The 72,089-nt window shown below is 47.3% G+C and overlaps 1 protein-coding gene and 1 long non-coding RNA gene across 2 annotated transcripts; both read left to right on the forward strand.

The window, feature by feature from the left end:
• Positions 1–9,199: 9,199 nt before the first annotated feature.
• LOC144772182 (uncharacterized) lies at positions 9,200–39,484 on the forward strand. Its single transcript, XR_013599682.1, has 3 exons — positions 9,200–9,298; positions 24,057–24,158; positions 39,389–39,484. It is a non-coding gene; the product is annotated as an uncharacterized LOC144772182 (long non-coding RNA).
• A 21,409-nt stretch (positions 39,485–60,893) lies between these two features.
• On the forward strand, positions 60,894–62,155 carry LOC144772181 (uncharacterized). Its single transcript, XM_078656317.1, has one exon. It carries the CDS (start codon positions 60,894–60,896, stop codon positions 62,121–62,123), a length of 1,230 nt encoding a protein of 409 aa, XP_078512443.1. The 3' UTR covers positions 62,124–62,155.
• The last annotated feature ends 9,934 nt before the right edge of the window (positions 62,156–72,089 follow it).

The following is a 72,089-nucleotide window of genomic DNA, read 5'->3' on the forward strand; positions in this document are numbered from 1 at the left end:
TATCATGAGCTGGATCTCAACTTTCCTTTGAGACATGACTTCACTAATACTTTCAGGATCATCCCCTGTACGGATGAAACGATATATTCTGTCTAGATCTTCCTTCATATTCGGTAAAGTGACCAAGTACTCGGACACCTGCCTAACACGCACGGAAAATATAACCATACTATCCTCGCCTGGAACTGGATCATAACAGCATTCAGTAAGAGCTCGCCTGATTTCTGCAATGGACTGATATTTAGGCGTACGCTGTAACGCACGTTCATGTAACTCGACTGCTCCTGGACGTCTATTTGGCGGCGGGGTCTGAGGAGGACCTCCTCCTGCGGCCCCTAAACTGGAACCATCGACTGATGCTCTTCGTGCTGGCAGAGCGGGAATTTGAAATGCAGGCTGGACCGGGGGTGCCGTAGCAGGTACTGCAAGGGGTGCCCCGGTGTCTGGAGGAGCAGGAAGTGCCTGATTTCCAGGGACTGGCAGAGCGGGATTTGCATATTCCGGGACTGTGTCGTCCAAATAGGACGAGATGAAAATATCAGCTGCGGTCGGTTTGTGACGTAGCTTGAGCGGGACTAATGGCGGCGGGAAATTACTGGATGCCTCCGGGGTCGCTTTTGGCAAGCCCTCGGCAAGAAGAGGATACATACCCTTGATGAGGGCATGCCTCTGTCTGTCTGACTGTTCTGTTTTAACTCGTTCACCTATCTCGATTAGTTCCCTTTCTTGTGCTCGTTCTAAGGATTCTCTACTTAATTCTGACTTTCTGATTTCTTTTTCGGTTCTTTTATGAGATTCTTTGCGCCATAACTCGATGGCATCCTTCTGTGACTGTCTGGCTTTCTTTTTCCATAATGCTTCTTCTACTCTCATGATGCACTCGGCATCCCACGTGCCTGATACAGGCCATCTATACTTTTCTTCTAACTGTTTGGTATACTCTACCCATAAATCTAGATATAATATGGCACTTATGCCATGCTTCTGATACATAAAATGACCTGGACTGTCCCTAGGCGGGACAGGAACTGCTGCTTCTAGCAGACCTTTTCTAGTTTTTAACTGACGTAATCTCGAAAAGAGGGACATTGCAAACTTGAATCTGAACACAATACAATACACGAGGAACAATAACAATTGAGAAAACAATTCAGGCATACCACGACATTGAAAATACATTGAATAACATTATGAAGCAACAGTTCGGACAGAATACTACCTGGAACACTGAGAACAGAAACACATGAATTTCTCGAGAACAGACTAGAATTACTGGATGCGCTGCTGAAACAGCACGGAACATACCGGTCCCATAAAGGGACGCATCAAGACCCGTATCCACCTAGGTGAACACTTCGTTTCAGATCTGCGTACCCAGACCCATCGGACCAGAGACAATTTAGATTGACCCTGTCTAGATACTACCCCAGCAACGGTACTCACCGGGCAGCAAGAACGGAAGGCCTCGGACTGGACTGGACTGCTTCGACGCCGGACGGACGAACTTCGGACTTCTGTTACGGGTGGGCCTCCGGATACCTCGGACCTTGGACTCTCGGCTTGGGCTCTGGTCGGGACTCGCCGCGTTCCTCCACCGTCTCGTCTGGATGCTGGACCGCCTCCTCCGTCTCCTCCGTGGGCCTGAGGGATACTTAAAGCAGAAATATCTGCCGGTGCGCAGAAGAGTTCCGTCACGACTGCAGAGGGTCAGGGGGCCGGCGTGGCTTCACCGACGCGTGGGGAAAGGGCAAGTCCCTATTCGGGCGCCATTATGTGGTATATAAATAAATAATACCGGATCTAGGTTTGACTAGGCATAGCAATAACAGATAGCTCAATAAATAAGAGTCAAGATTCGAGGTAGTAGGAGTTTGCAGGTTTATTACAGCATAAAGGACAGGAACAGGACAACCTGCACAGGAATAGGATGGCAGGGCCCGGCAGCTGCCGGGGCTGGATCTGGGATGAGCGTGCTAACATTTAATAACAATACACAAGTATATATAGTAAAACAGTTGCATTACAGTACATATGATAGGCGGAGCAGTGGGTGGAGCAAAGGGTGTGACGCGTAGTAGTCGCGAAAGATAAGGGTGAAAATGGGTGTAACAGGGGCGTATACATAGACATGTGATGTAAACGTAACAGAATATGTCATAAATGGGGCGGAAACATGGAGGGGGCTACCTAAGGAGCCGGGACCTCTAACCTAGTGGTGCGTGCAAACTGGCAATGACGTGTTACTAGGAGAAGCTGGGGGCTACGAACTCTGTGCTAGGAGCAGAGACTGAAGTCTGGAGAGTCAGGGCGACATGTACCTAAGCAGTATCTAGTATCTGATGTTTAGAGAACATGTTGATAGAATCCAAAAGTTATCGGGGTAAAGGCTAACAGACTCTAAGACTGGAGCATGCATTATTCTACATGTAGTGCGTGATGAAGAATATTAAATGACCATAAATACAGTATTTCTCTTACATGGAGACGTAGAGGCCAGACAATGACGGAAACTATTGATGCGGTTCAGTAGCTTAGGAATGCAGAGGAGGAGGACTGGACTGATAACTAGAATCATAACATACTCTTGGCAGACTCAGAGGCAGAGCCAGGCTGGGCCGGGCACTGTGAGGCAGGAAGTAAGTGAAGGGTCAGGAATACAGGTGGGGGCCGTGTCGCTCCTCAGCGAGGGCTCAGGAGACAGGAGCTGAATCTGGTGTCCGGGCCCTTTTGAGGCCTAGAAACGGGGACTTTACAATGGAATAACGTGCACACTGAGAAACGTGGCAACGTAACTTTAAATAGGCCTGATATTCGTAGTATTCACGAGAACTGGAAACTGGCATACTAGAGATGGACACAGCTATAATTGCGTCTTTAATCGAACATGGTGAATACATATGCATATCAATCATGCACACATAACATATGATGGATGACACGTAGGGACACAGAACATGGCAAAATATACTTTTCCACAAAGATTACAATCACATGTTACATTTGGGAGGGGAAAAGACATCCGAGCGACGGGTGTGGGAATAGGCCTGAAGCTGGGATTCCAAACATGCCTTTTCGTACTTCAAAGTTTCTTTATTGCAATAAGGAATGTTTGTGCATCATAAACCTGTGTATAAAAGACGGACCCTCAGAAAAACTTGTTAGAGCACCTCTTGAAGACATTGTGCGCGTGTCCGAAATGACAGGCTCTCCTCATGAGAAATAAAAATCTGTTCTTGCACTCCCGCTTCCAGCGCCCGTCTCTTCATTTGGTAACTGATCAAAATGGGAACTAAGAGGCGTCTTGTGCCAGCAGCCTGGGCATCGGTTGTAAATTGGGCTGTTTTTCCTCACGTCCTCGATTCAAGCCATCTTTCCGGGGCCTCTCCACTACTGAGCTCTTCAGCGGATGAAAGCCTCGCACCTCCGCAAGGGTCTCACAATTGATTACCCTGTCCTCGGAGGCCAGGTCGGAACTTCATTGGTGGTTGAATCACATGGGGGCCTGGAATGGAAGAGCGATCTTCGGCTCCCGTCCGGATCTCGTGATAGAGTCGGATGCCAGTCGCCTCGGCTGGGGAGCCAGTTCTGGTGCCCTCTCAGTGGGGGGTCGTTGGACGGAGGAGGAACTTCACCTCCACATCAATTGCCTGGAACTTCTTGCGGGTTCTTTCGCAATCCGGTCGTTCACGACCAACAGGGTTTCTTGTTGTGTACTCCTCCGAATGGACAATACGACGGCTGTCAGATATATCAACCGTCTGGGGGGCACTCATTCCAAAATCCTGGCGGATTTCGCCAAGGACTTTTGGAATTACTGCCTCCAACGTCAGATTTCTGTAAAAGCGGAGTATCTTCCGGGGGACCTGAATTTTGTAGCGGATTGGAACTCCAGACACTTCCGGGATGCCAGCGATTGGAAACTGGATCCTGTCGTTTTTTCACAGATCGTCTCCCTGTGGGACCCTCCATCGGTGGATCTGTTTGCCTCTCGATGGAACACCCAGCTTCCCCGATTTTTCAGTTGGAAGCCGGATCCGGGGGCGGAAGCGGTGGACGCCTTCCTTCAGGATTGGTCAAGCCTTTCCGGTTATGCTGTTCCCCCCCTTCCTTTTCATCCAGAGAGTGGCAGCCCAAGTTCACAGACAGAAAGCCTCAATAATACTTGTCACCCCAATTTGGCGAGCACAGATTTGGTTCCCCTCTCTCCTGGAATTGTCTTGGGACAGGCCTCTTTGGTTACCATCTTCCGACAACATTCTGTCGGATCCCCTGGGTCATCATCACCCCCTGGTTCTCCAAGGCCATCTACATCTCATGGTTTGGAGGATTTCAGGAGACGATGGACTGATGTCCTAATTTTGAGAGAAGCTGAACTCCTCATCCAGCAGGCCTGGGCCCCGGGTACTACCAAGCGTTACAGGTCCGCTTGGAGACGATGGGTTCGTTGGTGTGTGGCGAAACATCTGGATCCCGTGGGCGCCTGCGTTACTGAGGTTGTAAACTTCTTGGCAGAGCTTTTTCATCAGAAGCTAGCTTATTGCACTATCAATTCTTTTCGGTCAGCTATTTCTGCTGGTCATGGCGCAGTGGACGGAGCTCCTGTCGGTGAACATCCTTTAGTCTGTAAGCTCTTGAAAGGAATTCGGCTTTCGCGTCCGCCTGAGCCTCGTTATCTAGGTCTCTGGGACGTTAACGTAGTTCTGCGTTTACTCTTATCTTGGTAAGATAATTAAATCATTTCTTATCCCGAAAGGAAATTTCTGCGAAACTTACAGGGCCCCTGATATTTCTGCCCGTGTTTTTACCCCGGATGGGGTTACTGTTACCATTTCTAGGAGAACGAAGACGAGTACGAGGTCAGTATCCTATCCTGCTTTTCCAGATGCTCCTAAGTTGTGTGTGGTTAAATGCCTGAAGGCTTACGAGGACATGGCTCTAGAGGTTCGACCTCCTGGTGAACGGCAACTCCCCATTGCCATTAAAAAACCGTTTAAGGCGGTCTCTTCCCCTACCACTGCACGATGGGTCAAATGGATTATGACAGAATCCGGTATTGATATTCAACACTTTGGTGCGCACTCTACTAGGGGAGCTATGGCCTCCAAGGCTGTCCAGGTGGGTGGCAGATTGGAGGACATTATGAATGCGGCTGATTGGTCTTCAGAATCAACTTTTAGAAGTTCTATTTTAAACCAATTCACGAAGCTGCTGCGCTGGTGGTAAGTAAGCTTTAAACTTGCATAATCCTCGCCTCTGCTTCCTGACATAGAATGAGAAATGTCCTAGTTATCACAAAGGAAAGTTTCAATTCTATTGAGGACGCGGAGGCGAGGATTATCCCTCCCTGGCTCTTTCTAGCCTCCCTCCCTTGCGTAGGCAGGTTCCTGGAGGTTTTCTTTTCTGCGTATCAGGAGAGTATTTTATTTACATATTCTTCATGTACATGGATTGCTTTTATATTCTTACTTCTGCTTTATGTGCATAATTCTGTGTGCCTCTCACATTGCCTTTGCATTTCATTGCTATTGCCCTTTGGTTATTTCTGCTTTAATTTATATTTCCGTTGGATGTCAAACTTAAAGTTTTCTGTGCTCCTAGGATTGGATCAGAAGATGGATTAGGTGCTGGTCGATTTAACTTCCTGCAGCAATGAAAGAGGAAGGACTACGTTAGGAGCTTCCCTATATGCTGTTTGATGGACTGTGATTGGTGGACTGGCTCCCATGACTACTACTGTGCCTCATGGGATTTGTAGTTTTTTTTGCTATTTTTTCTTCTAACTTGCTGTCATTAAAATGGAGAAAGGACATGCATAATCCTCGCCTCCGCGTCCTTAACAGAATTGAAACTTTCCTTTGTGATAACTAGGAAATTTCTCATTCCCTCAGAGTAGTATTTTCCCGGCCAGTCCCTCAGCGCTTTTATCATGGTTCACATCAGCGTACCTTTTTTTCTCGCCAATCACGCTATCCTCAAGAGTTCACACTCGATTTGATGATCTTACTTACTTTTTCTCTTCGTTTTTCCGTTTCACCTATTTTCTTCTTTTTTTTCAATATTTCGCTCCTATTCCTCTTTTCTTGTTGTCTCGAAGCATATTATGTTTCTGGTTCAGCTTCTTGCATATATTCTTTTTTTCCCCCTTCACTTTTCCCTTATGACTCGCGTGGATATTCCGGCGTGTGGCCTTTCCTCGATTGAACCAGGCCATAGTAGGTTTCACGGTTTCATTTATGTACGTGGTACAGTGCAAGAGACCGGCAGGAGCGGCAGCGCCACCGCCGGTAGCTCAACCCCCCTCAGCTCTCTCAACTGTCACCAACTGTCACCATGAGCGTCAGCCGGCAGCTGATGTCACGGGGGGACGCGCGAGGGCAGGGGACGGGAGCCGACAAGGGACAGCGCCACCGCCGGCCGCTCAAACCCCCTCAGCTCTCTCAACTGTCATCAACTGTCACTATGAGCGTCAGCTGGCATTCTGGATCGCCGGCTGATGTCACGGGGGTATGCGCGAGGGCAGGGACGGGAGCCGACAAGGGACAGAATGTGGAGAAGCGATTTGGTACAACACAACATAACCCCCGCCCCCGGGGGTCTCCTGTCCATGGTCTGCTTTGCTGCAGAACGAGATGCGTCGCTTCCGGGGCGACGGGGGCAGCGGCAGCACAAGCTGCTCAACGTGCGTGCCTCCGGCCATGGGAGCGCACGGGTCATCGAATGACCCCGGAAGAATGCCATGTTATTTTTCCGGTGCTTAGCTTCGCTGCGGTGTGACAATAGAGGTACTTCCGGGGCGGCGGGGGCAGCGACAGCACAAGCAGTGATGCTTGCGCTCCCCCGTGTGCAGAAGAGGAGTCCGACAACCGCGGCGCGTGCGGGGTGTCCGAGGGGCAGAGGTTATTGAGTCACCCCTGACCCCCCCCTGCACGCACCCTCGGTGAGGAAGCGCTGTGTGTGCGGGGGGGTCCAAACCTGGCCCCATGCACTTCCCCCCCCCCCCCGCAGTGCTGCTGGTCCTGGCTCCCTACACCCACTCTATCCTCTTCCTCCTTGCCCCCCCCACCCCCCCATCTCGAGTCCCTGCACAGGTGGCGCCTCTCCCTCCGTCCAGTGTAGTCCGGACACTGTCTCCCTGACCGTACAGGCTGCCCCCTCCTTCCTCTGGCATCCTTTGCACCCTCCCGGCCTGCAGGGAGCCCCCACCCCCCACCCCCCCGCACTGTGCCAGGGGCTCACCGTGGAGTCAGCCGTCTATAGAGCTCCTCCACCCTGTGCCCCCCCTCCAGCCTGAAGGAAGCCCCCCTCCTACCAGACCCCGCTGCACCTGCAGCTCTGTGTCCTGTGCACCAGCCCCCCCCCCCCCCCGCCCGCAGCCCCCGCCAGATCCAACCCCTGAGGCACCTGAGCATGCAGAAGGCACCCATGCTGCAATGTGTGCAGCTGCCCCTCGCCTGACAATCTGCACACAGGGCAGGGGGTGGTCTGTGTATCTCATTCCTGTCGCTTACATCAATACAACTGATTTTTGAAGCCCCCCCAAAATGCTTTCTTTCTCTGTTTCCTGCCTGAACTGCCTCAGCTTCAATAGCAGTTAATGGGGGGAATACATTTTCCCTAGTTAACTTCTTTTTAAATCTCCCTCTTTCCTCTTCTATAATGCCGGCATGTATCCTTAAAGGATCGACTTGCTAACCGCGTCTAACCTCTGCAGCATCCATTGCACATACACGAGTCTGCAGCCAGGGAACAGTGCTCATGCCTGCAGCCCTGACCGGTTTCAACCTGTTCTCCATCACATATGCCTGGACCACACAGAGTGGATCATGGAAATGCTTGACTCAGTCTGAAGCAGTGTTCATTCTTCTGGTGGATTCAATTTAATCATTTAAGTTGTTGCATATAACTCTGGTAGAAAACCTAATGTTTATTTCTGTTTCTAAACGTCATATCTCATCACTATGACGTTGCAACAGTTGTTAGCAAAACCTATGACGCGCTGTTGCTGCGCCATGAGGCCTCCAGGCCCGGCGGCACGAGCTGTCTTCGAGTCTGTCCGTGCAGTGCAGAAGGAAAGCCAGGTAAGGGGGTGGGGCCTGTTGAAGCATGGCAGGCAAGGTACTTATTTTTTACTTTTGAGACAGGGAGGAGAGACCATGTTATGTATGCCCCCTCCCCCCCTCCAATTTTTCTCTGCCCCTGCAAAGCCAGTTAAAGCAGGGCAGATGGATTTGGGAAGCAATACATAACATAAATTATAGATGAGTAAAAAGTAAATTATAAGCTTTTTTTCCATATCGGGATTCTGAGTCACAACACAAACAAATCAAGCTTTGCTCTTGTTTTCTATTTGAAATCACTCTGAACCTCTCAGTAAAAAACATCCCTATAGTTCACTGTTATCCATCTATAATTCCATATATCTATAATTACAGAAGGCGACTAGTCCTATATAAATAATTTTGGTCTGACCTCAATCTGTCACCTTGTTGTGTAGATTGGAAGGAATGTATCTGTCTGAAACTGGGCGCATTTATGCACCTCACACGCCCTCTTAAGACCTAAGGTGTCCCGATTATCTGCTCCTTTCATACCCTGTAGTGAAGGGACCAGTGTGTGTGTGCACCTGATCTTCGATTACAGACCCACGCTACTGCAAGCTCCAGTGAGCCTTTTGAACTTTCTTTAGCCTTCAGAAAGGAGGCTGTGTGTCTGTGCAAATGGCGGCCATTGCATACTGCCCCAAACCCTTCATAGCACCTGCTGCATCCTCTGCTTCTGGAGACAGGAAGCATGACATCTACCAGTGCATACTGCCCCAAACCCTCCATAGCACCTGCTGCATCCCATTCTCCTGCAAGCAGGAAGCAGGACATCTACCAGTGCATACTGCCCCAAACCCTCCATAGCACCTGCTGCATCCTCTGCTCCTGGAGACAGGAAGCAGGACATCTGCCTGTGTAGCAGTCCCATATTAGCAAGGCTTCTAGCTGAAGATGTGCACATCTCCATGTCCCACATAGGAGAGCAGTTTTTTAATGTGATTAAAACAACTTGCATTAGTACTGGCTGCACACTAAGCACATCCTACATTTCTTTCCTGGATGCAGGCAGTGTGTCCTTCGTACCCGAACCCGCACCATCACTACTTCACCGAACACTGGAGGCTGCGTCCTTTAATCTTGCAGCTCGGAATTGGGGTGATCTGACCTAACCCTCACCACGCCCTGCTGCACCTGGAGCCTGTGCCCACACATCAGGATACAGGAGTCTGGAAATGTCTGCACCGGTCACTGCTCAGGTAGGAGATGGGTCGCACCTTTTGTGTTTTTAGAAATAGACTGTACAGTCCTGGAAGAAATTTCTGCCAGGAGGCAGTTGGAGCCAAAGCCTAGATAACCCATTTGTTGTGACTGTCCTGAATAGTTTACTGGGACAGAGGTGCATTGTAATTATGCATGACTGGCTATTTAAGTCCACCCTGTTGTCATGACCTGCTCCTCAGCCAGTCTGAGTGTCCTGGGACAGAGGTGCATTGTAATTATGCACGACTGGCTATTTAAGTCCACCATGTTGTCATGACCTGCTCCTCAGCCAGTCTGAGTGTCCTGGGACAGAGGTGCATTGTAATTATGCATGACTGGCTATTTAAGTCCACCCTGTTGTCATGACCTGCTCCTCAGCCAGTCTGAGTGTCCTGGGACAGAGGTGCACTGTAATTATGCATGACTGGCTATTTAAGTCCACCCTGTTGTCATGACCTGCTCCTCAGCCAGTCTGAGTGTCCTGGGACAGAGGTGCATTGTAATTATGCACGACTGGCTATTTAAGTCCACCATGTTGTCATGACCTGCTCCTCAGCCAGTCTGAGTGTCCTGGGACAGAGGTGCATTGTAATTATGCATGACTGGCTATTTAAGTCCACCCTGTTGTCATGACCTGCTCCTCAGCCAGTCTGAGTGTCCTGGGACAGAGGTGTATTGTAATTATGCATGACTGGCATTTTAAGTCCACCCTGTTGTCATGACCTGCTCCTCAGCCAGTCTGAGTGTCCTGGGACAGAGGTGCATTGTAATTATGCATGACTGGCTATTTAAGTCCACCCTGTTGTCATGACCTGCTCCTCAGCCAGTCTGAGTGTCCTGGGACAGAGGTGCATTGTAATTATGCACGACTGGCTATTTAAGTCCACCATGTTGTCATGACCTGCTCCTCAGCCAGTCTGAGTGTCCTGGGACAGAGGTGCATTGTAATTATGCACGACTGGCTATTTAAGTCCACCATGTTGTCATGACCTGCTCCTCAGCCAGTCTGAGTGTCCCGGGACAGAGGTGCATTGTAATTATGCACGACTGGCTATTTAAGTCCACCCTGTTGCCATGACCTGCTCCTCAGCCAGTCTGAGTGTCCTGGGACAGAGGTGCATTGTAATTATGCATGACTGGCTATTTAAGTCCACCCTGTTGTCATGACCTGCTCCTCAGCCAGTCTGAGTGTCCTGGGACAGAGGTGCATTGTAATTATGCATGACTGGCTATTTAAGTCCACCCTGTTGTCATGACCTGCTCCTCAGCCAGTCTGAGTGTCCTGGGACAGAGGTGCATTGTAATTATGCATGACTGGCTATTTAAGTCCACCCTGTTGTCATGACCTGCTCCTCAGCCAGTCTGAGTGTCCTGGGACAGAGGTGCGTTGTAATTATGCGCGACTGGCTATTTCAGTCCACCCTGTTGTCATGACCTGCTCCTCAGCCAGTCTGAGTGTCCTGGGACAGAGGTGCATTGTAATTATGCACGACTGGCTATTTAAGTCCACCCTGTTGTCATGACCTGCTCCTCAGCCAGTCTGAGTGTCCTGGGACAGAGGTGCATTGTAATTATGCATGACTGGCTATTTAAGTCCACCCTGTTGTCATGACCTGCGCCTCAGCCAGTCTGAGTGTCCTGGGACAGAGGTGCATTGTAATTATGCACGACTGGCTATTTAAGTCCACCCTGTTGTCATGACCTGCTCCTCAGCCAGTCTGAGTGTCCGGGACAGAGGTGCATTGTAATTATGCATGACTGGCTATTTAAGTCCACCCTGTTGTCATGACCTGCTCCTCCGCCAGTCTGAGTGTCCTGGGACAGAGGTGCATTGTAATTATGCACGACTGGCTATTTAAGTCCACCCTGGTGTCATGGCCTGCTCCTCAGCCAGTCTGAGTGTCCGGGGACAGAGGTGCATTGTAATTATGCATGACTGGCTATTTAAGTCCACCCTGGTGTCATGACCTGCTCCTCAGCCAGTCTGAGTGTCCTGGGACAGAGGTGCATTGTAATTATGCATAACTGGCTATTTAAGTCCACCCTGTTGTCATGACCTGCTCCTCAGCCAGTCTGAGTGTCCTGGGACAGAGGTGCATTGTAATTATGCATGACACGCTATTTAAGTCCACCATTTTGTCATGACCTGCTCCTCAGCCAGTCTGAGTGTCCTGGGACAGAGGTGCATTGTAATTATGCATGACTGGCTATTTAAGTCCACCCTGTTGCCATGACCTGCTCCTCAGCCAGTCTGAGTGTCCTGGGACAGAGGTGCATTGTAATTATGCATGACACGCTATTTAAGTCCACCATGTTGTCATGACCTGCTCCTCAGCCAGTCTGAGTGTCCTGGGACAGAGGTGCATTGTAATTATGCACGACTGGCTATTTAAGTCCACCCTGTTGTCATGACCTGCTCCTCAGCCAGTCTGCGTGTCCTGGGACAGAGGTGCATTGTAATTATGCATGACTGGCTATTTAAGTCCACCCTGTTGCCATGACCTGCTCCTCAGCCAGTCTGAGTGTCCTGGGACAGAGGTGCATTGTAATTATGCATGACTGCCTATTTAAGTCCACCCTGTTGCCATGACCTGCTCCTCAGCCAGTCTGAGTGTCCTGGGACAGAGGTGCATTGTAATTATGCATGACACGCTATTTAAGTCCACCATGTTGTCATGACCTGCTCCTCAGCCAGTCTGAGTGTCCTGGGACAGAGGTGCATTGTAATTATGCATGACTGGCTATTTAAGTCCACCCTGTTGTCATGACCTGCTCCTCAGCCAGTCTGCGTGTCCTGGGACAGAGGTGCATTGTAATTATGCATGACTGGCTATTTAAGTCCACCCTGTTGCCATGACCTGCTCCTCAGCCAGTCTGAGTGTCCTGGGACAGAGGTGCATTGTAATTATGCATGACTGCCTATTTAAGTCCACCCTGTTGCCATGACCTGCTCCTCAGCCAGTCTGAGTGTCCTGGGACAGAGGTGCATTGTAATTATGCACGACTGGCTATTTAAGTCCACCCTGTTGCCATGACCTGCTCCTCAGCCAGTCTGAGTGTCCTGGGACAGAGGTGCATTGTAATTATGCACGACTGGCTATTTAAGTCCACCCTGTGGTCATGACCTGCTCCTCAGCCAGTCTGAGTGTCCTGGGACAGAGGTGCATTGTAATTATGCATGACTGGCTATTTAAGTCCACCCTGTTGTCATGACCTGCACCTCAGCCAGTCTGAGTGTCCTGTATGGAATATTGGTGCATGGTGATGCGCTTGGAATGTTTGGGTGTCAGAGGGGTGCAAAGCTGTTCCTGGTGGGGCTTCTCATTGAGGCTTACTACTGGAACTTACCTGCAACTAAGACTAATAAACCATCATATATACAATATACACCTAGGTTACTGGACTTCTGACTATTACACCTGTGTATTTTTATTTTTTGTATAAGTAGTACATTTCATTTACTTTTTGTTCATCACTCACTGCATTTTTTTAAACTTAGGATTGTGATTCTATCAGCTTTAGACAAATGATTGTGGGATCCCATTTAAAAAAAACATATTGAATATATATCCAATAAGTAAATGTGTGAATGTGTTGTATCTGTAAAGCGCATGGCTCCCCACGCGACGGGGCTCCCACGCACTCATACCGCTGTGGAACCCTTCCTGGCTTTTCCATGTGAAATGTCCACTCCTGGGCACCCCCAAGGTGGAGCCAGGCATCCAAGCGCTGCTGGGGCCGTTGTGGAGATTAAGCAGCTATTGCCCAGAGTCACAGAGTGGGACCCATGATTAGACGAGGCACCTGTTGTGTCCTTCAGACAGGTTGGACCAACTCAGCTAATCGGCACTAGGCCTGACACGTGGCCCTAGGAATAAAGGATGCAGACACGGGAAATAACTTGTTGGCTCTCCGTGCGCCCGTCTCAGAATGGCGTACGTGCGTGCGGAGCCTTTCTTTATTATAGGCGGTCACATGACTTCCACACTACTCGCCCCTTACGCCAGGGGCGGATTATGAGCCCAAAACATAACATTCCTCCTAAAACAAGAAAAACTCAAAACAATAATTCTCAGACAGCTGCACCCTTCCGTCTTGAGGGGTAGTCTATTGTACTAATCTTCATAGACTTCAAATTCACTTTCAAAAACTGCTCCCAACCCGTAGGACACCTTACGGAACATTGTATTTAACTCTGATACATAGAACAGTCTTACGTGAGATAATCGCGTAGTCGACAGGAAGGCGTCGGGTTACGTCTCAGCCTTTGATCCACGCCCCTCTGGCTTGAACAGTCTGTCTCTGGGGCGGAGCCGGTCTCAGGCGCCTCCAAGTCGGGCTCCTCCGGATCTGACACCCCTTCCTGGGCCTCCGCACCGCCTTCTGTTTCCTTGATCACCACCCTCGGAGTGTTACTTTGTGTGATCTCGAGACTGGGCGTCGGCTCCCTGCCTGGCAAGTCCTGGGCAGTTTCAGTTTCGGTTACCAGAGGTGGTGAATCCGAGGCGCTCAAACCCCCATGGAAATGTTTAAAGTGCGACACATTCCTGGTTACAGTCTCCCTTCCGCGGACCACAGTGAGGCGTGTTCCTTTAACACCAACCACTCGCCAGGGTCTTCTCTCATAATTCAAACGAAACTTTCCGCTCGTCACCCTGTTACGGAGAAGCACCACATCTCCTCTGCTGAATTGTGTCACCCTGGCTCTTCTCTTGTGGCTGATTTTAGCAAATGCAGTCTCTCGCTTGCGGGCAATTATTTCTTCATTCACGGGGGCAGGGGCCCATTGAGGGTGGTGAGGAATGGAATCGGGTACAATCCGTCCCATCAGGAGATGCGCCGGGGCTATCCCAGTAGTTGAATGGGGGGTTTGTCGGTAGCTGCGCAGAAACGTGAAAATGGCCATCTCCACGGACTGTCCTTTGTCATGAGCAATGCGAATCACTTTATTAAGAGTCCTCATGAAGCGTTCCGCTTCCCCATTCGCTTGTGGCCATCGGGGAGTGATGCGTCGATGCCGAATGCCCAGAGATGACAGGTAGGTGGCCAGTTCCTGTCCTTGAAATGGGGGTCCATTGTCTGTGCGGATTTCGCACATAGCTCCATGGGTGGCAATAATCTTCTCTATCTTCGGGATCACACACTCTGCGCTGGTGCTGGCTATTATTTCCACTTCCGGATACTTGGAATGGTCATCAATCATGACCAGCGTGTAGTTCCCATCCGGGAGGCTGCCAAAGTCCATGCTGACCTTGTCCCATGGCTGTTGTGGACGAGGTTCCACGGCAATCGGGGCTTCCCGAGGGGCTTCCCCCGTCACCTGACACGCAGCGCATGCCCTCACCACCTGCTCCACCATGTCATCCATCAGAGGAAACCACACCTTTGTCCGTAAGCGTGCCTTGGTTTTAACCATGCCTTGGTGACCTACGTGCGCTAACTGTATGACTTGATCAGTGAGGGCTGAGGGTATCACCAAGCGATGCCCCCGCAGAAGACATCCGGCCTCATCTTCATTGAGCTCCTCTCGGACATGGTACAGACTCTCCATTATTTTCTGAGCTTCGGGCGTGAGCATCTTCCACCCCTCCTTGGCCCGATTCCAGTTAGTCGTGTGAACAAGTTCTTTGGCCCTCTGGAGGCAGGCGTCCTGCGCTGTGACACTCACAATGTCGCTGAGAGAGATGGGACGAGGGCAAGATCGCGCCACCACCCACCTGACATAGGCCTCTGTTTCTTCAGCTTCCTCCATCTCCTCAGCCGTGGCGGGTCTGGGATGTCGGGACAGATAATCTGCCGGGTTCTTGGCTCCGGGCTGATACTCGATTGTACAGTTGTACTCCTGCAGTTGAAGCAGCCACTTTTCTATGCGAGGCGGGGGTTTGGATGAGGTTCCCGCAAACAGGGACAGCAAGGGTTTGTGATCGGTCACCACAGTGAATGGCTTGCCATATATGTAGAGGTGAAAATGTCGGCACCCCCAATGAATGGCAATCGCTTCTTTCTCAATCTGCGAGTACCTCTGTTCCGTGTCCGTGAGAGATCTGCTCGCAAAAGCAACAGGCGTCCAGTCGATGTCGTCTCTCTTCCTTTGCAGGAGAACCGCTCCCAGTCCAGCAGGCCCCGCGTCCACAGCAATGAGCGTGAAGTTGCGGGGATCAAAGAAAGCGAGAGTGGTGTTGTTGGACAGAGACTCTTTGATGTCTCGGAAAGCTTTCTCTTGCTCAGGTCCCCAGTGCCAGGGAGTGGAGTCTTTGGTGAGGTCCCGCAGGGGGAGCGTGAGGTTAGCCAAGTCTCTGATGAACCGGCCACAATAGTTGACCATGCCCAGGAAACTCCGGACTTCAGTAACGGTCTGCGGGGGTGGCGCATCTTTAATGTCCTTCACCTTATCCGGGTCCGGGTTGACACCCTCGGCTGAGAAGACGTAACCAAAAAACCCTAGCCGGTCCCGCAGGAATTCACACTTTTCTCGGTGGAGCGTTAGTCCTGCGTCTTTGAGTCTCCGAAACACTTGGGCCAGCCTTTGATTGTGCTCCGGGATGGTGCGGGCATGTATCATTATGTCATCACTGACATTTATCACTCCAGGTATTCCAGCGATTAGCTCCTGGATGACATTCTGGAACACCTCCGCTGCACTGGAGATTCCGAAGCTGAGGCGAGTGTATCTTCGAAGGCCGATGTGAGTGGAGAAAGTAGTGATGTTGCGCGACTCCATGTCCAACACCAACTGGTGGTACCCTGACCGCAAGTCCAGCTTGGAAAACCAACGGGCACCTGCCATTTCTCCGATAAGGTCATCTATGGTGGGCGTGATGTGGCGCTCCCGTTTTATGGCAGCATTCGGGAGGCGCATGTCCACGCATATCCTGACCGCTCCGGGTTGCTTCGGTTTCCGGGTGACCACGATGGGCGAAACCCATGGGGTGGGACCCGAAACTTTTTCGATTATGCCTGCCGCTTCCAGTTTGTGCAGTTCTTCTTCCACCAGCGGCCGTAGATGGAACGCAATTCGGCGGTGTCGCAGAGCCACCGGCTGCACCGTTGGGTCAATGTGCAGATGAATTTCTCGGCCTTTGAACTTGCCAATGCCCTCGAAAAGGTCCGGGTACTCCATGAGGAGATGTTGGACAGATTCCTCATGGACCCCGAAGGCAAATGTCACCACTCCCAGGTCTTCCGCCGCTCTGCAACTCAGCAGCATGCCTTGGCCTTCTTCTGACACGAAGACATTGGTTTTGATCGTCTTGTTCCCATGGCGGATTACCGCTTTGAACTTTCCTCTAATCTCGAGAGGGGTGTCTTGCCCATACGCGAAGACAGTGATGGGGGTGGGACGCAGTGCTGGAGGCGTGGTCATGGTCCTGTAGAGGGAAACACTCATCAAGTTTATGGATGCGCCCGTGTCCACCACGGCTATAAGATCTTGGTCCGCTACCTGTATGGCGCATTGGGGCAGGGGCCTGGTGCGGCGGGCAGCGGTGCCAATCATGTGCACCTTGTGCACCGACCGTTCTTCTTCTTCGTCATCATCCATGTCACTGTGACTCTGTTCCCCCTCCACTATGGCCTGCACAGCGGGGCGTGGTTTACGGAAGTTCTTCGATCGGCACACCTTTTCAAAATGATTCTGCCGGCCACATCCCGAACACCGCTTGCCCCGTGCTGGGCATTCTGCCATCTGGTGTCGCGGGCCTCCACAATACCCACATGACTGTCCCGACGCTCCACCCTGAATGGGCGGTCTCTTGGGCCACTTGGTGGGCGTGTGTGTCTGTATCTTGTTGACCGGTTCTACTTTGACCGATGCCTGCAACGCAGCTTCCATGTGCGCAGCCCTAGCTTTGGAGAGTTCTTTCGTGCGGCCAAGAGTTAGGATGTCCGTCAGCGGCTTGCCAGACTCCTCCAGAATCCGTTCCCTTAATTTGGCCGATGCACATCCCTGTATGATTTGCCCCCGAATTTCCTCAGTGGTATCTTGAAACCCACACGTGAGCGCCAACCTCTTGAGCCTGGTGTGATATGTGTCCAGCGATTCCTCGGGCAGCTGGCGCGCTTGTCTAAACACAAATCGTTCATAATCTTGATTGGCCATGGGCTCAAAATGGGCATTGAGGGCATTGATCAGCGTGTGATGAGTTCTGGGGGTCGCCTCCGGGAGGGTCCGAGCAATGGAGTGTATGTCCTTGCCGCCGAGATGTAACACCATGGCCCGTTTCTGTTCCTTGTGCGTCTTCGTAGCTTCAAAGAACACTAGTAATCTATCCACCCACTCCTTCCATTTGGGAGCGAGCGCTGAGGGCGCACCCTCCACCACAAAGGGTTCGATGGGCGGAATCGACGCCATCCTCCCAGGCGCGCTTGCGCGGAGGTGGAGTACGCCGCACGGCACGAGCACCACGAGCCGAGGGACAGGCTCGCGGCCGCCACACGGGGCAGGAGGCAGGTACTCTCACCCAGCGAGGATCCAGCAGCCACCCTCGTCGCCAATTGTTGTGTCCTTCAGACAGGTTGGACCAACTCAGCTAATCGGCACTAGGCCTGACACGTGGCCCTAGGAATAAAGGATGCAGACACGGGAAATAACTTGTTGGCTCTCCGTGCGCCCGTCTCAGAATGGCGTACGTGCGTGCGGAGCCTTTCTTTATTATAGGCGGTCACATGACTTCCACACTACACGCCCCTTACGCCAGGGGCGGATTATGAGCCCAAAACATAACAGCACCGAGGCGAGAATTATCAGGTCCGGGGAGATTGAGCCCAAGAGCCGCCGAGGCAGGAATTGAACCCTGGTCCGGGCCAGACCTCTGCATCAGGGTCTGCCGCTCTAACCATTGAGCCACACTTCTCCACAGTGAAACAATCGTCATTCCTTGGTAGGTCTGGCTAGAGGAAGCTTTAGATGTTGCCAGAGTTCCTGTAATTAACACAAAAATACATAGCGAGGAACCGCCTTCTGAAGTGTCATTCACATTAAGTTTGTTTGTCACAATATCTAGGGTATGGAATATCAACCTGCATGAATAGCTGTTTCCACAAGGCGAGCACACGCAGAGATGAATACATTTACTATTCTTAACCCCCCATGCACTTACCTTGACGATATGTTGGAAGATAACTTAGATATCCTGGTAGAACCCCTCGCATTCTGGAACAAGCCAGGGAATTTTGCAGATGTTTATATTTTACAGCTGTGAATGACTTCAGCTTGCTCAGTAGTGTGTATTATTTCCAGTGCATGATTGACGGAGGCTGCTGAGCAATGAGTGTGTTTCCGTGGAAGAAGCATTTAATGTAACTCTAAAACACTTTTTCTAGATGTCTACCCCTTGGACTGTTCCTGGGGAGGTTGTCTTCTCAACACCACATTATCAGGGTTGCGGATGAGTGATTTGTCCGTACAGTAAGCGAAGAGCCTAGAATGCTTCTAACAGGCTGTTTTCAAGAATGAAGATGAGTGTTATCACTTACTAAACCAGATGCATCAACAGTGTCAGTCAGAATATCTTTATTCGGCTTGTTTAAAAGCCATACAAAGAATCAACAGTGCTTTTAAAGCGGACTCTTATTTACTTTTACATCAACTTTTACTCCTACTTACACCTCCTCTTACTTGTAATCATACTCCTACTTGCCTATTTATTTGTACTTTTTATTTTAAATATTTCTGTAGCATTGACTTAATCCAAAAGGGTATTAGCGCGCGCTACATAGTGTATATAGAACATGGTAGAGTCACACACAAGGGTGTTGTGGACAGTGGGCAAGAAATACGGGCGCAGGTTTGAGTACCTGGCATTGTGTCCGGGAGAAGAGAAGAGGACGAAGTAGTAAGAATTACTACTTAAAGAGTCAAGGTGGTTCAGGACCTAGACAAGTGGTTTGGCACTGAGATGCTCAGTCTGACTAATGCTATTTGATTCTGCCTACTTTTGGTTGATTCTGTTCTTCTACTCCTACTCGGATGCGTGCTCTTACTCCTGCTTACAGCCACTCTTGTAATTTACCTTACTTGTGCCTACTTTACTATTGATTCATACTTATACTTACTTGTACTTCCTGCAGAATTACTTTTTCCTCTACTGTTCGTGTATTTACCTCTATTTATTACAACTTTTTATCCTGCTTAATTTACTCTTACTCCTATTAAGATGTATTCTAACTTACAGTACTCTTACTACAATTTGTATTTGTCTGCCCAGTTCCATGCCACGCCCATCACCGACACCCAAGTGTCCATCCACCAACTCATAACTAATCGTTCATCCACCCAGACTGGCATCCATCACCGACACCCAAGGGTCCATCCATCAACTCATAACTAATCGTTCATCCACCCAGACTGGCATCCATCACCGACACCCAAGGGTCCATCCATCAACTCATAACTAATCGTTCATCCACCCAGACTGGCATCCATCACCGACACCCAAGTCTCCATCCATCAACTCATAACTAATCGTTCATCCATCCAGACTGGCATCTATCCAGCTGTTGAACCTCATAGCCGTTTGCACATTATAGTAGCACCCTGAGCCATCCCACAATCATTTCATCGTTTTATATTCCCACATAACTTCTTCATACATCTGTTTTCACATGCATGCATACCTGTTGTCTAACTGCATGTGTCTGTGCGTACATCTACATATTATCAATATGCATGTGTCAACAACAAACATGCCACCATTGCAACAAAGTACTCATATCCCTAAAACGTGCCAGACCTATTGTTTTTTCCAATGTCTGTTCTTTTTTTATTTTGTATGTAAATCAAATTATGTAGCGTTAATTTGCTGCTGAATGCAACATACAAAGTATTTTCCATCATTCGTAAACATTTTCTATTTTTGCGAAAGCATAAACAACTTGCATTAGTTTATTATTCGTACTGGTTCAAAGGTTTCTTGCTCATTTATTCCCACAAGGCCCTGGGAGCTGAGGGTGATCTTGAATGTGGGGCTGCCTCGCATTGAAGTCACCCCCCACTCCCATCACCTGCGACATGAACTCCGAATCTGATGTCTACCACTCCGCTATGCGACTCTGCCTTCCCTACTTTCCAGAAATACAGTGTAGGTAGAAAGATTGGAGTCCTGATAAGGTAAATGGCAGCTCTGGAATGAAGGCAGAACACACAGTTCTAGTGTGGAGGCACCTGGACATAGCCTGGGAGAGTGACACTGGAAGGTGTCTAGCACAGAGTTGAAAACCAGTATTGGCAATTTGTACAAGGCATGATTTCTGGCAGACAGTCTTTAGTGGGTAATGAATTGTGCTTGTACATATGGAGAAGCTAAAGAGACTGCTATAAAGAGAGGACACTGAGAGTAGAACATAAGGTCCTTGTTACTGTGGGCTAGAGTCCGCTGTGGAACTTTCAGGTGACAGCTCAGTCAGACCTGTACTTGGCTAAGATAGAAGGGTCCTTCACCTAAGCCGGAAGGGTAGAGAGCTATTCCTGTATGTGGATACGTCTTCAGGTGACCGCTGAGTCAGAACTGTACTTGGCTAAGGTAGAAGGGTCCTTCACCTAAGCCGGAAGCGTAGGGAGGTATTCCTGGATGTGGATACGTCTTCAGGTGACAGCTCAGTCAGACCTGTACTTGGCTAAGATAGAAGGGTCCTTCACCTAAGCTGGAAGGGTAGAGAGGTATTCCTGGATGTGGATACGTCTTCAGGTGACCGCTCAGTCAGAACTGTACTTGGCTAAGGTAGAAGGGTCCTTCACCTAAGCCGGAAGGGTAGGGAGGTATTCCTGTATGTGGATACGTCCTCCCGAATCCAATACTAATCACTTGAGGTATCCCAACCTGTATAATGAAAGCTCAGCACTAAACTTTTGTGGTACTGAAAAGGAAGCAATTCCTTTTTGTTAAGTAACTGTCACACACTCTAGTAGTGTCATGCTTCCTCATTGGGTTCACCCTGACTCCTAAAGGTCAGGGTAGGGTCGACTGTATTTCAGGGAGCACGTAAGAGAGATCCGCCAGGGGGTCTAAAGATAAAAATCTGTCTCCAGGTATCCCTTTATTTGTGAGAACGCAGGGGATATTGAAACGTTGTATTAAAGGGGTCGTCAAGAGTTGATGGTCCCATGACCCTAGTGTCATGCAGCATGTATCAGCCCTTCTAATTGGCCACTTGGCTCCTGGGCTTTCTTCAGGGCAAAAAGCAATTCCCTCCCTGGGTATTAAGAGACGATATTTCCCTAACTTTTAAAGCGAGGGTGCAGAAAGCTGCACTCTTGTGAAACATGGAAGGTATACTTATGTCCAATCCAGTTCTGTAATGCTTTGTATCCGCCCTATTAAGGAGGATTTCATGTGCCTCAAGGGGATGTGGTAGTAGTCTACTACTACCGCATCCTTGTAGTTAAACTTTTATCAAAGGTTCTGCCACCCTGTTCCACCTACTTGGGTCAAGCGTCTTCCGGCATTTGCCTCCGTCCGAACATTCCAAAGAGAAGGAGGGGGCGTGTATTAAACCAAGTATAGTAAATAGCGTGGGAGAGTGATACTGGCACGGTCTAGCACAGAGTTGAAAACCAGCGTTGCCAGTTTGTACGAGGTGTGATTTCTGGAAGTCCGCCTGTAGTCGATAATGACTGGTGCTTGTACGTACCAGAAGCTGAAAAGTCCTAATGGCAAAACTAACCAAATTTCCCAAATTGTTTGGAAGGAAAGTCACTGGTAGATTTAACACCTGTTTATCTCCTGACACAAGGCTGCAGAGGCATTGGTAGAGAAGGAGGATTCCAGCCGGATCACAGGGCTGGAGATCAAGTTTTTGGTCAAAAAAGAGAGTTGGAGATGAGGAATAGAATTCGTGCTGACCGAGTTAAAGTATTTGGCAACAGTTTTGGAGGGAGTTCAGCATAAGATGGAAACCCATAAAGCTGGCGGCTGTGAAAGGCCTTGAGCTGATGGAGGAGCACAGGGTAAAGAGGAATGGGATAAAAGAGGAGCGTGGTCCCTGACGTGCCGGCTCTCTGCTTCACCTGACATAGACGGATCTGCTCTGGAGTGATGAGCAGTAAATTATGAGGTAATAGTGCACTGTTCCTTGCAGCCTGTCTACCTCAGCCACTACTTAAGTCCCAAACTCTCCACTCCAACCACCTCCCGCGTAGTCCATGACCAATATTTGGACCTGCTTCTCCTTGATGCTGACGGTGGACCTTATGACGTGTTCTGCAGGTCTTCTTTAGACTCCACGGCTCCTTGTACGCTGTTACTTGATGCTGACGGTGGACCTTATGACGTGTTCTGCAGGTCTTCTTTAGACTCCACGGCTCCTTGTACGCTGTTACTTGATGCTGACGGTGGACCTTATGACGTGTTCTGCAGGTCTTCTTTAGACTCCACGGCTCCTTGTACGCTGTTACTTGATACTGACGGTGGACCTTATGACGTGTTCTGCAGGTCTTCTTTAGACTCCACGGCTCCTTGTACGCTGTTAATTGATGCTGATGGTGGACCTTATGACGTGTTCTGCAGGTCTTCTTTAGACTCCACGGCTCCTTCTACGATGTTACTTGATGCTGACGGTGGACCTTATGACGTGTTCTGCGGGTCTTCTTTAGACTCCACGGCTCCTTCTACGATGTTACTTGATGCTGACGGTGGACCTTATGACGTGTTCTGCGGGTCTTCTTTAGACTCCACGGCTCCTTCTACGATGTTACTTGATGCTGACGGTGGACCTTATGACGTGTTCTGCTGGTCTTCTTTAGACTCCACGGCTCCTTGTACGCTTCTCCTTGATGCTGACGGTGGACCGTATGACGTGTTCTGCAGGTCTTCTTTAGACTCCACGGCTCCTTCTACGCTGTTACTTGATGCTGACGGTGGACCTTATGACGTGTTCTGCAGGTCTTCTTTAGACTCCACGGCTCCTTGTACGCTGTTACTTGATGCTGACGGTGGACCTTATGACGTGTTCTGCAGGTCTTCTTTAGACTCCACGGCTCCTTGTACGCTGTTACTTGATGCTGACGGTTGACCTTATGACGTGTTCTGCAGGTCTTCTTTAGACTCCACGGCTCCTTGTACGCTGTTACTTGATACTGACGGTGGACCTTATGACGTGTTCTGCAGGTCTTCTTTAGACTCCACGGCTCCTTGTACGCTGTTAATTGATGCTGATGGTGGACCTTATGACGTGTTCTGCAGGTCTTCTTTAGACTCCACGGCTCCTTCTACGATGTTACTTGATGCTGACGGTGGACCTTATGACGTGTTCTGCGGGTCTTCTTTAGACTCCACGGCTCCTTCTACGATGTTACTTGATGCTGACGGTGGACCTTATGACGTGTTCTGCGGGTCTTCTTTAGACTCCACGGCTCCTTCTACGATGTTACTTGATGCTGACGGTGGACCTTATGACGTGTTCTGCTGGTCTTCTTTAGACTCCACGGCTCCTTGTACGCTTCTCCTTGATGCTGACGGTGGACCTTATGACGTGTTCTGCAGGTCTTCTTTAGACTCCACGGCTCCTTGTACGCTGTTTGTCTTCCTTTCGGACTACTTCATACGCACGGTTGGCCCTAACTCTATAGCAGTTCTCATTTCCCACTGCTGCTACTATCTTGTTTTCATTCCTACTGAGTTGCACCTATGGTTCGAAGTGCATAGTGCACCAGCCTTTGTATTTAACTCTAGTTGTGCTTTGCAGTAAATGTCGTTGTGAGATTCTACGGTCGCTCATGATGTGTCCATTAACGTTGTTTTTATTTTCTCCTCTTTGCAGGGCTTTGATGCTGCTGTGCTGGAATGTGACAAGAGTGTGCCTAAAAAGAGTGGCGGTGTTCCAGTAGTAGAATGTATGGATTTCAAGATGCGTCACTGCACGGTCAGTAGTGGGACTCTGGTTGCTCTTTCTTCTGTGGTTCACTTGCAGTTAGTGTGGGACAGACAGAGAGCACCTGGGTGACTTATCCTTGAAGGAAATGAGTGGCTACTTAGTGTTGTGACTCATGTCAGGACTGCAGAAAAGGAGATCTGAACGAGCCAGAGAGTGCCCAGGAGTTGCCAGAACGGGCACATGGATGTGTTTCAGGAGTCCTATGTTGAAACCGAGGCAGTGCAATGAGTAGTGGCTGTAGACTGCATTTGATGGTGGGCGTCTAGTTGGAGTTATCTCTACAGACTGCGATGGCAGAGATTTGACGTTGTGTGCAGGTTGAGGGGGTAAAGTCTGAGAGAAGTGACAGGAGTTGGAAGTAGGAAGATTCCACCATTTCAGAGGCATATCTCAACCTGCCAGATGCCAGTTTGCAGCCTTCTGGGTTCTTAAATGATCTCTTTATTTTCTTAATTGGATAGATCATGCGAGGAATCTAGGGTGAGGGAGGGCTGGAGTGAATGTATGGTGGAGAGTGAAGTTGAACATTGATGGCAGGGTATAACTTAATATTGTAGGTTTGTTCAGGGCATGCTGAGAGAGGTTTGTGTATATTTGTTCCTGGTTAAGCAGGATCTTGGTTTAAGGGGCTCTTTTGTGTCATCAGTAGTTGCAGCTAATGATATCGGTATCACATCAAGAGGGATTACACCTTCTTTTCTTAACTACATCAATTACAACAGAATATAATGATTTCTTATCTGATGGATGAAGTTGTGTTTGCAATTATGAGCAAAATATTATTTCCTGACCATAAAGATGCATGCTTGGATCTGATTTTAGAAATTCTGATTCTGCAAACCAATACTGGAGACTAAATTTCTCTATTCTGAAAGACAAAAACCTGGCAGAACACGTCCAAATATGAAAGAGTCCTGAGCAACAATTACCTGGAAGGCTCAAGAATGCAAAGAAACATCATTTGGGGGAAGTCTTGTCTATTCCCCGTTGGACACACCACAGCCTTGCACTCTATACTGGAGCGTCTACACACTGGTAAAGATGGATGCAAATATTTATGACTGTATATCCCCACGAATGAATCTGACTGCCTTACAGATAACATTAAGCGGGTCCTACAGGAATTCAAAGAAGACATTGCCAGGTGGAGACATCTCCCCCTGACATTCTTAGGGATGGAGGCCATGAAAAAAAATGGTTACGCTCCCCAAACTGCTTTATATACTCCAAAATACATATTACAAAATCCCAGATACGATCTTCGAGGCGATAACAGATGAGGTGCAAACATTGCCATGGGACTGTGGTCACCCCCGACTAGCACTCCAAACTTTGCAGCACAGTCAGTATAACAGGGGAATTGCGCTCCCGGACCTATTGGCCTCCTATAGAGCAGCATATCTGATAGTTATTAGCGAATGGGGACATGCACCTGCTGCTGATCACCCCACGTACATCTGGAGAGGCTACAATTCCAGAAGTACTCCTTTCTGCACTACATTTATGGGGACCCTGGAATTTGAAGCTTATTACCCGCAACACAGCAAGTGATTGGAGAGGGGCGGAGCGGCAGATGAGACTAAATCCACGCCACTGTGGGAGGGTAAGCGACTGCCGGAGTTTGAAAACGACAGGGTGTCAGAGCGTGCAATACAATTGGGATCACAACACTAGGGGATATTATACAGAAAGGAGAATTCATAACCTTCCCAGAGCTCCAAAAAGCGTAGTTTGTCCCAAAAACAGCAATACAGATACATACTACTCCAGCATGCATGGGGAGCGCAAAAACCCGAAATAACATATATCCCCGAATATGCCCCGCTAGAAGGACGACGTCTAGAGGAAGAAATACTGGAAAAGGCCGTGTCCTGGACGTACAGAACGATAATCAATAATATCCCTGACACATTATCTCCACTTACAAGCAAATGGGAGGAAACTACTGGCGTGTTATAAGACATCGACTGGGATTTTTCTTTTTTTAATACTGTGTTATATAGCGCAAACTTGACCTGAATCGGATATCAGAGTGCTTTACATAGCACCAGTTGCGTTAAATTAGGACACATGTATTTTTGTTAGGCACGGGGAGATTAAGTGATTTGCCCAGAATCGCAGGATGTTCAGAAATTGCACTAATGCATCCCAGAGAAGTGGGGATTAAGCTGAGGTTACGCCTAATACAGGTCAAAGTCCTACATAGGACATACTATGAGGGAGCCAGACTCCACGCCATGGGTAGAGCAGAGACCCCAGAGTGTTTACCAAAGTCCTACATAGGACATACTGTGAGGGAGCCAGACTCCACGCCATGGGTAGAGCAGAGACTCCAGAGTGTTTACCAAAGTCCTACATAGGACATACTATGAGGGAGCCAGACTCCACGCCATGGGTAGAGCAGAGACTCCAGAGTGTTTACCAAAGTCCTACATAGGACATACTATGAGGGAGCCAGACTCCACGCCATGGGTAGAGCAGAGACTCCAGAGTGTTTACCAAAGTCCTACATAGGACATACTATGAGGGAGCCAGACTCCACGCCATGGGTAGAGCAGAGACCCCAGAGTGTTTACCAAAGTCCTACATAGGACATACTATGAGGGAGCCAGACTCCCCGCCATGGGTAGAGCAGAGACCCCAGAGTGTTTACCAAAGTCCTACATAGCACATACTATGAGGGAGCCAGACTCCACCCCATGGGTAGAGCAGAGACCCCAGAGTGTTTACCAAAGTCCTACATAGGACATACTATGAGGGAGCCAGACTCCCCGTCATGGGTAGAGCAGAGACCCCAGAGTGTTTACCAAAGTGCTACATAGGACATACTATGAGGGAGCCAGGCTCCCCGTCATGGGTAGAGCAGAGACCCCAGAGTGTTTACCAAAGTCCTACATAGGACATACTATGAGGGAGCCAGACTCCACGCCACGGGTAGAGCAGAGACCCCAGAGTGTTTACCAAAGTCCTACATAGGACATACTATGATGGAGCCAGACTCCCCGCCAAGGGTAGAGCAGAGACCCCAGAGTGTTTACCAAAGTCCTACATAGGACATACTATGAGGGAGCCAGACTCCACGCCATGGGTAGAGCAGAGACCCCAGAGTGTTTACCAAAGTCCTACATAGGACATACTATGAGGGAGCCAGACTCCACGCCATGGGTAGAGCAGACCCCAGAGTGTTTACCAAAGTCCTACATAGGACATACTATGAGGGAGCCAGGCTCCACGCCATGGGTAGAGCAGAGACCCCAGAGTGTTTACCAAAGTCCTAAATAGGACATACTATGAGAGAGCCAGACTCCCTGCCATGGGTAGAGCAGAGACCCCAGAGTGTTTACCAAAGTCCTACATAGGACATACCATGAGGGAGCCAGACTCCCCGCCATGGGTAGAGCAGAGACCCCAGAGTGTTTACCAAAGTCCTACATAGGACATACTATGAGGGAGCCAGACTCCCCGCCATGGGTAGAGCAGAGACCCCTGAGTGTTTACCAAAGTCCTACATGGGACATACTATGAGGGAGCCAGACGCCCCATGGGTAGAGCAGAGACCCCAGAGTGTTTACGCTGTAGAGCGGATAAGGGTTCTTACACTCATACATTGTGGGAATGCTACTTATTACGTAGGTATTGGTTACGGATAGTAACCGAGCTTAACAATATACTCGAATCTCAGATCCCAATTGATCCTAAATATATTCTTCTAAGCAGACACACAGAGGTTGACGTTCCCAGACATAAACTACTACTGAGTAACCTTGGGCTCAGTGTGGCCATAAGAGATATTGCAAAATACTGGGGTAACGCAGAATTGCAACCATAACTGAATGGCGGGCAAATATGGATTTATACATGGGGGAGGAAAAATGGTATACTCGGCCAGAGGGCGCCCCAGGAAGTTTAGGAAGACATGGCAGCCATGGCTGGCCTATTATGGACTAGAGGTGGGAAATAAGGGCCCCACCGCGACACAGTTTAGGACAGAGGGGGTCCACACAAGCGGGTTAACACCCTCCGAGTCCATCAGGGAGCCAACCTAAATAAGACATGTTTAATATAGGGGAGGTGACAATGAGGGGGGAATGTCAAAAGGAGTAATGTTATTGTTTGGCTGCATTCTTACAAATACTGGTTAAAGTTTATACTCCTAATCTCTGTAACAAATGTGATCTACCTGCTGATGATTCTTTTGAAAATGAATAAAAACAGTTTAAAAAATAAAAAAGAATGCAAAGGAACCATGGAAAATTAATAGAGCCTAAGCTCATTTTTACAAGATACTGTCTAGTGAGGATGCTTTAGTGGCGAGGAGGATTTAAAACTATTTTTCAACAAGATAGTTTGACTTGTTTTGTCCAGTGAAGAAACGTCAGTTGGGTGCTGACTCCAAAGTCAGGAAATAGAAAATGCTGTTAACTGTAAGAAGGTTGGAAAGTCACTTTGTATTGACAAATTGAGTGTGAAATATTAGCTAATGATATTGAATACAATTGTTCCAGTTCTTTTCCAGTTCTCCGTGATGTTTTCAATCATTTAGAATATGCGGCTTCTGAGAGCTGATTGCTTTAATTCCACGAGTAGATCCCACTGTCGCATTTTGTTTGTGCTCATAATTTAAAGTGAAGTCCCAGACCAATGAAAGAAAGCGGCTACAAAGGTAGTGTTTACAAACCCTTTTTGAACTTCTGTCCACTGGATACTCTTTGCTGTCACATTTACCTCAGTAGGCAGCAGATATTTTCCACCAGCGTTTTCTTTTTGAAATTGTTAAGAATCCCCTATTTTCAACCTGAGGCCCTAAACCAGGCCTTTGAGTAAAGACTTCGAAGTTGATGCCCAAGGACCCAGACCTGCCTGTAAAAGGCTTTGTGATTTGTAGTCAAAATGTGATATCTCACATGGTTACAAATCAGGAGCTAATTCAATCTGCGATTAATTCAATCTGTTAAGCTAATGTTCTTCCACATATAAAAATAAGTTATGATCTTTGACGCAGCATTTTGAATTATAAGAAATTGTTTTTAAATTTTAGAACACTCAAGACCAAACACAAAATATCTAACAATCTGGTGTACTGATACATCATCTTCTCTACCTGGGGGACCCAGATCTCTGTCTAGTTTCCACCTGTTACATAAATTCCCAACAAATTGAACAGGCACACCATGTGCATTTAATGATATTAATCATTTGGCATCATCTGCAATTTAGCTAAGATATGGATCAGAAATTAAATATAAACAGTACACACGGTTCAGTTAAGTGTATGATATTCACACAACTCATTCAATAACTTTCCAAACTTTTAGACAACTCTGCTTAGCGTACAGCACCATCTCTGTAGACATGCACCAGTACATGTTTGAGCTTAATCTTTTTAATCTTGGTAAAAGTTGGCTACCCGGCAATTGTGCAGCGTTATAACGCGCCTGCTAATCCCAAATTAACAAGAGATTTTTGTAATTCAGGTTTTGAATGTTACCCCAGAAACCTAGATTCATTGCCTTCTAATCGTATTGGGATACCAGTAATCGGAACGTGATGGTCAGCCACTTTGTTCCAGAATTCGTGAACCCTGGGACACTCCCAGATCTTATGGGAAAACAGGTCACACAAGACATCTTTGATTCTTCTGAACTTCACCAGGGAGGTTTGTGAACAACACAGAGGAGGATTGTTAGATTGGGGGTCTCTAGTTGGCACGGGGAGGTACTTGTGACAAGTAGGGACCCTCTCCTCTAGTCAGGATAAGGGGATTACACTCCTAAAATAACCCCTGCTCACCCCCTTGGTAGCTTGGCACGAGCAGAAGGGTTTGACTACAGAGGCGATGAAAGTTAAGCAGTTGTGACCACATACAGTAACCCAGTGACAACACTACAAATGGACACCACACAGGTTTTATATAAAAAATAAGTAGAGTTTATATCGAGTTACCACAAGACCATAAACGACAAAAATACACACTATGTTTACTTTAAGATGGTAGATTTAAGCTTAGTTCAGTTCAGTTCTTAGATGCGACACTCTGCGTCAATGTACCTTAAGTTGCACTGCGCTTCCACGCCAAGCAATGTCGCAGAGTTCAGATACAAAGAAATAAAGACGTGAAGATCTTCCTGATGCGGCACGCTTCTCGGGGATGTGAGAATTCCTCGGTTCGATGCGTAAACTGCAGCGGCGACACCCTTACAATGCGACGGCATCAGCTCCAGCGGCGACGCTCTCCTCCCACAATGGGTGGAGCTTCCGCTCGATGCGACAACTACAGCGGTGACATCCAAGATGCGATGGCAGCAGCTCCGACTGTGGTGCGCTTCTCGGGGATGCGAGGTGCTCTTTGTCGATGCGGTGCAATGCAACAGTTCCAGCGGCGACACCCTCCTTCGGAGTTGCAAAGGCAGGCACAGTGACGGAGTTCGAGTCGGAGTTGCGACAGCGACAAGCTTCTTATCTTTTAGTCGTGCTTCCAGCTCCTTGCAACACACAGTTCCTCAGGAGGCCCAAAACAGCAGAAGGCACTTCCATAAGAACTCTGGGGAGCTGGGGGTCGAAGTCTTTTGTCCCTGGGACTTCAGCAGGAGGCAAGCACTTTTCCAAGCCATTGGAGATCCTTCACAAGTTGAAAGCAAAGTACACAAAGTTCCTTTCTCCTTCATTTGGCAGTAAGGCAACCACTGCAAGCCAATCCCCCAAGCAGCACTTAAGCTTGGGAATAGTCTCTCCTCAGTTTCTTCAGGTTCCTCTCCTCAGTAAAGGTTTCTTCTTGTAGTCCAAAGTGATCTAATTTCATGGGATCAGGGTCCCAATATTTATACCCCAAAATCCTTGGTTCTCTGAGGGGAGAGGGGCCTTTGCCCAGTCCAAACCAGTTCTGAAGCACTCTGTTTACCAGACTTCTCCTTTCCTTTCACAGTGCTGGGCATGCACATCAGATGCCCCACAGGAGGTGGAGCCAGCATTGTGGAAGGCAAGTACAGTCCTGGAGCACTTTGTTTACAGGACGACTTCTCTTCTTTCAGTGTGCAGGGCAGAGACATCAGCCGCTCCCCAGGGGGTGGAGCCAGCATTGTGGAAGGCAGGCACAGCTCTATTCAAGGTTCAGGTGCACTCCTCCTTCCCATCTAGATGCAGATCTCTCTGTTCACCACTGTGTGACTCAGCCTGTCTCCTAGAATTCCCCAGCCCTGTCACTCACAAAACCAGACATAGGAATACACAACCTGGCAGAGGCAGGTTTGAATGGTTAGACAAGCAAATGCCTACTTTTTAAAAGTGCTATTTGCAAACGCAGAATATTAAAATAAACTTTACTAAAAGATTTATTTTATTATTCTGAGTTCAGGCATACTAAACTTGAATTTCTACCATGTTCTCTGAGCCTGTTAGGATTATAACATGTAATAACTCTAACAGCCCATTCTGGCCTATGGAGAACAGGTAGCCTTGCAATAGTGAAAAACAAAAATGGCTGTAATTCACTATTAGGACATGCCACACACAGCAGTGCTTGTTCTACCTTACAATAAAAAAGAGATGTGTAGAGAGAAGGGTCCTAGGGGAGTTGAAGTTTATAGACCTTATTGTATCTTGTCCCCCAACTGAACTATCAAAAAAACACGAAAGATACCAAAGGTCTTTGTAAAAAAAAATTGTAAAAGTTTTTGTGTAGTCGGTACTGTTATAAATGTACGGACATATAGATACCAAGTGGTTATCTAAGAAACATAGGAGAGAGAAAGGTGATCTTTGCTAATGAAGAAAGAAACCCATCAGCACACCAGTTGGCGGAACCTCATCATCTGGGTTTTGTGGATACGAATGATGCCCGTTAAACAACTCTTCAATCCCTTCAGTGAGGGTTATGAGGTACGGATCATCAGACGAAAGGAGAAAACCATCAACCAGAAGATTAGTGTTTGAAAGGCTGACAGGGTAAGTTGCAGTGCTCAAAAGAAAACAAAATTCGTGAGAAGAATAAAAATACCTTTTTTGATGACTAAAGAACAATTTTAATGGGTTTCTTTCTTCATTAGCAAAGATCACCTTTCTCTCTCCGATGTTTCTTAGATAACCACTTGGTATCTATATGTCTTGTCCTACCTTATACTTACAATGCACCCTGCCCTTAGGCCTACCATAGGGTTGACTGATATGAAGAAAAGGGAAGGTTTAGGGACTGGGAAGTGGGTGCACTTGCCCAGTGAGCATGACAGTACCAGACTGCACCCAGGTTCTGCAATGGCAGACCTTAGACACATTTTACAAGGCTGCTTCTGTGGGTGGCACAACCAGTGATGCAAGCCAACAAGCAGCATTTGTATTTCCAAGCCCTGGGCACACTCAGTGCACTAGACTAGGGTCTGACAAGTAAACCAAATAGCCAAACATGGAACCACTGATTAGTACATCTGTTTACAATAGGGAGCACTCGCACTGTGGCACTGGATAGCAGTGGCACAGTGCCCAAAGCATGTAACACCAGCAAAAATACATGAGGCAACAGCAAAAATGGAAGGGAGACCCACGCCAATGGTGCCAGGTCTAACAAGGATCTTCTGTTGAACTACCCATCTTGCCTCTTTCCATTCTGAGTAATATAGGAGGTCAATAATCCTCTGTCCACAGCTCTTCAGTTTTCCAAAATTATCTTGTGCGTTACTTATTAATGTCTGATAAATACTGGTAGTAACCTTATGAACTCTGGGTTCCATGACCATTCTGTATTTCAATGGCGAACTGTGCTGAACATCACTGCTTTTTGCCTTCCTTAAAGCCACAGATTCAACTTCTTTGCTGCAGCAAAAGGAGAACAGCTGTGGTTCTGTCTTGTTCCAAATATTACATCCACAGTTATGGTAAGGGTTTGGAAAACCATAGCGAAAAACATCACCCTGTTGGATAGGCATATCTCCGAATCACTCCCAGCATCCTCTTATGAGTGGCAACCAGTTCCTCCAATGGCAGCAGCCCGTTTTACTGCCCTTTTTTTTAATATCCTACCATGTGTTAAATTTTGCACGTCACCAAATAGTAATTTGCCACCATACTAAAAAATAATCATTTTTATTATGGAATCTTTATTCATCTCAATATGAGATAGCTAGATAAGAATATGGAGAAGTTTGGAATTCAGTGTTGTATCTCAGAGTGTGCGGCTTCTCTGGAGGAAGGCATATTTGGGTAACTTCTTTGCTGTCCTTCCTCCTACTAGGCAGTCGCCTGACTGTCCTCTTGGTAGTTTGTATTGGAGATTGGTGTGTGTTTTTCACTGTGGTTCTCTCCAGGTGGGAGGCTGATGAACAGGGCTGTTCTTCAAAAGGCTTGGACCCTCACGTTCTCTGCGTTCTGCCTGGAGATTATTTGGAGGCAGACTATGCTCTAATACCATTTTTCTTAAACATGACATTCATTGTGAACATTGTACCTGTAAAAAACACTGTTAGGTGTTTTTAGGCATTTGTTCTGATTCGTAGATGACACTTCTCCATTTCACTCTTTATCTGAAACAGGAAGTGAAACTTTTTGTCTTTCCAAACCACAATGATTCCCTGTCAACAATGTCTACTAGTTTCCTAATCCATCATGTATGTATGTATTGGCATACTTATTAAGCGCAACTGTCACCCAAAGGGTATCCTGGCGCTATGACCCAAAACAACACTACCAGTATGTATCCACCCTACGCCTCCCTTGGGAAAAGATGACTTTTAAGGTCCTTTTTAAAGGACAACAAATTTTGCCTACTCCCTAACGGTATCGGTAAGGAATTCCAAAGTTTGGCAGCCGCAAAGCTGAACGAGCGGCCACCCATCCACACCCTTTTAAATCTTGGAACAGTCACCAGGAAGGCCTACAAAGACCTAAGAACTCTGGCAGTGGAGTACCAAGAAAATAGATTCTGCAACATCACTGGCCCTTGACCGTGCAAAGCTCTAAAAACAAGGCAGGACGCTTTAAAACAGATCCGTTGCTGCACCGGCAACCAATGAAGATCGAAAAGTGCAAGAGATGAAGAGGCAGAGCGTGGGCGGGAGAGGGCCAGCTTAGCCGCCATGTCCTGAACCCGCTGCAGCTTCAGGATCAAGATGTTAGGAGACCCTAGAAGCAGTGCGTTACAGTAGTCTAACCTACTGAGGATGATACTACGCACTGCTTCAATCCTAGTTGCCGGGGGGAGAAACGGAAGAATTTTTCGTAAAGTCCGGAGCAGGAGCATGCATGTCGCAGTGGTTTTGTTGACAAATGCATCTAACTGAAGACTAGGGCCAAATAGGACCCCAAGATTGCGTGCAGAGTCGGTGGCCGTCACAATACCAGGAATAGAAGTGGGCCAGAACTCTTCTGGTAAAGGTCATGGGAGATAAACCTTTGTATGTCCCTTCCTATTTTCCTGCCCTTACTTCCTGTTTCTCCATATAGAAGGAGCTGGAGCTGTCTTTGCAACATCTTGCAAGCACTCCAGTAACGTTTGCATCTAGTTTCCTCCCTTGTTACTGTTTTGTTTTTTAATCACAATATTTTTTTGCAGCGCATGTAGGTTGTTGATTCTTCCCCTTAGTCTTCTGTGCCTCCTGTTGGATCTTGTCCTCTGCAACTCTGTCCCAGAGTTCCTGGTTGCTTGCCTCCCTTAACACAAGACGCTTGTTGCCTTCTGGGGGAAACATCATTTACCACGAAGTCATTACCACTACTCACGTTTACCACGTGACACTTACCACGCAGGGTGCCTTCCACGCAGGGTACCTTCCACGACGTCTTTACCACGGGCTAGGGGGGAGACGTGGTATTCCTTCAAGTCGATCTGCGTGGGCATGGGGGGGCAGAGGGAGGGTGGGGGGGCTCGGAGGGGGGCTGGGGGGGGTCTCCCCCCCCAAAAATAACAAGCAGGTTACTTTAACAAAAAAACGAACATAAATTTAAAAGAAAGAGGAAAGAGCCTCCCCCAAAGACGTGCCGTGTACGTCAAAAAAGCAGTCCTTTTTTTATTTTGGTATACGTGTTTTGACGCTTGTTTCAAAGGAGGATGGAAGTAAGGGCTCGTGGAGAAAGACGTGAAGGTAAGACGTTGCAACGCGTAGTAAAATGCTACGTTGTAAATACCAGCGTGGTAAAGCCACTTGCGAGGTAAAATTCGCGTGGTAAAGCCATGCGTGGTAACTGAAATCGTGGTATAATCATATATTCGCCTTCTGGCCAACTTTACAAGCGAAGAATCCTCGACTGTTGCATCCATCACTTGCCAGATCGCTGTGCCAACATTTCCTTAACCTTGATATGGATCCTGCACATGACCTTGCAGCCAGCTTCCAACAGAAAGCTCAAGACTTCAACAGTTCAGAGTTGAGATTTGAGAACACACTTTTCAGGCAGACATTTGCGGCTTTAGATCTTCCAGAGGCAGTGCAAGTACTCTTAGTTTCTCTGCAATCCAACTAAATTATGGCTGCAGGAAAATATCACCCCACCCTTACATTCGGCTATCTTGGCAACAGAAAAAGACTCAATAGTTGCCTCCAGCTCTTGACATTGAGTAAGATTAGAGATTTTCTAAAACCGTCCTTACATTCCCGTCCCTTTTAACTTAACCAAACTTTTTTTAACTTAAATAAAAGTAACCGGAAAGTAAGAACATGATTTTATTTGATGTACGATGGTCTAAATCTTGTTTTTTCTGCTTACTCCACGTTTCAAGAATCAAATATCTCCTGTTGCCACCAAATTTCAATTCATGTTAACGTCCCAATTTCTTAAATTATTTATAATCTTTTACTAGTAATTCATCTACTAACACTCCAGATGCAATCACTTTCATCAGATTCCTGGTGGTCATCCATTCCTATTTGTAAGAAATTGCAATATTATTTGGGGTGAGAGACTATTCATGTCAAGGAACAATCACAGCCCTTGTCAGGCTGAACCCTGAAAGTCCCTAAATGAACCTGAGCTCACCTCCCTGGTAGCTCGGCACAGAGCAGGCAGGCTTAACTTGGGGCAATGTGTAAAGTATTTGTGCAATACCAAAACAGTAATACATTCAATACCCCAAGTAATAACTATCCCAAATTGAAATAGAAAAATAGAGTAAAATGTAATAAGCAAAATGACAAAAAGATCCGATAAGGAGGAACTAGAGATATGAATTTCTAAAGCTTTAACCCCTTCGATGCTGATGACGGCCCCCAGCCGTCATGCATCACGGGGCTCGTGTGCTGATGACGGCTGGGGGCCGTCATAAACCCGCCCACTCGCGATTCTGCCGCACAGGCGCAGAATCGCGTCCGCGTCCAAGGGGTTAAGGAGAAATAGCACTGAAAAGCACTAAGCACCAATGATAGTTTATGGAGGCGGTAAAACCAGGACCTAAGCGCAGTTTGAGGCTGACCACAATGAAGCCCTGGTTGAAATCACCAAGTGGATTCGTCCCGGTAAAGGTCTGTAAGACAAAACTCTTGAAATTTCCATGTCAGAAAAGGACCTTGTCACATTTTGAGAAGAAAAGCATTGAAATGTCTCCAAAGTCCCAAAGCGGTTTGTCACTGTTTGAGAAGAACAATTCTCCCCGCTGAAATGGTATCTGCCGCTGTGGAACGGAAGGCTGAAAACATGAAGTAAGTTGATTCTGTTGAAGCTCTGGAGCTTAGGAAACTTCTACCTAAAAATGTTATAAGTCCCAACGTTTATTCAGAGGACCTTTGAGTGGTGGTTCGAAGCTGAAATTCAGTATGACTCTGTGGAACTGCCTGTCAGATACTTTTACTGGCAGTTCCTGCCGAAGTTCTGCAGGAAAAGTTTACCAAAGTTTCCAGACTTTCTTCTAGTGGCCAAACATCTAAAGGCGTACACTTCTAAGGCCCCCTGGACCCCAGGAGAAGGCACTATTGACTCTCCGGGTGCCAGACAGAGGCCAACAGTAAAGACTAGTTCTCAGCTGTGCCTGAAGTCAGCCTAACTCATTTGAAGGATTACCAGCTATATATGATGTGTAAAAATGCAATAAATGTTGTATAAGATTCTTATAAACAAATCATATGTGGACCGTTAGAATCTGACTAAATGTGCTATAAATGATGCTTTAAAGTGCACATAAGAGGTAATGCATCTCTGCTGCGGGTTAGAAATGAGATCATCCTCAAGTATATGATGTGCATTTGCTGTTCTGTATTATACAAAGATGCTAAAAGTGCTAGGGAGGAAACGAAGTCAAGTTTGATGGTCTGATGCTCAAAAGCCTCCAAAATGTTCACAAACAATTAATTGTGTATGATAATTATTATATTGTCAGCTGTTGTTTCTTTCTAAAAAAGCAACAAAGTTTAACCCCTTCCGTGCGGGGCTCCCCCCTGCTGTGCTGGGTGGCGGGGGGGCGCGTACAGCGCCCCGGTGCTCATGACGAGGTCAACTCGTCATGAGCCACGGCGCTCCGGTGCTCATGACGAGGTCAACTCGTCATGAGCCACGGCGCTCCGGTGCTCATGACGAGCTGAGCTCGTCATGGCCACACCTGTTCCCATGGAACGCTCAGCACAGCAGAGGAATCAGCCCAGCGTGCGAGCTTTCCACAGAACGGGCGAGGTCATGACGAGCTCAGCTCGTCATGAGCACCCAAGGGGTTAAAACATATTCTCATACATTCACATTTCATCACACTGCTATCAGTGGTTTACTTTCCGAATATTCTGTTCTCTAAAAACAGTAAAAATAAAAATAAAATAAAGGATGTACAAAATGCAGTCCAATGTAAAAGTTTTGCTGCGTTGGTCTTACAGAAGGGGCAGCTTGCTACTTCGGTGACTGCATTTACGCTCTTATTATTGTTTATCCTCCATTTAATAAATGCAATGACTGGCCCAAGTCTAAATTTCTGCTCCCACCCCTTAGTGTTTCTGGCTTTAATATGTTTAAGGCCAACAAAAGATTCATCAAGAAGAGGAGTTAAGCAGGCAAAGAGTTTGGGGGAAGACTACCCCTAAGGCTGACTTGTCTTAACACAAAGCAACCCTCTGATGGAGTCAGTGAAAAAAAATCACATAATTGCAGATTAGAGAACTGGGTTCAAACATTAAAAGGCTTTCACTTGGGGTTCTAGTCTCTTGTCCTTGTGTTGTTCCAGGCAATCAGGAGTGGTCTGATTCGTCTCTTAAATCTGTTTATTGGCTGGTCTGACTTTAGACTGTGTATTGACAAGTTATTGGCCAGAACTTAGTAGATTATTTAATCTCCTTTATCCTGTACTCCTATGGGCTTCCCTGTGATTTGCAACCTCTCTGCTGTCAGCACTTTGAGTTTCTAAGAACCTTTCATGCTGGCTCTCAGTACATGTATCACCCTTGTTCCCTTTCCATCTTATGGCTACACGTTTGGTTGCTTGCTAGCAGGAAAGGAGCACAGTACTCACCATAAGATATCTTTGTTTCTCTGCCTTTACTTAGACAGGTATATTTTAGAGTAAGTGCTAGTTTGATAATCTTGGCTCAAATTGTCTTCAGTCCAGGACAAATTATCTCTAATTCGGGATTTTCTATGCTGTTCCATGGAGCTCAGTTGCATTGCCAATTATTGTCACCTAAGGAAAGAGCTGGTTGACGCTCCAAGTCACGCAAACAAGATCTCCACAATGTTCATCCTCTAATAACACCATGTGAAGTTGTGTGTTTGCACAGCATGTGTAGGATGGGTGTTGTCACAGATAGAGTTTGAATCTGGGTCGTGTACTTATTTCCCTAAAGTTACTATTCATGAAAGCGATACCATGCCAAAGACGCTTCCTAATCTAGGTGTCGATTGTTGGTTTTAGGCGGCGATTGAGTTGCATGATATCATGAAAGCGATACCATGCCAAAGACGCTTCCTAATCTAGGTGTCGGTTGTTGGGTTTAGGTGGCGATTGAGTTGCGTGATATCAGGAAAGCGATACCATGCCAAAGACGCTTCCCAATCTAGGTGTCGATTGTTGGTTTTAGGTGGCGATTGAGTTGCATGATATCATGAAAGCGATACCATGCCAAAGACGCTTCCTAATCTAGGTGTCGGTTGTTGGGTTTAGGTGGCGATTGAGTTGCGTGATATCATGAAAGCGATACCATGCCAAAGACGCTTCCTAATCTAGGTGTCGATTGTTGGTTTTAGGTGGCGATTGAGTTGCGTGATATCAGGAAAGCGATACCATGCCAAAGACGCTTCCTAATCTAGGTGTCGGTTGTTGGTTTTAGGTGGCGATTGAGTTGCATGATATCATGAAAGCCTGCCGCAATGAAAGGAAGAAGGAGCATTTTGGGGCACCTCCCAAGGATTTCTGCACGAGGACAGTGGGCGCAAGAGAGGAAAGGGCAAATGGTAATTAAAGCAATGAATGTTTTCCTTCTTCATTGATTGGATATTTTATTTTCATTGCTTGACAGCTCTTGTATTCATGTATTTGCAGTAGTAATCTGAACACCCAGTGAGAAGAGCACACTGCTTCTTAGGGAAGTGGACACGTACCCCTTGCATGGGGAACACTTTTCAAATGTCAGTTGGCCTATAGTAAATTAAGAGATATTTGTCATTTTCTGAACTGAAACATGTTTTTTTTTTATAATTCTGTTGGGGGTGAGGTAGAAACGAAAACCTCTGAGTTGAGTTGACGTACATCTGTTGGGTGGTTGTGGAGAGAGATCGGGGTGCATCAGGCACTAGCATGGGTCAGGATAAGAGAAGTAAATGGGATAGTTGGGATTTGTCTTCTGCACTACATTTGCCAACGCTGTGGTCACGTGTACATCACACCGCCAGACTGGCACTATTGACCCTGCTGGTGATTGGGTCACAACACAGAAGCACACATGTGGTAGCGACAGTCCTGGGCTGCATGACTCCTTATACCATCACAGGTGACCTACTTTATTTTTATTTATTTATTTGAAAAGTTTTATATAGCGCTGGCTAGACCCGAAGGTATCGGAGCGCTTTACATGAGGACACGCATTGTTTCAGAGCATAGTTACCAGTTACATACTTACAAGTTACACAGTTTCAGAGCATAGTTAAAAATTGCTGGAGCGTAGTTACATGCGTTAAAAAGATATATGTAAGGGAAAAAGTGGCACTGCCCTGAGGAGGGGGCGGAAGAGATTTTAATCCTACACTAGAGATAGATGAACATAAGGGACGAGCACTTATGACAAGTCATACCAACCACAAGCTGCACCGGCCTGGGATCTTAAAGAGTGCTATTAAACTGTTATCCTCCTCCTCTTCATACTAGTATTAACATAACTAACCTACCAACCATAACCTGCTATTCATACCGAACTATCCTCCCTAGTACACCTACAACACTACATGCCATGCCCTTGCTAACCTACTTGCACAAAAATACTTACTTACCGTAACTAACCTACCAATGTACAATTACAAACATTAGATTTATGGATTTTATTTTGTACTTCAGGCTTTATGAAGGTTAAAACAGAAATGGTGCCAACGTTAGACGAAAGAGGCGTGGTTCCCTTGCAAGATTTCAAGTTTTGTTGCGACAGTGAGACGATTGCAAGCAGTGCCTTTGGTAAGATCCATGTTGTTCCTGCATCCTATGTATATTGAAGGAAAGTTCTTCCTCCACACCCAGGGATTTTAAACACAAATTGGAGCTCATCCTGTGATAACTGACCATGCTCGGTGTCCTGATATAGCCATAGGTCATCTTGCATTTATGCTGTTTAAAGTGCACTTAGTTTAAATGGACTCTTTGATGAGAATGTATTCTAATTCTAGTTCATTTGAATTAATTTAGCTGTTTATAGGGCTCCATCCGAAGAGCTTGGGTGGACTTATTGGGAGTAAAAATGCTTATAAACTGTGTATATATGTTCAAAGCATGTGTGTTTGTAGAAGGAGTGTCAGGCGTCGCAATCTAAGGTAGTAGTCCCTGAGGTGGAAAGCCGGGGACTTAGGCTATTATTTTATCTCTACTGTCCTGTGTGCTCCCATAAAGAATTACATGTATGTGTCTGCACCACCTGCTCCTAAAAACGGACTTTTTTTTTTTAAAAACATGATTTTTTAAAAACGATCTATTATTTTAATATGACACACTGCTCCTATTCTTGGAGGGACAGGCTCATCCAGGCTGCCGATTTGGGGCTCCTGGACGCGAGAATACATCACGGGCGCCATTTTGGGTGAGGGAGGTCGGCGTGCTAGTCTCTCGCCAGCCCACTCAACCTAACCTATAAAATGCAACACCCCTTCCGAACGCGCAGCATAATGGCTGTCGTGGAAGAAACGCGCAAAATCTTGGACTCAGGAGGATCAGTGGCAGTGATCCTCCTGGATCTAAGCGTGGCGTTCGACACCGTGAACCATCACATCCTGATCCATTGGCTAAGGGCATTAGGTATCTCAGGGCCGGCTCTTGCCTGGTTGGAATCCTTCCTCCACAACCGATCCTTCCAACTTTGGGAGGGATCCTCTAAATCTCACTCCACTCCCTTACCCTGTGGCGTTCCCCAGGGCTCCTCTTTGAGCCCTACCCTTTTTAATGCTTACATGTCACCCCTCCAGGAAATTGAGTCCCCTCATGGACTCAAGCTAATGACGTATGCGGAGGGCACGCAGCTTGTAGTATCTCGAAACCAACCTGACCGCTCCCCCAACAATCTCTATTCATGCCTTTGCGACATCTCACGCTGGATGGACCGATCCCACCTTAGGCTTAACGGCAGAGAAAACGGAGATCATGGTACTAGGTAACCCAGCCCACTTTAATCCAAACTCTCTGCGGTCTTCCTGTATGGGTCCAGCTCCGACCCCTAAGTCTTCTATTAAAAGTCTGGGCTTATGGCTAGACCAAGACCTCTCGTTCACAACCCAAGCTAGGAAATCTGCTGAAGCATGCTACGGTATCCTCAGGACTACTCGCAAAATCCTGCCTTTGCTTCCTCAAGACACTAGGAAACTCATCATCCAGAGTCTTTTAATATCCAGACTCGACTACGGTAATGCCCTGTATCTCGGCGCCCCAAAGAAAGTAATTGCCAAACTTCAGGGCGAACAGAATTCGGCAGCCAGGCTGCTAACAGGCATCACCCGTAGGAGCTCGGCAAAACCAGCCCTAAGGCTTCTCCACTGGGTCCCGGTGCAGGAGCGGGTCAACTTCAAAACGCTCTGTCTGACCCATAAAATCCTCCACAACAACGGCCCACCCATTCTCAAACATTTCATCAGACATCATGTTACTAACAGAAACCTGCGCTACGCTCATCTCCATCTGGCACATGTACCTAGGATCAAAAAGGCCCGCTCGGGAGGTCGTCTTTTCTCCTTCATCGCTCCCAAACTGTGGAACTCTCTCCCCCTTACCCTGCGAGCGGAACCCAACCATCTCACGTTCCGCAAGGGTCTGAAAACTTGGCTCTTTCCCTGATCTTTCCTCCTCTGCCACTACCTTGTCATTAGCGCTGGGACGCTCAAGGGCAGCCATGCGCTTTATAAATCCCTATTTCATTTCATCTGCTTCTCTGCCTTCTGGGGACAAACACATGTTACAAATATGGTGTAGAGGATACTTTGTGTGGCAGCGAGGGCAGAAACAGAAGGGCGTCGTTCCATCTCCAGCCAGGCATTCCATGAGAAATTGATGGAGACCGAAGCAGAGCCCGTTGGGCGAGGCCCTCCGGGGGACTGTGACCTAAGCAAATCAAATTGATGTGTGATCTCGCTATAACTCAATACGCGGAATGGAAAATGTCATCTAAACAATGACGACAAGGGGAATAGTGTTGTGAAAACCAAAAAGAGAACTGTGACGACGCTGAACCGGAGTGCAGGCTCACATGTGCAAACCAGACGGCGGAAAGAAAACAATCTAACAATTGAGTTGATGCCCTGTGCATTATCACCAAGAGGAGGTGTCACTCTACCTCTTGACTCAAAAGACTTCTTCAAAGAAAAACAACTTGCACACATCCAGACCCAACACTAGATGGCAGCAATATGCAAAGCATGTGAATCAACAGCACTACATGCCAGGAACAGATGCTTACATGGTTCGTAACCTATTCTTTTACCCCTTCAATGCATCAGACGGCCAGGAGCCCTTGGCCCCCCTCGCACATAGCATTTGAAATAACAAGGACAAAACCATGCAACAAGGAAAAACATGCAGCACTTGAGCAAACAACAATAAAGAAGTGTGCAACCTCCACGAAAAAATGAGTCACTGTTCATGTTGTAAAGTCACCACCGCTCCGATAAGCCTCTCAATCGTGTTATGCAAATTTCGAATAGGAAAATATCTTCCTGTTACTCTTTCTTTATGTCCAAGTGCAAAACGGCAACAAGACAAACCGATTCTGTTACCGGATAGTAATCCAATGGAAAAAACAAACTGCCACTCACCACCAGTGTCCAAAACAGCATCCACTGGCCTCTGGCAATCATAATAGAAAGTGGGTTTGTGGCTGTTTCCTATGCCGACGACACACAAATAGTTGTGTCCATAGCCAGCGATGTTGACCAAACCGTAAAAAAATTCAAGTCCTGTATGTTACAAATCAAGCAGTGGATGCAGAGTAACTGCTTAAAACTGAATGGAGAGAAAAGCGAAGTAATGCTGCTTGGATCTGACGCCAATGTATGGACACCGGAATGGTGGCCAGATAGCCTGGGCAATTACCCTTCTCAAGTTCAGAAGGTAAGGAACCTAGGTATTACTTTGGATAGTAAGCTTTCCTTCGATGCTCAGGCCAGCAAACTAACATCGGCGGTATGGTATATTCTGGAAATGATAAGGAAGCTCCTACCCTATATCCTGCTGGACACCAGGAAAACGGTTGTAACAGCACTGGCATTATCAAGGCTAGATTACGGAAACGTGCTGTATGCTGGGGCCCAGGTCCAAATCATGGCTAAACTCCAATGTTTACAGAACGCAGCAGCCAGATTGGTGTTGGACGTCCCCAAGCACGATCCAATAGCCCACAGACTGGAGCACCTCCACTGGCTCCCGATTCCCAAAAGAGTGGTGTTTAAATCACTTTGCCTGGCCTATAAGGCCCTTCATGGCTCTGGCCCTTTGTTCCTTAGAACACGGCTCAAACCCTATGAACCATCCAGAACCCTTAGATCTAGCCAGTCTCAACTGCTCCAGGTCCCAAGGTTTAGACAGGCTAGGTTGGGAGGAAGAAGTTTCATACTGCACATGGCCAGGACTTGGAACCTACTCCCAGTCACTATTAAAAATAGCACCTCTCTGCTCACCTTCCGGAAGGAAGTAAAAACCTGGCTGTTCATAGCAAGATAGACCTGAGCAAACTGGACCATGTGTCTCCTGAAACAGATCCAGCGCCAAGACGCCCACGGGCAATCGCGCGCTTTACAAAAATAAAAATCAAATCAATCAAATCAAATCTGTAAGATGATCCATCTGATCACAGAGATCATGGGATGACTCTCTAGCACTGCAGGAAACCGAGGCAAATAGATCGTGGCAACCAACGCCGCACCACCGATGAAGACGTGGTTGGCGTTTTGAATGCAGAGCAATTGCAAAACACAAGAGGCAGGTCCAACCCCAAGATGGCGGCACGCTCAGGAGACGCACGCCGAGTGGCTCACGGCACCCTTGCGCAGTGGAGCATCCATCAGCCGCAACCAAAGACTCCGCAGATAGCGTGTTGTCAAAGAAGATTCCGTTAACTAACGTCAAGAAATCATGACGCAGGTAATTCTGCGCGCTCTGTGTGCGCGCTGTCTGTATCTCGCGCCTCCATTTAAACTTGCCAATAGCAGTTCAACTGACCAAGTCAAAAAGATGACCCAAGTGAACCCAACATTAAGAGATGACCCATGTTCTATATTGAAGGAAAGTTCTTCCTCCACACCCATGGATTTTAAACACAAATTGGATAAAATTGGAGCTCATCCTGTGATGGCTGACCGTGCAGGGTATCCTGACATAGCCTCACATGTCTCACTTGTCTTGGCCCCATACGGTGCTAAACAAAACTAGAGCACTTCGAAACAAATGTCACAGTTGAGTGAAAAACTCACCTCCACTGTCTGCAAAGTCCCGTAGTGGCAGACAAGCTATACGACGTGACAACTCAAAAGTGTCTCCAAACAATTTTCCCCAACACTTGCTCCAGTCACAAACATCTTGAACCGGCTCAAGTGACAAAGCTGTTTCCATGGTGAATCTCCAGCGCAACAGCTCTCCATTTCTGCTCCAGTGCAGAAAAACAAATCAACTTGTAGACACCACATTCCCAGCACACACATGTTGACAAGCTGTTCGCTTTGTCTGTCAATGTGTGCAGCGTCCGTAAAATAAGTGTAGAGGCGTACTTTACTTGAAAACGCAGATCTTGTTAATGTGGCCAAGGAGTACAGCACGCTTGAGGCGGGGCCATCCGATCTGATGTACACTAATGGGGCTTCTTTGCGTGCTCTTTACATTCCCTTTGGGACTCCTTAAGTTTCTTTGTTTCATCTTGTGACTCCTGCTTTTTTGCGTTTTTGTTCCTGTTGCCTGCGCCTGATGTCTTCTCCCTGTTGTAGCGTCTTCCCAACATGTTGTAGAAGGCATCTTGATGACTTTGACGTAAACTTGTACCAACTGAAGAGCGTAGGGACGACTTCAACTCATCGCCAAAATTAATGTAGTAATCAAGACCACGCTTTTAAGATGAGGTTCATGCAGGTTTATTCAGATAAGTAGACAGGTAATATAGATCTTCGGTAAGTCCTTATAAACAGGTATATACGTCCTGTAGGACAGCCTGTAGGTCATCATTAAAAGGCCCACCTGGAGCAGCTTGCTAGCTGCTCAGCCCCATCCACCAACTGTCTTCACTCACACAGTCACACAGTCTTTCCACTCATAGCCCATTCACCAAACATTCCACTTAGAAGACTCACACAGGCTGAGCCGCTAGGAACAGGATAACATAGGAGAGAAACTATAACATCAGAATACTACACCTACCCACACAAGTGAAGGACCATTTTTTATCCGGAGACTTAGGGGAACTCAGAATTTTAGAGCAAATGTTATTACCTACAGAAATGCAATCGGTGGATATGCTTTTAAATCTGCACATCTATGAGTCAGTATATATTTTATTAGAACATTCAATTTATAACATGTCAAGGTACAAGGGTGCTCTCGTGGCGCCATATTACCCACCCACCCTAGGTAACAATCTGCTAGAACTTTATCCGCAGTCTAGACCACAATATGAAATCACATTGACGAGGAATTTCGAGAATAGGTCAAATGCTCTGCTCCAGGGAGCCAAATGCGCTAACTTAACATGGTTCAAGCGCCTCCACGACATTACAACATCGCATCCTTGAACATAAAGAAACCGTTTGTAACGGACTAACTGGGACTGATGAACTGCCAAATTTGCTTTCCCCTTACTCCAAGAATGTTACTTATGGCGTGGTATTCCTAAATTTAGGTCGGCAGATGTACAACTATTTAAAAAGGAAAAAGAACTCCTACTTCTTTCATGCTTGGAGTCTTGATTTTTATTAGACCAGAAAGGACTGTTCATCTTTGAATCTTGAGATAAGCCTTGAAAAAGTCCAGGAGGACGAAATGCGTGTCGGCTGCTTTTGTTTTGTCTATAATGGAATAAACTTAATTGATCTGAAAACGTCCACAACTATGATTCACTTTTTGGAAAGTTGAAAATAGAAGTCTATCAACTGGAAGTGTTCTTTTGAATTTCATGACTTTTTGAGGATAAAAGTAACAGGAATTTGGTGTGCTTCGGTGCATTTGTTTTAAACTGTTATTACATATTGACTTTCTTTGCATTTCTACCTTCTTAGTGTAAGACAATTTTAAAAAAAGAAGTCACTTTGAAAAATGTTCTACAATTCACAGGCTAGTATGGGTAACCACAATTTTGGAGATGTGCAAATTTATACTGTTTCTAAACTCTATATTTTGTTCCCATTTCGGAAACACATAGGTTTCTTCGAAACCTATTTTGCACTCTTTATATTTTACCAAATCAATTGCTATATACCCGGTACACAATGAAAAACCACTGCAAGATGCTGCTCAGTTATTTGCTCTGGGTTCCTCTGGTTCTTGGTGAATCTTCAATTCCTATATATCCCCAGAACAGTCCAGCGGATGTAATGGTATATTGCTTTCAAACATCTGTCATACTTGGAAGAAGTTACAGGTGAAAACGTTGGCACAAATGGCTGTTTTTTTCAACTCCTTTTTCAATTGTCCCTATTTTCGACTGTTAGTTTCTATAAACAAAACATAAAGGTTCTACACAAATGACCCCTTGCTGAATTCAGAATTTTGTCTACTTTTCAGAAATATACAGCATTCTGGGATCCATTATTGCTTTCATACCCATTTCTACCACTAACTGGAAGGAGGTTGAAAGCATAAAAAGTAGCAAAAATAGGCTATATCGAAGTAAAATTCCAAAACTGCGTACATTTTTTTTCGTTTTCTGACAAAAGTCTGCTTGGCCCAGACAGCCGGGAAGATGATGATTTCAGCACCGCAAACCCTTTGTTGATACCTTTTGCTGGGGGGGAAACGGACGCTTTCTTCTGCAGCACTTTTCCCCAGTTCTCGTCCTTCCACACCCTTCCCCCACCCACAAATATTTTGACTCATTTCTGGGTCCCCTCGAGGGGAATCTACAAACCCTGGGTACCTTTAAAAACCCTATGATGGAAGAAAAGGGTGCAAATTTGGCCTGGATACCTTATGTCAGGGGTCTTCAAACCGTGGGGTGCAACCCCCAGGGAGGCCGTGGAGTGATACAAAGGTGGTTGCGCATTCCCGGTGTAACTTCTGGCCCGGCCCATAGGACTACAGAGCTTCAGCTCCCCTCCTCCCCCGTCGTGTGTCTCAGCCCGGGCTGCTGCAGTGCAGCTCGGGCTGCTGTGGGCTTGGCTGGGCAGTGTCTGGAGTCTTATCTCCGGCACGCCTGAGTTTTTCACAGTTCTTTAAAGACCATTTGCATATTTACAAGCCTTTGTAAACAGGTTACTTATGCTTAGTTTTGTTTCTGGTTCCAGTACCCCTTGGCCCCCACTATGCCTATTCCTTACATTTGTATTTTACTGCTGTAGTGTGAGAATGCATTTCATGAAAAAGAATATAAAGTAGAGTTGCCAAAAGAAAAATGCCAAATGTGTGTTGTTTAAAGAGCCTGCAAAGACCTCCTCTTGACACTAAATAGTTATAAATAAAAAAGTATATATTCATTTGTTATATGACTTTTCTGTCTTTGTTCTCTTTAATTATCAGTCATGGATCATTGAGGAAGCCCTTGAACACAATTAAAAGTGCTTTCTATTTATATTTGCTGTTCTAAGTATGCACAGATAAGTGCTGAAAATACGGCTTTAGGTGATTGCTTAATTTTGTATCGTCTGAGCAAACAAAATAATGAGCTTGCAACCCTAACCATGGGACTGGAAGTTTGTTTCAGGATCAGCATATTATTCATTTCCTCCACCCACGATCCCTGATTAATGCCATAATAGCAGTAGTTTAACTTGTGTCTTAAACCCTACGCCGCCGTCAATAACATGCTGAGTTACTTCAAGTGTCTGGGAATGCACCCTGCATTCAGAAAAGTCACTCTTCATTGTCGCCCTTCACTTTCATGCCCACCCTGCACTCACAGCTATCGCAATGCACTCACACTGATCACCATGCACTCATCATTCACCATGCACTCACCATTCAACATTCACCCGCTCACCCTGCACTCTCAGTGATCACAATGTACTTGCGCTGTTCACCTTATACCTCACCCTGCAGTCACACGAGCACACTTCTCACCCTGCACTCATGGGACACTTCACTCACCTGTCCCCCTCATGGATCAATCTGCAATCTCACTCAAACAAGCGCGTCACTAATCATGCATTCATTTATCCCACTCTGCACTTACATCCACACCCAAATTCCTATGTTCACCTCACTCACCCTGCATTATGATGGCTAATTTTCATAAACTCTCCCCCTTGCATCTGTGCATTTCTTCAAAATTCACCCTGCAGTCACTCCTCTTACCCTACTCTCACACTGTTGCATCACTCACCGTGCACTCACATGGGCACTCTTGTCACCCGCACAGTGCAGAGGGTTAATGCGCCTGCTACAGAGAACACGTACCATGCATATCACAGAACTGAGTGTAAACTGAGTAGCGCTATCAAAAAATGAAATGTTTGTCAGAAAGGTGCTATAGAGAGATGAGGTGCATTGTTGGTGAGTGGTAGTGAGGGAATTCATGGAGGAGGAGGAAACGGGGGGCACCAAAAAAGACTGTTGCACCATGTGCCACCAGTGCTAGGGCCAGCCCTGGATGGGACTGTAGCGACTGCCCCCAACCCCCCCTTCCCTCCCCGAGGTTCAGGTCTAGTGCCTCCCCAAAAAGTGTGCTGGGGCTAATGACCATCTGCTGCCGGAAGGCAAATGAGAAACACACAGAAGGGGAAGGAGAACCAGACAAATGGGGTAACCTACTGAGCACAGAGCCAGGTTTTTATGTCTTCCTAAAGGATAATAGATTCTTGATGGATAGAAGCAAAGGAGGGTTCCTGAATTAGGGAACAATAAGCATAGTGGCACTGGCCGAGAGGAGCATACGGGTCCGACCCATATGCTCGGTGAGGAGAGGATATGAGAGGACAGCAAGGGAGTGAGAGAATTTGATTGAATGAGAAGAAATGTGAAGTGCCGAAGGGAAGTGCAGACACACAAGAATTGAGTGTGAGCCAAAGGTGAGGGCTACTGTTAAACTGTGAGAGAAGATAGCTGAGAGATGATCTGTGACCTAAAAACATAATTTGATGCGACATGGGTGAGGGACAGCAGCCATAGGGGAAGAGAGGGAGTACTGGGGTGGGTGCTGAGCAGTGATTAATTTGTAATAACACATGTGCCAGGGCCCTCACCAGTAGACCACTGCAACTTTAACCACCCACCTATTGCCTTGCCTTTGCGGCCAATAACAATACCTATGCAACTACCAATCATAACACTTGTACAAGTGTGACTATTCAGACTATTTCAAGCCCCAAAGCTATAAGAATGGCATAGGTGTCAGGAGTTTATCGTTTTTAATGTATATTGAATTTCTAAACAGCTGTTATTCTGATCATCTCTAAATTACAAAAGCCGAAGCCACCATGTGGAAGACTGTCATATTGCCAGTTTGCACAATTAGGTGCCAGTGCGGAGCAACGGAAACCACCCACTCAAATTAGGCACTGGTGCTGATGTAACAGGGGAAAGGGATGTTGGTTCAAGAAGGTATGGAAGAACAAAGGGGAGATGGAAAAGATGAATGGGGAGACTGGAGAGGTGTAAGATACAAATAGACAAACATTTGAATAGAGAGACTTAAGGTGAATGAGAAGTGCTGAGGGGAATGGGAGGTGACTGGGCCAGAGAGGCCATGGGATAAATGCAAGAGACTATTAGAGATGAGGGCAGTAAAAAGACAGGATGGCAAGAGGTGATTAAAGGTGAAGTAAGAGGTTGAATGGGGAGAGTTCAGAAGTTGTAAAAAGGGGAAAGAAAATGTCCTGCAAAGTGAGAGAAGGATCCGAGGTTAGGGGAGGAGAGAGGGATGGAAGGGAGGGGGTGAGAGGAAAGTGGCATGGGTAAACGGCTTAAATCTGCACAAGACTGCCAGGGTTTTAAGGGACCCCTGCTGCTCCCAGCCAGGCCAGGTGAGCTTCTAATGTGGCAGCACGTATCCCTGCGGAGTGGAAACACCTCCACAAAGGTTGACTAGGCATCTTTCTGATGTTAATTGGTGTATTTTGGTTATAAACTGGTTATAAACTGATACTGATGGGGTGAAATCTTTCCTCCGTCTTACTGTGTGTAAAAATGTCAAAATAATGATGCAATGCTATCTCAAAATAAGCCATCATACATGCGCAAGTTTTAGTGAACCAAAACGCATAATTCATTTTCTCAAAAAAGAATATATTTGTTTGATTCTTCTTCTTTTGGTTTTCTTTTGAGTGACATAAATACAATTATCGAAACATAGTGAAGACTTTTTCCAGACAATATACATGAAACCTTATATACAATAACATCTACACATAACATGCATTACCTGAAATACATAAACCTTAATCTGATTGATTTTCAAGGTCCTACTGTATTTACAAAGTATCGGGTTTTATTAATTTATATGTCCTCCATACTGTAATCATTCCTAGGTCCAAAGTGGTGAGGTCAGGTAGAACCTGTCAAAGTCCATATCTGGGGTGTCTAAATCCAGCCTAGATTAGATATCTTTCAAGATCTGTGTGGATTCAAACAGGGAAGCCGTTGGCCTCAGTGAGGAGGCGACAACACGTTTTGACCTTCGTGTGGGGACGTGAGGATTTTCAGAAGGTCTTCCTCACTGCTGGGCTAACCAGAAGCGCGAGGACATCACAGAAGGACGATAGAACATTCACCAAGATTGACACGAAGAGTGTTCACCCCAAAATAGCAAAGAAGAAGTTAAAAACTTATGAAGGTCCACGCTCTCAGGATCGGGACACCAGCTCAAGACTCACTATAGCATTCATGAAAGTCCTACACAGAATCGCCCAGCCCTGAGGAGGACCTTCTGAAAAAATCCTCACGGTCCTCACACGAAGGTTAAAACGCGTCGGCACCCCCCTCACTGAGGCGCATAACATCTGCATTGAGGTGACTGAGCTCTCGCCACTCAAATAGGTAGCAAGAAATAACTTAAGTAGTTTATGATTTTCAGGGAGTCCGTCATTATAGGTGTACATATACATTCTTCTCAGATTTTGCCCTGCCGTTAATAAGTTAATCAGTACGCTATTGTGACTTTTGCATGCACGTAAAGTAGGTGTAGTTCCTTTCTACCCAGTGTACCAGTCTCCAGGGGTCCATTAGACCATGATCTGAAATCATATTCTTCAGAATACCTATCTATTGGGTGCCTCAGGTCAAGTTTAACTGATCGATCCATCCATTGATCCACAATCATGTTCTAGTGTCCCCTATAATTTTGTTTGATTTCCTTTAGTCAGGACGATTCTGGTCTGCCTCTCCCAAGAGGGTGTGGGGATCTGCCTCTCCCCGGGAGTGTGGGAGTCTTCCTCGCCCCAGGGGTCTGAGGGTCTGCCTCTTCCCTGGGTGTGTGGGGTCTGCCTCTTCCACTGGGGCCTCTCCCCTGGGGGTGTGGGGGTCTGCCTCTCCCCTGGGGGCGTGTGGTCTGCCTCTCCTCAGGGGAGTGGGGGTGTCTCCCTCTGGGGTGTGGTGGGTCTACCTCGCCCCGGGGCGTGAAGATCTGCCTCTCTCCCGGGGGCTGGGGGGTCTGCCTCTTCCCTGGGGGCGTGGGGGTCTGCCTCTCCCCTGGGGGCGTGGGAGTCCGCCTCTCCCCTGGGGGCGTGGGGGTCTGCCTCTTCCCTGGGGGCGTGGGGATCTGCCTCTCCCCTGGGGGCGTGGGGGTCTGCCTCTCCCCTGGGGGCGTGGGGGTCTGCCTCTCCCAATAGGGTGTTGGGATCTGCCTCTCCCCCGGGAGTGTGGGAGTCTTCCTCGCCCCGGGGGTGTGGGGTCTGCCTCTTCCACGGGGGCCTCTCCCCTGGGGGCGTGGGGGTCTGCCTCTCCCCTGGGGGTGTGGGGGTCTGCCTCTCCCCTGGGGGCGTGGGGGTCTGCCTCTCCCCTGGGGGCGTGGGGGTCTGCCTCTCCCCTGGGGGCGTGGGGGTCTGCCTCTCCCCTGGGGGCGTGGGGGTCTGCCTCTCCCCTGGGGGTGTGGGGGTCTGCCTCTCCCCTGGGGGTGTGAGGGTCTGCCTCTCCCCTGGGGGTGTGGGGGTCTGCCTCTCCCCTGGGGGTGTGGGGGTCTGCCTCTCCCCTGGGGGCGTGGGGGTCTGCCTCTCCCCTGGGGGCGTGGGGGTCTGCCTCTCCCCTGGGGGTGTGGGGGTCTGCCTCTCCCCTGGGGGTGTGAGGGTCTGCCTCTCCCCTGGGGGTGTGGGGGTCTGCCTCTCCCCTGGGGGTGTGGGGGTCTGCCTCTCCCCTGGGGGCGTGGGGGTCTGCCTCTCCCCTGGGGGCGTGGGGGTCTGCCTCTCCCCTGGGGGCGTGGGGGTCTGCCTCTCTCCCGGGAGTGTGGGAGTCTTCCTCTCCCCTGGGGCGTGAGGTCTGCCTCTTCTCAGGGGAGTGGGGGTGTCTCCCTCTGGGGAGTGGGGGTGTCTCCCTCAGGGGAGTGGGGGGTCTACCTCGCCCAGGGGCGTGAGGATCTGCCTCTCTCCCGGGGGCTGGGGGGGCTGCCTCTCCCCAGGGTGCAGTCTGCCCCTACTGTCATAAATTAGTGCTGGTGTTAAGTATTAAGCACCGGTGCCTTCCTGTGATCCATTACATGCTAGTACCTTACAAGCTCTAATGTGGAACGATGTCTTTCAGTTGTCTGTCATTTTCTTGCACAGGATGAATGACCTTTGACATCATTCTGTTGAAGAACCACATATGCAGGCACATGAACAGAGATGGTTTTGTATGTACCCAACTTGCCTCCCAGAAGTAATTTTCCAACTCCATGTTAATCAGGCAATGGAATAGCCTACAGTCTACTTTTTCCCCAAAGTTGTATTCTCTTGAAAAAGCTTTCATTTATTACATTGTCAGGATGAGATCGATATGAAAGATGAATCAGTTGTGGCATTTTTTTCTCCAACATGTGTGGGTAAAATGATCTCCAAGTCTGGGATTTCACATTGGGATATTCTTCAATACAGATATGTTTAGCATGGTTAAAGGGCTATCTGGGAGATATCTTTTTATTTTTAGGTCTTGCACCTGTCGATTACAGCGCGAAAGCGCTGTCTCGCCTGCGAGACCTATAGTCACCGGCCCAGGAGACAGGAGATGGGCACACGCAGCATGCCGGAATTGGATCAGGTCGCGCGCGTGAACACACGCTCCCAGTCCGGCATGCTGTTCACACTCACAATGGATCAGGACGCGCACGCACACAGACACACGCGCACACACACACAGACAGACACACGCACACACAGACAGACACTCGCACACACAGACAGACACACGCACACACAGACACATGCATACACACACGGGCGCACACACACACGCACACGCACACACACACGTGCACACACACACGTGCACACACACCCACTCCCCCCTCCCCCACTCACCGGGCTCTTTCCGCTACAGGCTTAGTCACTCTGCCACATCACCTGGCACACGCTCTCTGCGAGAGGGCTTCATGCCTCCATCACATGGGCTACAACAAGGAGGGCTCCCTCAGCTCCCGGGAGCCCCGGACACTGCTGTGCGCTCCATGCCCCAGACAAAGTTGGCCGCACACATGCGCAGTGCGTAAGGACTGCGTGTGTGTTCCTGTGAGGTCGCGTGCTTTCACTTTCCTTACCACCTTTGGCTAAACCCGTCTGCTGGTCCTGCCTCTAAGGAACACTCATCTCCACCCTGAGTGCTCCAAGCTTCTCAACACGACCCACATGCTTGTTTTCTAACCAGTCGCGTGATTTATAGGGAAGTACTGGTTATTACACTGGAGGAACAACGTCTGTGTCAGACTCTCCCGTACCTCAGGTTCCCACAGAAGCTCCCATCTACCATCACACTAGTACCCGTCATCTTGACCACCCACTAGATAGCCCAGAGCACCCCAACTAACCCTTTGGAAACCACACTGAATCCAAAATGCAACTTTCAGACAGCTGCGTAATCTTCCACTTAGGAGCCACGTCACGCCTGCTCCCCCTACACTGGATCCCAGTGGCCAGGCAAACCACTATAAATCAATGTGCATAGCTCACTGAGCCATCCGTAGGACTCGAGCATTCTTCCCTCAGGAAAATATCCATATCTGTTGTCAAGCTAGGACCCTGGACTCCAGGCCCGCATTTTACTTCCTACGCTTCCAAGTTCCAGCAAAAAAAGACACAAAATGTGGAAAGTCCTCATTCGTCCAAACCGCCAAACGCCGGGACGATCTGCCTGCTCAGATAAAGGGGGGCCAAAGGAAAGACTGTTTCTATTTTAGTGGAACCAGATTGCCAAAAATTACATTAAAATGTGCTGTAGCAACTTTCGATAAAGCACCCGCGCTGTCTGCGCTCGTATAGGGATAATTGGAAGATGTTCCCATTGGCTTTCGCTATGGGGCACGACACACACAGCATGCGCATGAGTAGTACTGTCTTACTCACACCTCGGTCTGGCTTACTGCTGTATTTCCCAGCGTGAGGAATACTCATTCAAGGAAAAATGCTATGACCTCCAAAACCCTGTTACTATGGGTTTACTCATGGTATAGGAAGTTCCCAGGCTTGCAGTGGTGCCCGGAGGCGCCGTCCCTCTTCCTGTCGGTCAATCTGGGGGTGCATTGATCCGTGCCCCGGCTTCCTTTAACCTCAGGGTCGGACACAACTTACTCCTCGATCACTAGTTCTTTTATAGCAATAAGACGTTCACTAGCGTCTAAGCACTGCACTCTCTAGTTCAAAGATCACTAGTCAGTGGTGCTCACGTCCTTGATATCAGAAGGATAAATTGCTCAGTGGGCCCTGCTGGGATTGTATCCTTCCACTCTGATTACACCCAGACCTTCGCTGTAGCCACATAAAGGACTGGCCACTTGTCACGCTGTACCCTCCTGTACTGACTCATCTTAAAAAACATCACTTCGCCCTTTCCGATTGCCCCCTTTTACTTTGCCTCCTCTTGGGGGTTAACGCCCATGTTCTCGTGACAGCCTTTGTTCCCTCCCTCCTTTCTGAGCTCGTACCTGTACCCTTGTTCCCTCAGTGCATAATTTAAAAAAAAAAGTGCAGGGGTCCAAACTCTTGCTACTGAATTTGTCGCCCTGCAACCGAATCCCGGCACTGCAATGCTGCGGCTGACTTGTCTTCCACCATATGCCTCTTTCTTCAAGCTCTCCACACTTTCTGTTCATCTCACTCTTACGGACCCGTTTTCATCTCTGCGTTCTCGCTTTACCACTGTTTCAAAACCAGATTGTGAAAAATAAATTCCAGGGCTGTGCAACCACCGGCACAAGTTAAGCACTGCTTATCACACTTCCTCCTCTCTGTAGCGGTCTCTGAGGCACGAAAACACACAGGTCATGAAGATTAGGAGGTAGCCGTCATGCACAAGGAAGAGTGCTGACGGAACATGTCATTAAAAAGAATCCCGATTTAAAAACCCATCGCTCCTAACAGATTTCCATGCAGCTGGGCCACTCAGGGCAGAGGTCCACGTCCGTCACCATGCCGGGGATTGTTCCGGCTCTACCTCATGAAGAAAGTTGTGATCTTGTCTGGAGAAGAACTATTGGGTAAGCCAGTAGATCCAACACTGGCAATCTAGTGCTATGGTTGATATTTATTTTATTTTTAAATTGCAAGCATATGCCGCAAAAATGAAAAGAAGAAAAAAAGCCACCCAAACATTTTAGTTAGCCAAATATTTGAAGATTGTTTTATTTTTGGGGGAAATATTAACTATCACATTTAATTTCAGTAGAACAAGTTTGGCGTTTCCTGGTAAGCAGACATACTTAGGACAGGTATATAAACGTTTTTTCACTTTTAATGCATCACAGGAAAAATATACTTATTGGTACAAAAACGTTAATAGCGGCTTTGACTTAATGTACATTAAGACAGTTTAAACACACAGGGATGAATAACAAGCATTTACAATGCAATCGGTCTCGCATTTACGCGGGTTTGATGTATTTGCATTGTACATGATAATGTCTTTTATTTCTGTTTTGGTTTTTAAAACACAAATAAAAGGCATTGTCATTTACAATGCTAATAGCCTAAACTCTCGCAAATGCGAGACCTATTGCATTGCAAATGCTTGTTTTATTTTTTACAGAGTTTTATATAGCGCAAACTTGACCCGAAGGGTTCGGGTATCGGAGCGCTTTACATAACACCAGTTGCATTACATGAGGACACACATTAATTTTTTGTAGGCACAGGAAGATTACGTGATTTGCCCAGAATCACAGGATTTCAGTATGTAAATGTAAATGTATTTGAGCTTGTAAAGCGCACTGCTACCCGTCCATAGGTTTCCTGGCGCTGTATAACTCTGGGGAACCCGTCCTGGCTTTCCCTGTGGGATGGTCCCTGCTGGGAGTCCCCAAGGTGGAGCCAGGCATCCCCGGAATTGATGGGGCCGTTGTGGAGATTAGGCAAGCTAATGCCCAGAGTTGCCGAGTGGAACCCCTGATTAGAGTAAGCACCGAAGCGAGAATTATCGAGTCCGCTGACCCAGGTCCACGACCCTGCCGCGTCGGGAATTGAACCCTGGTCCTGGGCCAACTTCTGCTCTCGGGTCTGCTGCCTCTAACCAGTGAGCCACACTACTCCAGTATCATTGCCGAGACTCGAACCTGGTTCCCCAGATTTGAGGTTGACCGCCCATCTTGTTCTCATTCTACAGATAAGTGCTGCTATTTATTTCCTATGAAACACGTTGTTGGCCTATATTAGTGGGGATTCAAAACGGTCATCAGTTGCTGCAGATGGAGGGTTCTGCCTTCCTCTCTGTGTATAGCATGTGATCTAGAGCAATACAGACTGAAACCTTTGCACACTGGGTGTTCCACGTAGGCAGCCTGTAGATTTACAAATAAAGTAATGGTACATACTATTCTCACAAGTACTCAGAGATCTCAATGCTGACAGGAAAACACATAATGAGACTCTAAGTCAATGCACATTTGCATTCTGACTTTCATGGAGCATTCATATGAGTCATTCTGCACATGATATATGCCCCCATTCAGCAGCACCTTTGCAGGGGGAGGGGGTGCCAGCTATACACTGACGCTGTTCTGCAGCAGAAATGACGTGAAGAGCCTATGTAGGTGCCACTCGCATGTTCTTTCCACCTCACCTGGCAGATCCAGAGCAATCATTCAATCAACCACAATCAAAAACATATTTCACAGTGTACCATGTACATGTCCACTCCCAAAACAGGTTTTAAGTCAGATAACGACTGTAGCAATCAAATATCTGTGACAGATCTTCAGCAAACTTGCCTCCAGTGATTGTCTTGGTGGTGAACCGCCTGGCAGGATCATTGAATGCCAGGGCGGATGAGCCGTCAGTGCCTTGTGGATCACAAGTGGCAGCTACACCTGGCGGTTGCACAAGCTCTCGTCAGAGAATGGGACGAACCATGGCTTTATTTGTTCGCCACCTCTAAGAACGTGGAATATCAACCATTCTGCAGGCTGGAGTTTCCGGAGGCACGTTCCGCTGCGAGTGGAACTTGGGACTGCGCTACGCCTCCCCTAATTCCATTCGACTCCTGCCTGAGTTCTCAACAAGATCAGGACAGAGTGGGTGTTAACCATCCAGTGGCTCCAGATTGGGCATGTAGAGTATGGTATCCAGAACTCCTGGGCTGGAGCATCTGATCTCTGATTAGGCTGCCCTTCCAGGAGGACCTACTGTTTTAACAACCAGGAAGGGTTCTGCCCTCGGGCATCACAATCTCCACCATCATCTTTGGACATTGAGGAGCAGTAGCTGCACACCTCCCTCCGGAGGTGACTAAATAGAGTCTCTACTAGAAAACCCATTACTGGAGGTAAGTAACGTATTCACTTTCAACCCAAATCTAGATGTCGGGTGAAAGCAGAGCATGTGGCTAACAACACTAAAAGCCACAAACCAATTGTTATAGGTAAGTTACATTTCTTTATGGTTTGCACGGGCTTTGAAGATGTGCAAAAGGATCATCATAGTAATTACAACATCGTAGGCAAACGCAAACACAAGAAAAATGAATAATAAGAAAATAGTCAACATAATATCTGTTTCTTTTGGCATCCCTATACTGTCCTGCCGCTTCATTGAGACACATACCTTCCTTTTTAATGGGGGCATCTCTCACTACAGCCTGTGAGAGCCTAGTGCTGTACTCCATTAAACGCAGTGTGAGGCTTCCTGTGGTACAAAGATGCTCTTCCTGAGCAAGTGTGAGGCAGGGATTTTTATACTGGTAATAAGCAGAAAAGGTGTGAGAAACACAAGTGTTCCTTCCCCATGCCATATTTGAGAAAGTTCCCCTTGTACACGTGAAAATATATTGTGAGAACTAAACACATAAAAAAATCAACAGCAGCAATAAATCATTACTAATGCTAAAGGACAGAATATAGGTATATATTCTGTCTGTTACCATTATTAATATTTTACCTACTAAACTAGCAGACAATAATGTCATGAGAATATAAAAATATGTGTATGAAGAACTAATGTGTACATATCGGTGGAAAGGTGATGGAGGAAAAGTTATTTCTCTGAAAATCTGGGACTGTATGTCCTGTAACCCTCTGTGTGCCAAGAGAATCATCTGGATTTCCTAGAAAAAGACATCATCTAATACCTCCCTACTCACACAACCCTGTAATGTGAAGATCCAGAGGTGTCCTGGATCAGTCCGTGTGAATCCTAAAGCGACCTTAACATGGAGCTTTGCTAATTATACGATTGTGTTCTAGGTGTCCACTGCCTGTATCGGCCTTTTAATGCGACAGTCCAGAAAGGGTACGTCCTGAAAAAGACGAGAGAAACACGACTTTGTGTATACAGGGACGGATGTCCCCCGGCACGATCACACCATGCGAGGCTGACGAAGCACATGTCAAAAGGAGAACTTGAAAGCAGAACTTGCATAGTGTAAATGGGCTTGGCTAGCGCTATAAATACCAGTTACCAGCTACCAGTCTGGACACACAAACAGACGGAATTTGCTCCTGTCGTCCACAACAGCACTCTCAAATGGGGAGAAATGCAGCATTAACTGGTGTGTAGTACCTGAGACACAGACTGTCACTTGAGCATATGACACAGTACAGGAGTAAATAAAATACTTTACTCGTCTGCTTACTATGACCCGTTCATAAAATAAATGCAAGTGCAATACAACCAACCCAATAAGTGTGCAAGTGGAATGAATTTCATTGTTATGACTCACTTAATTGCTTAGGTTTTGATAAAAAGCATAAACCTTACCCCACACAAACTGCTGTGGTTGGGTCAAATCTTCTGGCAAATGAGAAAATGATTGTGCGTCTTGCGAAATTAGATTTATTCAATTTTGTTTTGTTGTTTTCCTGACTGCCTGTGCCTCTCCAGATCAAATAAGGATAAAAACAATGCTCTAATATTTCCATTTAGAAACTTAAAGAAAATGTAATTCATTAAATACTTCTATTCGTAAACATTCTGTCTGGCATCCACCTTAGATCATGATACAGATACTTCCATTTTTGTTGCAGGTGATACTGTTTGGCTCCTTAAATACTGTGATGCATTTAATGGTCTTTGTAATCCACTCATACATTTAGAAATTACTGCTTGAAAGCATGTTGTATGAGCATTAAGGGGGAACTTTCTAAAGTCTGATTTTCTACATCTCTTTAAGAGTTGTTCGAACTATCTAGTTATTTTTTTTAAACGTATGTTACTTGTCGATAAAAAAACCACTGAACCGCAGTGTGTAGGTAAAAAGCCCTGGCCTAGCAAATTCTCCAGATTTATCAAGACTGTTGTAACTTGAAATTTGCCGGTCGTTCCTGATTTACCAAATCTCTGTTTGCAATGGCTTTTGATATAATGTCTGAACTTTCTTTCAATCTAACAGACAGTGTGTTCCAGAGTAAATTTCAGAAAATGGACCAAGAAGAGTTTACAAATTTTTTGAAGTCTCGTGTAGTAAAATCAAGAAAAGGAAAAGAGATGGTCGTGAATTATTCAGAACTGAAAAAAGCTAGAGGAAAGCAACACAAGACAAAAAACAGAAATCACAAATTGCACAAAATGGCCATTAAAATTGAGGCGAATGTAAGCCAGCCAACTCATAGTAGCACACCAGAGAGAAGAAAGACCCACCAGAGGATTTATACATGCACTGAATGTGGAAAAAGCTATATGTACCTTTCTTCGTTCCACAGCCACAGAAGGACTCATACAGGCGAGAAACCATATTTGTGTCCCATCTATGGCAAGAGTTTTACTCATTTATCCACAAGGATAAAACACCAGCAAATACATTCAGGAGAGAAACCATATAAATGTAGCGAATGTGGGAAGGGGTTTAGCTCCTCATCTCACATGCTACGTCACCAGCTAATACACACAGGAGAGAAACAGTATGAGTGTAAAGAATGCGGGAAGAGGTTCAACCAGTCGTCCCACTTGATTAATCACCAACCAATACATATAGAGCAGAAACAGTACACTTGCAAAGAATGTAACAAGAACTTTAGCCATATCTCAACTCTAACTATTCATCAAAGGAAACACACCGGAGAAAAGCCCTACAGTTGTCTGTTTTGTGGAAAGTGTTTTGGTGACTCGTCGTCCCTTAGTTTACACCGGCGAACACACACAGGTGAGAAGCCATACAAATGCAGTGTTTGCGGGAAAAGGTTCAGACAGAAATCCTGCCTTGACCGACATCACCGCACACACACTGGAGAGAAGCCCTTTACATGTAGTGACTGCGGTAAGAGGTTCCGCCAGTCATCACAGCTGACAGCCCATCGGATGATACACACTGGAGAGAAGCCCTTTGCGTGTCTCACATGTGGCGATTGTTTCACCCATAAGGCATCCTTGATCAAACATGAGCGAACCCACACTGGAGAGAAACCTTTTGTCTGCAGTGAGTGTGGAAAGGGTTTCACGGATAAGTCTGCTCTAGTTAAACATCAGAGAACACATACTGGGGAGCGGCCTTACACCTGCGCTGTCTGTGCGAGGCGTTTTAGGAATAAGTCAGCCCTTGTAAAGCACCAGGCAGTCAGACACACGGAAGCGAAACCTTACACATGTGCTTACTGCGGAAAGGGATTCCGACAGCCATACTATGTGATCAGGCACCAACGCATACACACATGAACAGGAATCATGTTATTACATTTACCTCTAGACTGAAGGCAATAAGGAAACACTGAGGAAAAATCACTAGTACTGTACCATTCCTCCCATCCAGCAGTGCATGTTACGGGTTTTTTTCACTGTAAAGTTTTTTGTTTTTTTTTGCATAACCTGCTGATGAGGATTTCCACCTTAAAATGTTTCCATTCTTATTAATATTTTAGACCAGACTGAATAGAGACTGGTCTGGGTACATACCAGAAGCTGCAGGGTATGTTAGTTTTACCGACCTATTCTAGAACTGTGAACTATCTGAAGCAGGTTCTGATAAAGTTTACTGTATTAAAGATGTATACATTTCTTGAAACTCTTCTGTACTTAAATAATGAATAATTCTTGTATAGATATGAATGTAATTATAAGTAGCACAAACACATAATTAATTAAAAAACATTTGGAAGGTGAACGCTGCTTGTGTTAAATTATTAATCTAAGAAGGTAAAATTCTCCATATTGTGCTTCTTACAGTCCATCAAAGGTACCTCTCTTTAAAACTCAAACTAATGAAGTCTTAACAGTGGGCTTCATGCTGAGCCCATGGGCCTCACTACGGAATGGCGGAAGCTGCTGTGCCAGCAAACACGCTTGTCTGCCACTTTACACTTGTACCACTTTTTTACAGTTATGTTGTGCTGCAAAGAACCTGTGGTAGTATGGCCTGTCTTCTTTTGTTTACATCTGAACTCTGATATGGAGCTGTGATTTTGCAAGGTACACAGGATTCTGCACACAATCCATCAGTTTTGTTTCAGTGACCAGAGTTAAGTGCAGTTAAAGTGCTACCCTCATGAGTCCTTATTATGGTAAGTGTTTCCAAAGAGAGGCAACATTGCTTACCAAGTAAAATGAAACAATATATATATTTAATCCCTTGTTACGTAATCCCTCACCTGGAATGCCCGGTCAAGTCTCCTGCCCTCTCCTGGATTTGTGAGTTTTTTGTTGGGTCTTGTTGTTGTGTAGTGCGAGTGACTGTTCTGTGTGCCCTACAGGCTGTTTGAAGTTGTGGTTGATGCTCTCCTGCTTCTTGTGGGTCCTTTTAGTTTCCCTATACATAACTATAAGTTCTGTGTGCCCGGCAGGCTGTTTGAAGTTGCGGTTGATGCTCTCCTGCTTCTTGTGGGCAATTTTAGTCACCCTAAACATAACTATAAGTTCTGTGTGCCCTGCAGGCTGTTTGAAGTTGTGGTTGGTGCTCTCCTGCTTCTTGTGGGCACTTTTAGTTACCCTATATATAACTATAAGTTCTGTGTGCCCTGCAGGCTGTTTGAAGTTGTGGTCGATGCTCTCCTGCTTCTTGTGGGTCCTTTTAGTTAACCTATACATAACTATAAGTTCTGTGTGCCCTGCAGGCTGTTTGAAATTGTGGTTGGTGCTCTCCTGCTTCTTGTGGGTCCTTTTAGTTAACTTATACATAACTATAAGTTCTGTGTGCCCTGCAGGCTGTTTGAAGTTGTGGTTGGTGCTCTCCTGCTTCTTGTGGGCACTTTTAGTTAACTTATACATAACTATAAGTTCTGTGTGCCCTGCAGGCTGTTTGAAGTTGTGGTTGGTGCTCTCCTGCTTCTTGTGGGCACTTTTAGTCACCCTAAACATAACTATAAGTTCTGTGTGCCCTGCAGGCTGTTTGAAGTTGTGGTTGATGCTCTCCTGCTTCCTGTGGGCACTTTTAGTTACCCTATCCATAACTATATGTTCTGTGTGCCCTGCAGGCTGTTTGAAGTTGTGGTTGGTGTTCTCCTGCTTCCTGTGGGCACTTTTAGTCACCCTATACATAACTATAAGTTCTGTGTGGCCTGCAGGCTGTTTGAAGTTGTGGTTGATGCTCTCCTGCATCCTGTGGGCACTTTTAGTTACCCTATACATAACTATAAGTTCTGTGTGCCTTTGCGGCTGTTTGAAGTTGTGGTTGATGCTCTCCTGCTTCTTGTGGGAACTTTTAGTTACCCTATACATAACTATAAGTTCTGTGTGCCTTGCAGGCTGTTTGAAGTTGTGGTTGCTGCTCTCCTCCTTCTTGTGGGCACTTTTAGTTACCCTAAACATAACTATAAGTTCTGTCTGCCCTGCAGGCTGTTTGAAGTTGTGGTCGATGCTCCCCTGCTTCTTGTGGGCACTTTTAGTTACCCTATATATAACTATAAGTTCTGTGTGCTCTGCAGGCTGTTTGAAGTTGTGGTCGATGCTCTCCTGCTTCTTGTGGGTCCTTTTAGTTAACCTATACATAACTATAAGTTCTGTGTGCCCTGCAGGCTGTTTGAAATTGTGGTTGGTGCTCTCCTGCTTCTTGTGGGTCCTTTTAGTTAACTTATACATAACTATAAGTTCTGTGTGCCCTGCAGGCTGTTTGAAGTTGTGGTTGGTGCTCTCCTGCTTCTTGTGGGCACTTTTAGTCACCCTAAACATACCTATAAGTTCTGTGTGCCCTGTAGGCTGTTTGAAGTTGTGGTTGATGCTCTCCTGATTCTTGTGGGCACTTTTTGTCACCCTAAACATAACTATAAGTTCTGTGTGCCCTGCAGGCTGTTTGAAGTTGTGGTTGGTGCTCTCCTGCTTCTTGTGGGCACCTTTAGCTGACCTATCCATAACTATAAGTTCTGTGTGCCCTGCAGGCTGTTTGAAGTTGTGGTTGGTGCTCTCCTGCTTCTCGTGGGCACTTTTAGTCACTATAAGTTCTGTGTGCCCTGAAGGCTGTTTGAAGTTGTGGTTGATGCTCTCCTGCTTCTTGTGGGCACTTTTTGTCACCCTAAACATAACTATAAGTTCTGTGTGCCCTGCAGGCTGTTTGAAGTTGTGGTTGGTGCTCTCCTGCTTCTTGTGGGCACCTTTAGTTGACCTATCCATAACTATAAGTTCTGTGTGCCCTGCAGGCTGTTTGAAGTTGTGGTTGGTGCTCTCCTGCTTCTCGTGGGCACTTTTAGTCACCCTAAACATAACTATAAGTTCTGTGTGCCCTGTAGGCTGTTTGAAGTTGTGGTTGATGCTCTCCTGCTTCTTGTGGGCACTTTTTGTCACCCTAAACATAACTATAGGTTCTGTGTGCCCTGCAGGCTGTTTGAAGTTGTGGTTGGTGCTCTCCTGCTTCTTGTGGGCACTTTTAGTTACCCTATCCATAACTATAAGTTCTGTGTGCCCTGCAGGCTGTTTGAAGTTGTGGTTGGTGCTCTCCTGCTTCTTGTGGGCACTTTTAGTTACCCTATCCATAACTATAAGTTCTGTGTGCCCTGCAGGCTGTTTGAAGTTGTGGTTGGTGCTCTCCTGCTTCCTGTGGGCACTGTTAGTCACCCTAAACATAACTATAAGTTCTGTGTGCCCTGTAGGCTGTTTGAAGTGTGGTTGATGCTCTCCTGCTTCTTGTGGGCACTTTTTGTCACCCTAAACATAACTATAAGTTCTGTGTGCCCTGCAGGCTGTTTGCAGTTGTGGTTGGTGCTCTCCTGCTTCTTGTGGGCACCTTTAGTTACCCTATCCATAACTATACGTTCTGTGTGCCCTGCAGGTTGTTTGAAGTTGTGGTTGATGCTCTCCTGCTTCTTGTGGGCACTTTTAGTTACCCTATACATGACTATAATAACCGAGCGTTTGCAATGCTGATAGTTTTGGCTTTTGTGTAGTGAAAGAATCTTACCAGGCTTCATCATCTTGCAAAGAGGAATCCATGCACAAACTCAAAGAATTGTAATGGAAGCTTCCCTCACATGCAAAAGGAAGTCCCTGCTGCTCCCATCACCCTCCTCAAGTGCCTTCTGCTCTAGAAAAGGAGCAATGTGATGTGATTGGGATGTTTGGGTAGCGTCCGGTGGACAGGTTGTAAATGTATTCATAGTTTACAGTGCGTGTCTGGTTAGGGCTTACAGAAGCAGTGACAGCCCCCTTGTGCAATAGGAAAGAGGGAGAATGTTAGCCGTGCCCAGAATCAGGCTGTTTGGGTCTGAAGCAGTCTCTCAGCATGCCACATGCAGAGGTTACCCCATGATGTTGTACTTCTGTGTCTCCATTCTCCAGGGCAACACCCACTTCTGCAAAGCAACCCTACTATCTGTGATGTCTTTGGTCGTACCCTGGTCAGAGCACTTCTCCTTGCTCCAAAGTCCCCTAAAATAACACACATTTCTAGGATGCCCAGTTGATTGCTGCCCAGGTGGGGAATAGAACTATCTTGCCCATCCTTCCCGGCGGCTGGTAGGCTGCACCAACCATGGAGCCGGGCAGGTGCGTCAAAAGGATATTGTTGCTCCCATGGGATGTGCCGGGTCCAAGAGAAGCCCGTTATCTCCCGGAGGAGGCTGGGCCACCCCAGTTGGCTCAGGCACAAGTGTTTCAACTACCCTTATTCCCTGACGAGTAGCCATCCTGATTTCGCCACGGATATAGTAACAGACAATCATACACTGGTCCAACTTTGTATGACCCACTTCATGCGGATTCTGTAATGGCCTAATCGTTTTTTGTTGTGGATTTGTTTTACAACCCTGCCTTGGCCCATTGGGAGAACCGTATAGGATAAATACTGCCAAGATGGGAAAGAGGAAAGCTGTGTAAAGCCTCCAGGGGGAGAAAAGGAAGGTGTGGCCAGTAACACACACTGCAGACAATTGTTACCTAACTGATATAGATAATCTTATTGAAGACTTGGAGACTAAACTGGGGGATAAGGCCTCGTCAACATCTGGGGGGAGCCATAGGCCAGTAAAATTAGCAAAAATTGATGGGAAAAAAAGAGAATTTCTCCGGCTCAACAGCCAATTAACTCCAATATTTTCAACTTAAGGCCCTTAGGTGGGATCCCCCATGTGGTCAATTTCTCCTATAATTTACCTTGATCCACCCTAAAAAGCAGTGCTATAGTCTATAAAATAGTAGAACAGGGGTGGGTGCTTCTTCTTGACCGCTTGTGTGGATCAATATGCCAACGCTATGATGTGGTCCATGGTTGAGGAGTGTGGACTAAATCCTGACTGTAAAAACAGGAGGATTCCTTTTTCTTTTGCCCATAACTCCAGCTCGTTCAAGAGGACTCTAGCGGAAGCCTTTGCTTCTAGGTCAAGCAAGGCAACAAGCCTGTAGTTTGCTGGGGTGTAGCGCTCACCTTTTTAACTGATAGGAAAGAGTATAGAACCTCTCCAAGAGCACGGCGTTGATAAAAGCGTGATTAAAAAGGGGGATTAAAATTGATGCACAGATATCCTGATGCTGATTTTAATACTGGGGCAGGAATCCCGTTTGGCCTTGGTGCTTCATCTTTCCATATTTTATTGATCTCTATTACTTTGCCTTTGATGATTAAAATGCCTTGAGGGGGGTGACACGGATCATTACCGAGTGCCTTATTGAAGCGGTCCCCTCATCCAGTGAATCGGTTGAGTAGAGATGTTTGACATACCTCCTACAGGCTTGTTCAGTGACCCAGGTCTCCTTTGTTATTCCTAGGTTGTCAATCCGATTTAAGTACCTCCACAGCTGGGAGTGGTTCTTCCCCTTCGAAAGAGAAAAGACTATACGCCACTCTGTTTCGATTTGCTCCCTCTCACTTTTTCATACTTTTTTTTTGTAGGATAACCTACAGTAATGGAATGCCCATCAATTGATTTGCCACCTCTTTTCTTGGCATCCAAGGCCCTGCGAAGAGCGCGATTACAGTTGTTTAAGTCCTTGAGATGGCGGGGAACATATGATGACGTTGCAAGGCTATTACTCTGATCTTGTATTGTGGGTTCCCCAGCTTCTGTTGAAGATCTGCGATGAGAGCTTCACATTCACCTATTACTGAGGTTGCGGTAGATGGCTTTGAGCCGAGCTTTCTCTTCTCCACCCACACTGACAGATTATCTCCAAGCTTATCTGACCGTTTGATTCTTTGAAGAACCTTGTACTGCTCTTCTCCTGTAGTTTCCCCAGTCGCTTGGAATGAGACCACTTTAGGGGCTCATAATTGGAAGGTGGCACCAGGGGCCTGTGTTTGCTTTTGCCCCTGTCATCAATTTCAAAATGTACAAGCCTGGCTGCGATCGATCGTATCACTGACCATTAAGGGCCTCCATTTTCCCATCGATGGACTGCAGGCTGGCTTGGATGGCAGCTAGTTTTTTTTCCAGAGCGGTCAGTGGCTCAGAGGTGGCATCCAGCGCTGAGTCCAAAGCAGCAGTTTGTGACAGTATTCCTGATTTATGCAGTTCAAAGTTTAGGTTCGACTGATTCTTGTCTGTCTTTCCCATGACAACAGGACTGCGATGACACTAGCACAGAGGCAGCACAGCATCGCCCCACGATCACACCAACCCTGGATCAGACTGTACGAGGTATCCAGCAGGCACTGGACGGCTGGGGCTGCAGGGCGCACCACCAGGCACTTTATGATCTGTAGGCCTGTGCGACCTGGCCTCACCACACCAGTAGGGGCCAAGTCAGAGCTACCGTAGACAAACGACCAATCCCAGTGCCCAACGTTGACTGCTATCTGGAAGTTGGCCTGATCTGCAAGTTGGTGCAGAGCTGAACTTCTCGAACAGGTGTGCCTGAGTTTCTCCAGCAGCTGCTAGTTATTAGGCACTGTGCCTGCCGAAGACCCAGAGCGTTCCCTTACGCTGAACTGCAGAGGCAAACCACAGCGCCTGAGGAGCAAATAGTCTGTCCCAGCCAACACATCCCAATGGACCAGCGACCACACCGTGCCCTGCAGCGTGTGTCCAGCAGGTGACATGAGCGGGAGGAGGGCAGCGCAGCCAGCTATCGGGGGAAGCGCAGGTGTCAGCGGCTCAGGTAGACAATATGCAAGGCCAGGCAGTGAGGAGGGAGGCCGAGACACAAACACCCACACACCACGGGCACTCACGACAGAGGCGCCCAGGTACATCCAGTCACCGGCCCAGATTTTCCCCACCTCTGCAACCAGCAACACAACCGGCAATCATTTCACTCAGGCGGTGGCACACAAACAGGAATAGTCTCACCGGAGCTGCATTAACAGCGGACCGTTAGCCAGTGCCAGGTCTTGGCTCCCCTTAATTTCCGCGTCGGCTTGAATCCTGAAGCGGCCTCCGCTTGCACACCCCGCAGTGCTGTTTTTAACCTGTTGCGTTTCTCCGGGATTGACGATCCACAGCGCCCGCTGGCAGAGGTCACGGGCCTGCCCTCTGCCCGACAGCCAAGAGGGACAAACTGTAATCGCACACAGGCCACCTAAGTCGCAGACGAGCACAGCAAGTCAGGTCCAGCCGTGTATGCACACCACCACCCCAGCACCGCCGGGCTTCAGCCACCTACCAGTCTACCGACAACAGGCAGGCTCACCGTAGGGCCAGTCTCCAAGTCTCCAAGGGTCGATACGGGTGTCATCGGTGGCGCAGAGGGAGCCACAGAAGCGCTGGGGGCCGTGGCCACAAACTCCGTCCCTCACATGGCCGCCATGTTGCTCCGAGGTCTGTGTGCCGGTGCTCGCCGCACACGATCAGCAGGGTCTCCAAACACCACTGGATAGCGCAAAGGTGTAGCGTTGTTGTTATAAATGAGCCACACTTCAAAATCTGGCTCAGATGGCTCCCTGGGAGCACGATATTTGCAAGATATTGGTGGCGACCGGCAGAGCTGCACTACAGTACAGCCTTTTGCCGTGCGCAGTCTAGTGCTCCCCCCCTCCAGCGTAAAAACTGGTGCAAAACATTCAACGCAATAATTACAAGGATTTCCTTGCACGTCACTAAAAAAGAAACTGTCGCTAAGACACATTAGGGGCAGTTTCTTAACGGAAGGAATTACCTAGTCTTAAATATTACGCGAACCTACTTGTATAATAGGAGCATAATTAATGCAGTTTTGGCGCATGGCAGCGCTGCAAGAAATCTTACTGCGAATGCCCTGTGTCAAACGAAAAGGGTAGGAATGCACCCTATCTGTAAGATACAGCACATTCCTGTCCATTCCCCAGCACTGGCGCACAATGGGGTGCCATGCACCAACGCAGGCACACTTGCAGTATGGTTCAAGGGTGCCTGCGTTGCAGGGCTGATTGGTATTGTGCAAGAATCAATCAATCAATCAGGGGTTTATATAGCACTGCTACTCACCCATGAGGGCCTCAGGGTGCTGAGCGGGAGGCTGCTTATCTGTCTAGGTGTGGAGGCTTTAGTCGAAGAGCCAGGTCTTGAGGTCCTTTCTGAATTGGGCCAATGATGCAGATTGCCTGAGGTGGGTGAGCAGGGTGTTCCAGGTCTTGGCAACGAGGATGGCAAAGGATTTTCCTCCGGTTCTGATCTTGTGGATCTGTTGGAGGGGGGCCAGGGCGAGTTGGGTCGAGCGGAGTTGTCTGGCGTGTGTGTGTGGAAAGTGAGGCGGTGGTTCATATATATTGGCCCTGTGCCGTGGAGAGCCTTGTAGGCATGTGTGAGGAGCTTGAAGATGATTCTCTTGTTGATTGGGGGATGTAGAGGACCAGTCTGGATGCAGCGTTTTGGATGTTCTGTAGTTTCCTGCTCAGTTTCTGTGTGATGCTGGGGTAGCGTGCGTTGCAGTAGTCGAGTCAGCTGGGGATAAGTGCGTAGGTGACCGTATTTCTGGATTCTGTGGGGATCCTTCTGAATTTCTTTCAAAGGAGGCGGAGCGCGTGGAAGCAGGATGAGGATACTGCATTGATTTTGCGGTTCATTGTGAGCGTGGAGTTTAGAATGATGCCAGGGTTGCGTGCATTTCCTTAGCTTGAGGTAGCTGTCTTTCATCCAGGTAGCAATGACCTTCATTCCATTGTAAAAGTTGATGCTGGCGGCTGTGGGTTCATATTGGTGAGGGCAATGATCAGCTGGATGTTGTCTGCGTAGGAGACGATTTTGAGTCCATGGCTTCTTCCGAAGACTTCGATGGAGGCCTTCTTTATGTTGAAGAGGGTTGAGCTCAGTGAGGAGCCCTGGGGCACTCCTCATCTGATCTCTGTAGGTTCTGAGAGGAACAGGGGTAGTCTGACTCGATGTGTTCGGCCGGTCAGGAAGGAGTGGATCCAGTCCAGTGCCTTGTTGCAGATGCCAGCATCGTGGAGTCCCGTGATTAGGGTGAGGTGGGAGACGGTGTTGAGGGTGGACAGGTGGTCCTGTAGGATGAGGGCTGTTGTTTTGCTCCAGTCGAGGCAGTAGCGGATGTCGTCGGTGGCGGATGAGGAGTGCAGTCTTGGTGCTGCGGTCGCTTCTGAAGACGGATTGGGAGGTGTCCAGGAAGTGGTTCTCTTTGATGAACTCTGAGAGTTGTGCGCTGATGGCCTTCTCAATGACCTTGCCTAGGAAGGAGAGCAGGGAGATAGGTCTGAAGTTCTTGAGGTCTGTCTGGTCAGAAGACAGTTTCTTTACTACGGGGTTGATCTCTGCGTGTTACCAGTTGTCAGGGAAGGTGGCAGTTTCGATGGAGCAGTTGATGGTGTGGCAAAGCGGGGGGTGAAGGAGGCGGCTGCTCTATGGGAGATGTGGTACAGCCGGGGATCTGATGGGGTTCCTGATTGGATGTTCTTGATGTGTCATCTGTGGTGAACAGTGTTCAGTTGAACATGATCTGTTGGGGTGCGGCGTGGTTGGGTGTGGTACGGGCGGGTGTAGTTGCCTGTTCTTGTGGTGGAAGTAGGTGCTGAGTTTGTTGCAGAGGTCTTGGGAGGGTGAAACCTCTGGAGTCTGGAGTCTCACTGTTGAGCCTGGCAAACTCCTTGATGATGGCAAAGAGATTTTTGCTGTGTGCGTTGGCATTGATTCTGTCTTAGAAGGCATTTTTTTGTGGTTTTGAGGAGAAGTTGGTTTGCGTTGACAGCAGATTTGAAGGTTGCCTGGGTTTCCTGGGTAATGTTGTTCCTCCATCTCTTCTCGAGTCATCTGCAGGTGCGTCTCGACTTTTGGAGGGCAGGAGTGAATAAGCTGGCTTTCTTGGAGTGTTGCTTGCCTGATGTCTTCTTAAGGGGTG

Source organism: Lissotriton helveticus, chromosome 8 (assembly GCF_964261635.1).
Source record: "Lissotriton helveticus chromosome 8, aLisHel1.1, whole genome shotgun sequence".
Classification (NCBI taxonomy): domain Eukaryota; kingdom Metazoa; phylum Chordata; class Amphibia; order Caudata; family Salamandridae; genus Lissotriton; species Lissotriton helveticus.

Bases quoted from the DNA above. Each gene is read 5' to 3' on its own strand.
- LOC144772181 (XM_078656317.1), top strand. From the start codon at position 60,894: ATGGACCAAGAAGAGTTTACAAATTTTTTGAAGTCTCGTGTAGTAAAA.